General features: G+C 35.5%; 1 long non-coding RNA gene across 1 annotated transcript; it reads left to right on the forward strand.

Annotated features, from left to right (window-relative positions):
* The first annotated feature begins 44,466 nt into the window (after positions 1–44,466).
* LOC145129227 (uncharacterized) lies at positions 44,467–46,182 on the forward strand. The gene is made up of 2 exons (XR_013717391.1): positions 44,467–45,078; positions 45,831–46,182. It is a non-coding gene; the product is annotated as an uncharacterized LOC145129227 (long non-coding RNA).
* Positions 46,183–72,089: the final 25,907 nt, after the last annotated feature.

The raw sequence follows: 72,089 nt of genomic DNA on the forward strand, positions 1-72,089 counted from the left end.
ATTGGCGCAATTCTATTGGCGTCTTTGGTGCTTCCCAATTCTTAACTAAATCAATCTTGGAAGGGTCGACATTGATCCCTTTGTTCCTAACCACATAACCTATAAAGTGTACTTCTCTAATACAAAATTCGCATTTAGTGAATTTGGTGTACAACTTTTCTATTCGTAGCAGTTATAGGATTAGTTGTAAGTTTTGACCGTGTTTCTCCTTAGTGTGTGAGTGTATCAATATATCATCGATCAATACGATCACAAACTTGTCCAAGTATAGTTTACAAACATGTTTCATAAGGCCCATGAATACTTTTGGGGCATTGGTCAAACCAAAAGGCATAACTAGGAATTCGTAATAACCATAACGAGTCCTAAATATTGTCTTTGGAATATCTCCTTCTTGTACCTTGAGCTCATGGTACCCTGATCAGAGATCTATCTTGGAGTAGTAGTTGAATTCTTGAAGTTGATCAAAAGATCATCAATTCTTAGGAGTAGGTAATGGTTGTCAATCGTTAATTTGTTTAGCTCTCGGTAATCAATGCACATATGAAAGTATTCTCCCTTCTTTTTAACAAACAAGATCGTTGCTCCCAAAGGTGAGAAGATAGGTCTGATGAATCCTCTATTAAGAAGTTCCTGGAGTTGGCTAGATAACTCTTACATTTCTGATGGAGCCAACCAATAAGGAGAGTATGCTACTGGTGCTGCTCCTGGGATTAAGTTGATTTGGAACTACACTTGTCGAATTGGAAATATTCAAGGAAGGTCTTCAGGAAACACGTTAGGATAGTTGCACACTAGAGGTATGTCTTGATTTTTTTTCTCTCTTTATTTACCACATGTGCCCAGAAAAAATAGTACTTATTGTGTATATATTTTTGAGAGTTGGTGCAAGATACGATCTTGAGGTTTTTCCCCAACTTATCTCCATAGATGATTAGACCCTCTCCGTTGGGTAAGGGTAATCAGATGGCCTTTTCATAACACAAGATTTTTACACGATGAAAAGATAACCAAGCTATGTCGATAATGACGTCGAAACTTGCAATGGTCATTGGCATGTGGTTGACATGGAAGGCATGATTTTTTAGAGTTAATAAGAAATTATCTAACATTTTCTGAGTACTTCCGGTCTGACAGTTAACCATTTTTACTACGTATGCTTCATTTAGTTTGCCAGACTCATGATTTATAATTTGTCTAGAATTTGGGGTTATAAAACTCCTATCAACAACATAGTCAAAAAGTATTTTAGCATATAAGTTATTAATAAGGAACGTACCGGTCATCAAGGATAGGTCCTGGATTCAATTCCTTGCTCCAATCCCAATTTCGACCTATAGTAGTACCCATTCTCGTGCTCGTTCCCTGATTTGTTGTTGTAGGTGTTGGGCTTTTACAAAAGTTAGCAATGTTCCCCTTTTTTGTTACACTTGCTGCTGGTGAAGAATTCTCCCGAATGATGACTGATACACTTGTTGCACATAAGATGTTTCTTGACATATTGCCTTTGTTGTGTGGGTGCTGCTATTATGGTTGTAGTTGTTGCGGTAGTTGTATAAGCCATCACTGTCTTTTGCTTGTTTCATGTAGTTTTCCTTGAGTTCTCATGTAATTTCCAACATACTTGACGAATCCCTTGGTTGGTCAAACGGAAGGTTATACACTTCACACTATCATAGGTTGTTGGTCTTGAAGACATAACCATTCCTCGAATTTATGGTACTAGACCCCAGATGTATCGTTCAACCTTCTTGTATTCTGGGGTTACAAATCCTAGACATTGGAAGGCAAATCTATTGAACATAGTAGTGTAAGTAGCAATTTCTGAACCTTTCATGGTTAAGTTCTAGAGTTTATGTTCTAGGTTTTTCATTTCATCCCTAGGACAATATTCTTCGATTATCATCACCTTCATTTCCTCGCAGGTCATGGCGTTTTCAGTGTTAAAACCCATTGCTTTTGCATGGTCATTCCACCATGTTAAGGATGCGTTCATAAATGTACAAGAATCAAACCTAACTATTTTGTCTTCTGTATATAAGTTTATTTGAAAGATAGACTCCATCTTCTCAATCCATCTTGTTAGACCCATTACTCTTTTATTTCCATAGAAGGTTTTATGCCTACAACTCATGAAGTCTTTTTAAGAGCAAGCTCTTGGGGGTAATCGGTTGTCACCATGGGAACTACTGCAACCTCTATTTCTGTTACCACTTCGATGCCCACCATTGCCTCCTCCGGATGCAGCGTTACATATTGTTTCATAGTTAACCAGCACATCAGTGACTCGTTGTGTTATTATATGTTCGAGTGCTTCCGAGTGGTGTTACCAATGGTGGTGGCGGTTGTATTGGTGGCGTGTGACAACCCGATACTTTTCCAGTCAATAAAAGTCAAACCCGATAAATAAAATTTGAGCTTTTCTTATTCCGTTATGTTCGTGAGGGTTAGAAAATAATCTAAAATATATAAATTAAGTTCATATAAGTTTTCGGAACAAAAAACACTCGAAAAACCTAGAATTCCCCTCGATTCAGTGAAAACTCATTTCAGCCAACCGTTTTCGGCCGAAAACCTTCGGACTGAAAACAGATTTTGGCCGAGAACTCCTTTCCGGCCGAAAACCCAACCCATATAAACGTTTTCCATGAAAACTTGACCATTTGTCACTCATTTCACCCGAAAACACTCTCATTTCTCTCTCAAGTATCATCCAAGAACATTCATACCTTCAAGATCAATCCTTTGAATCTTCATATTTTTCCTCAAGAACACCAAGAACCAACCTTCATATCTTCAAGGGACCGAAAACGCCCAGGACCGAAAACTGTATTCGGCCGAGAACCGTTTTCGGCCGAGAACTCCTTGGAACCAAAAACCCTTCAATACTTGTGCAATTTTCGATAATCACTCTCAACACAAAAACAAGTGTTTTCTAACACTTTAATTAATGGTTTCACCAATTTAAATACAATTATGTGTTTAAAAATTATTAGGATACCGTTAGTTTTGCGTACGCCAACTCGAGGGTCATCTTTCCAATCTTACTGTCCAACACGTGCACAAACAATTGTGAGTTCATACCCCTACGTTTTACTGTTTTCAATGTTTTTAGGGGGAATACAAGTAAAACACAAGGATTTCTGTGTTTTTATAAAAACATTTACAACATTTTCAAAACCTTTGCAATTGATTCAAGCAGAGATTTCACTACATTTCCATAAAATATTTAGATATTTTAACCCTTTTTTACCATGTCGAGCATAAGGGTGTTTTTCCTACATACATCTAAATTGCAAAAGTTTTCAATGCACAAACAAGAACATACATACGAACTATAATAGGTATAGTTCGGGATACATTACACTGTTTTACTAGTTCAAAAACATTATTCAGAAACAAACGAATAAACTATGGTAGATATAGTTTATAGAACACTACACTATTCCCCGGGTATAAGGGATGCTTTACTAAATAATTATTTAAGTATAGTTATTTTACATTACAAATTACATTACTATAAGGTTATACAAACATTTTCATGTATAAGAGAATACTACAACACTACACGTAAACTAGTTAATACAGGGTTGTGAGGCACTACTTCAATTGTATCCTCCAGGGTACGGAAGTAAATCCTATACAGTATAACCAGAGTCTCCTAGAGGGAGAGCGTGATATTTGTGTATGATGGGTTTGAGCCATCAGAACATTCCTATGTGTACATGCAAACCCTAAACACTTGCATCTAGGTTTCACTATTGAACATGCAATTCATCAAAGATTTGGAACCCTAGATCTAGCATACATATTACAAAATCAATGTAACTAGTGAGATCTAGATGATTACCTTTTGAATATCTCTTGATCTTCTTCTTCCTTGAGCTTAGAGTCACAAGTGTAACTCCTCTAATGACTTACAAACACCAACTAGCAAGAGGTTAGAATATGAGAGAGGGAGGAGGCACTTAAAATCGGCTTTAGGGTTCTAGGAGAAGCAAGTGGCCGATTTATGTAACCCATGGGTCCTATTAATACTGTGAGCAGCTAGGGTTTCAGTCAAAACGCTAATGGATAGCTTAAACATTAAGCAACCCATGGAACCTTCTGGAATAAGGCCATGGACGAAAATATGATGGGCTCCCATCATAATTTCGTTCACCCCTTAGTCCATTGGGTTTCCCAGCCCAAAAATACAACTATCAAACATTTGACAGTTTCAGCCCCTTTATTCAATTAATCTCTTTTCGTCACCAAATTAATTCCTAATTAATTTATGACTAATATTAATTAAATAATATTATTTCTCCTTTAATATATTATTCTTATAATATATTAATAAATCATAATATCTTCTCTCTCTCCATAAATTACCCTGTCAAGTTGCAATGGTGAAGGCAACCCAAAAGGACCATGCACAACCGGGTCAAGTACTTACCAAATATAGTTACGGGCTTAGACACTAATCCAACAGTCTCCCACTTGGATAAGTCTAGTAACTACAAATGTCAGCACAATCCGATTAGCAATCGTAGCTCTCAAAGACGCTGTCAAACTCTGATCTTATCAGCAACCTGTTACTTAGATAAGGGATCGTATAGTCCTCTGTTCTGGATATTGTGCGGACAATTACATGGAACATAGTCATACTTATTTTCCAACAGTTTGTTTCTCGATCTCTGATTCGTTTGACATAGAACTTAATTGAATCATCAATTCAATCATGACCGGGCCCGACACATAAGTCAAACCAAATCATCGAGGGGCCCTGATATCGCTTTTACCCTCTTAGGATAAAAGGAACAGATAAACTTCAACTTATATGCATTTATTATTCACTAACCAAATCATACACAACAATGTGTTTTATAACATCAAGTTACTGATGTGTTTTTGCATTATCAATGTATAACCAATTACCAAACAATAAACCATATATATAGGTTTTAGACCATATGATATTATCGTCTTGCAATCACTCGAGATAAATTCCATGAAGTGATTCCAGCAAGCGTGGGTTTATTCCAATGCTCAAATCACACTCATAAGCACTCATGAACGTTGTTGCAAACTTTTTCTATTTCTAATACATTTTAGACAAACTACACACCTATTTATGACAGTCTTCATTCATACCTACTTCCAACATATGAACGACTGTGGATGGTTCGAATAATTCTTATTATTCAAGAAGTCAAAACATGCAAAATGAAACAGTAGGTAAACAATTAACATAAGACAGTAACATTACTAATAAACAATACTCTTTTATTTAATCATCAAATGTTAATTACAGTTTATCTATTACATGTTTCTACACTATCTAATATAAACTAATATTGTCCTTCAGCCCGATGCTCCTAGCGTGCTGCAAGTGTTTAACCCTGCTCAGTCCCTTCGTAAGCGGATCTGTTGGGTTATCTTCTGACGATACCCTCTTTACTACGAGGAGTCCTTCTTCCACTCGATGTCGAATAAAATGGTATTTTCTGTCGATATGTCGAGATCTGCCGTGATCCCTCCGTTCCTTGGTCAAGGCAACCGCTCCTTCATTATCACAGAAAATTTCCATGGGCTCCTTTATGGCTAGCACAACTCCAAGGTCTCCAATGAAGTTCTTCAACCATATCGCCTCCTTTGACACTTCGCTCGCTGAAATGTACTCTGATTCGCACGTTGAATCAGCTACGGTCTCTTGCTTGGAACTTTTCCAAGTCACTGCTCCTCCATTAAGGGTAAAGACCCAGCCTGACTGCGAACGGTAGTTGTCCCTGTCGGTCTGAAAAATGGCGTCACTATACCCTCGCACCTTTAAGTCATCACTCCCACCGAGGAGTAGAAACCATTCCTTGGTCCTACGAAGGTACTTAAGAATGTTTTTGACTGCGGTCCAATGCGCTCTGCCAGGGTTCCCTTGATATCTGTTGACCATGCTCAAAGTGAAGGCCATATTAGGGCGATTACAAGTCGTAACATACATAATTGAGCCAACTGCGGAAGCGTATGGTACTCGGCTCATTTCTGCTATCTCGACTTCGGTACTCGGTCATTGAGTCTGACTCAACTTGGCATTACTTTGGATCGGTAACTCTCCCTTCTTTGAATTCTTCATACTAAAACGTTTTAGTACCTTGTCCAAGTAAGTATTCTGACTAAGTCCTATTAGTCTCTTACTTCTGTCTCTCACTATCCTTATTCCCAAAATATAGGAAGCCTCTCCGAGGTCCTTCATAGCGAAGCACTTCCCAAGCCAGGACTTAACCTCCTGCAGTGTCGGGATGTCGTTTCCTATGAGTAGTATGTCATAAACATACAATACGAGGAAGCTCACTATACTCCCACTGGCTTTAACATATATACATGATTCATCCTCGCTTCGTATAAAACCAAACTCTTTGACTTTCTCGTCGAAGCAAAGATTCCATCTGCGAGATGCTTGCTTAAGTCCATAGATGGACTTCTCAAGCTTGCACACTCTATTGGGATGCTTTGCATTGACAAAACCCTATGGCTGAGCCATGTAAACATCCTCATCCAACTTCCCATTAAGGAAAGCGGTTTTGACATCCATCTTCCATATTTAATAATCATGAAATGCGGCAATGGCCAGCATCACCCTAATAGATTTTATCTTGGCGACCGGTGAGAAAGTTTCATCATAGTCAACTCCGGGAGTTTAAGTGAAACCCTTCGCGACCAATCGCGCCTTATATGTGTGCACATTCCCATCCATGTCGCTCTTCTTCTTGAAGATCCACTTGCACCCGACCATCTCATGTCAGGGCACATGATCAACCAAATTCCAAACTTGGTTGTCATACATGGACTGAATCTCGCTGTCCATCGCCTCGTTCCATTTCGCACACTCTGGGCCAGCCATGGCTTCCTTATGGCTGTTAGGTTCGTCTAGATTTATTAATGTACTATCACTAATATACGTGTCCCCTTCTGTAGTAATATGAAAACCATATAACTGGGGTTGAACTTTATCTCTTTCAGAACGTCTAAGAGGTAAGGACTCGTCAATCGGTTCAACCGGAGTTTCCTACTCGGGTTGAGTGCCAGCGTTAGAGGTTCCTTCATCGCTCGTCTCTTGAATCTCTTCAAGATCGATTTTCCTCCCACTGTCCGCTTGGCTTATGAGTTCTCTCTCTCGGAAAACCCCTATCCTCGCAACGAAGACGACATTGTCACTCAGTCTATAAAAGAGATATCCAAAGGATTTATGCGGGTAGCCGATGAAAACACACCGCTCACTACGAGGTTTGAGCTTTTCGTGAGTCTCTCGTCTTACGAAAGCCTCGCAACCCCAAACCCTTATATGTGCTAACGAGGGAGCCTTCCTTGTCCACATCTCGTGAGGCGTTTTGGTAACCTTCTTCGTAGGGACTAAGTTAAGGATATGGGCGGCAGTCTCTAAGGCATACCCCGAAAATGAGATAGGTAGTGAAACACGACTCATCATGGAAGGAACCATGTCCAACAAGATTCGATTACGCCTCTCAGCCACACCATTCAACTGCGGTGTCCTAGGAGGCATCAATTGCGAAACGATTCCGCATTCGTTAAGATAGTCGTAGAATTCAAGACTTAGGTACTCTCCTCCTCGATCGGATCAAAGCATCTTGATTTTCCTGCCCAACTGATTCTCCACTTCTTGTTTAAACTCTTTGAACTTTTCAAAGGTTACCGACTTGTGCTTGATTAAGTAGATATACCCATATGTACTATAATCATCGGTAAAAGTCACGTAGAAGCGGCTCGCATTCCTTGTGGTTGATCTAAAGGGCCTACACACATCGGTGTGTATGAGATCCAATAGACCCTCACCCCTTTCACAAGTGTCAGTGAAGGGTGACCTGGTCATCTTTCCAAGTAAACAAGACTCGCACACGTCATCGTCCCTAAGGTCAAATGACTCCAACACTCCATCCTTTTGGATTTGGGCTATGCGTTTCTTGTTGACATGTCCAAGACGACAATGCCACAAGCATGCTTTATCCAAACCATTGGATGAATCAATACACAACACATCATTTCCTAACTTATCTACAACCATCACAGTTTCATATATTCCATTACAAGGCAATGCTTCAAAATAAAATACACCATTAAGATAAGCATTAATAGAACCTTTTTCATTATCAAATGAATATCTAAAACCTTGTCTATATAAACCATGAAATGAAATGATATTTCTTGCCATATCTGGCGAATAGCAATAATTGTCTAAATCTAATCCTAATCCACATTTAAGCATTAAAGAGTAAATTTCGATCTTGGTGACAGGCGACGATCTTATGTTCCCCATGATCAAATTTATCTTCCCATGCTCCACATCCCTATCTCTTCTTAGGCCCTGCAAATCAGAACAAATGTGAAAACCACATCCTGTATCAAGTACCCAAGAAATGGAATGTGATGAATCATTAGATTTAATTGTGTAAATACCTACGTAAGATGGCTTGATCTTTCCATCCTTGATGGCTTGTAGATATCTTGGGCATCTTCTCTTCCAATGCCCTATTTTGTGGCAGTCGTGGCACTCTGTCTTCTTCGGGTTAGAGTTGGGTTTAGCAGAACCAACTTTGGTTCCACTAGAAGAGGTATCATCTTGGGTTTTACCCTTGTGGTTGCTCTTTGAGGGAGCCTTCCTCTTCTTACCCCTCCCTTGCCCAATTGCCAAAACAGGGGCAGTGGTTGGAGCGGGAGTTGATGCAACAGACTTATCCTTGAGATTGCTCTCAGCAGTCCTAAGCAAGCCTTGAAGCTTGCTCAAGGTGACCTCTTCCTTATTCATATGGTAGGTCATGCGGAAATGGTTGTAGCAGGGAGGCAGGGAGTGAAGGATGATGTCAATCGCCAGCTCTTCATCAAAGTTAACATTCAACTTCAGAAGGCGATCAACATATCTCTGCATCTTTTGCAGATGAGCGGTAAGGGACTCTCCACTACCCATTCGGGTAGTGATCATCGAAGTGATGATCTCATACCTCTCTTGCCTCGCACTTTGGTGGTACCGGTCCAGCAAGTCTTGATGCATCTCATAGGGATACATGTCCTCATAGGACTTTTGGAGTTCGGAAGTCATTGTCGCCACCATGATGCAATGGACTTTCGTGGCATTACGCTCATGGGCCTCAAAGGCAACGATCTCTTCGGGTGTAGCAGTGTTCATGTCGATCTCCTTCAGCTCCTTATCTAGGACATACTCTTTGTCCTCATAACGGGTGACCATTGTAATGTTACGGATCCAATCGTTGAAATTGTTTCCGTCGAATATCACCCTCCCACACAAGTTCATGAGTGCGAAGGAGCCGGAGGAACTCGATCCAGAAGCGTTGTTGTTGTTCATGTTCGACATCTGAAAAAGAAAATAACAAAGTTGATTAGAAATGAATCCCTAATTAAACACCCAAAATGATAAATTAGGGCTAGGATCCAACAACATTATTTACATATTAGAAAAGGGATGATGTAATCTAACATCCAAATAACTTGAAGGTAAGTGAATGACGATTCACTAATTCTCCACCATGAAAAACGAAAAGAAAATTAAGTTTTAAATTAATTGAAAACTCCTAGATTCTTTTGAGATTCATTGAACCTTTCAATGGCATGTTTAAATCTCGATATGCCCCTCAAGTTTGTGACTGGGATGCCGAGGATCACAAAGCGGGTGTGAATAACCATGCAAATGTACATGGTGTCCTCATTGTTATAGTCACCTATTCGATGTGCCGGTTAACCACACACGCTCCATCGAACTATGACAAACAGTGAGTCACCCTTTGCCACCTTTACTTAGACCCAATTAGTGTGTCGGTTAACCACACACGCTCCACTAACGTCTTAGCAAGGGTACAAAGTGTAATTTCATGGGATTGCATCAATTCACTTTGCCTAAAGTAACTAAGATTGGGAATTTTTAAAAAAACGTTTAATTACTTTAATAATTCATTATACTTATTAATGAGAAAGGGTTGCCCTATCCTACCTGTTCGGCTAACGACCCTCCACTAATCAAGGAAGCGGTAGGTGAGAGTGGACACCCATTAAATGGCCATTTTATAGGCCATAACCGTATACTCCCCTTAGAGATTGGCTTCGTAAATGAGGCCTACTAACGGCAAGACTAGCATTTTAGGTTATACATATATATAAATATTAATCGTATAATATTATAAAGTATAACGTTGAATTTTAAACTTGTAAAATTCTAGGGTTTGAAATTTAAATAGTTCAAATTAAACATTTTAATCACAAAATTTAAATTTCAAAACTTGAGGACAAGTTTTGAACTTTTCAAAACACAAGGATCAAATAGCAAATAATTTTGAATTAAACAATTAATTTAATAATTATCTAAATTTGACCTAATCCATTTTATTTACAAGATAATTCATCAAATAAATTAAATAATCAAATATTATCACATAATTAATTTATTATTTAAATAAATGGTAATTATCTTTTAATTTGGTAAGGATAATCATATCAAATATATAAAATTCGGATTTTATAATTCAAAAACAATTTTGGTAATTATCCAAACACAAAAATAGCCAAAAATCCGAATTTTGAGCCATCTGATCCACAGACTCGTCGAGTAGCAAACTACACTCGTCGATTCTGTCTCACATACTAGACTCATGCCGTGAGTTACAGAGAGTCACATCCTGAGTTTTTGATTTTTCAAAAACGATTTCCAAATCAATCAATGAAGGAATATGATAGCATCAAATAGAATTGAAACTAATCAAGCTCTGATACCACTGATGGGTTTGCGACATAAGAACATTCCTATATGTACATGAAAACCCTAAACACTTGGATCTAGGATTCACTATTGAACATGCAATTCATCCAAGATTTGGAACCCTAGATCTAGCATACATATTACAAAATCAATGTAACTAGTGAGATCTAGATGATTACCTTTTGAATATCTCTTGATCTTCTTCTTCCTTAAGCTTAGAGTCACAAGTGTAACTCATCTAATGGCTTACAAACACCAACTAGCAAGAGGGTAGAATATGAGAGAGGGAGGAGGCACTTAAAATCGGCTCTAGGGTTCTAGGAGAAGCAAGTGGTCGATTTCTGTAACCCAGGGGTCCTATTTATACTGTGAGCAGCTAGGGTATCAGTCAAAACCCTAATGGATAGCTTAAACATTAAGAAACCCATGGAACCTTCTAGAATAAGGCCATGGACGAAAATATGATGGGCTCCCATCATAATTTCGTTCACCCCTTAGTCCATTAGGTTTCCCAGCCCAAAAATACAATTATCAAACATTTGACAGTATCAACCCCTTTATTCAATTAATCTCTTTTAGTCACCAAATTAATTCCTAATTAATTTATGACTAATATTAATTAAATAATATGATTTCTCCTTTAATATATTATTCTTATAATATATTAATAAATCATAATATCTTCTCTCTCTCCATAAATTACCCTGTTAAGTTGCTATGGTGAAGGCAAGCCAAAAGGACCATGCACAACCGGGTCAAGTACTTACAAAATATAGTTACGGGCTTAGACACTAATCTAACAGTGTATAGATCTATACGGGACTAAAAATCCCACACCTGAACTGCTAGCTACAGTTAGGCAGGCATGCCTGGGGTAACAAATATCATAACATCCGACGCCTGAAGAACGTCGTAGAGGTCGCTAGGTCATATCAAGCATGGTTATATGAAACTTACAACAGTATAAACCAACCATTCGTTTACGGGATTTCAATTCTTCAAATAGTTATATTTTAATTAATAGAAATACTATACAATACAACTGGAGGATTTCAGGGAATACAAACACATGGTTTTATTTTAAGTAATAAAACTACTATACATTACTGGTGGTAGCCAGGGTTTTCATATAGAACAATACTATACATTACTGGTGGTAGCTAGGGTTTTCATACAGAACAATACTATACATTACTGGTGGTAGCCAGGGTTTTCATACAGAACAATACTATACATTACTCGTGGTAGCCAGGGTTTTCATACAGAACAATACTATATATTACTGGTGGTAGCCATGGTTTTCATACAGAACAATATTATACATTACTGGTGGTAGCCAGGGTTTCATACAGAACAATTCTATACACTACTGGTGGTATCCATGGATTTCATACAAAGGTTTTTACACAAGTACATTACTATACGTAACTACTGGTGATGTCCAGGAATTTCATACAATAGTTTTCATAAAAAACAAAACAATACAATACATCTGGTGGCACCCAGGCATACTTACAAAGATATTCATATTCAATTATAGAATATAGTAACGAACATACATTTTGGTCTTAAGGTCTAAGACTACTTTTCACTACTAAAGAAAATATTGGATTTTCTTGAGAAACATACAAACATTTTCACAGATTCAAAGATAAGATTTCATTACCAAAACATACTTAAGAACTCACCAACTTAAATGTTGATACACTTTCAAAATCACTTGTATTCTCAGAGAACTGGTAGACAGGTACACATGCAGGTTTTGAGAAGAAGGAGCTTTTAGAGTCGCGTCTTTTATACTTTTGTTATACATTTTGTTGTCATGCAAACTATGTATCGAACATATGTAAATACCTTATATATTTTATGTAATGGTCGTGTTTACTTTGATTACTATGATGCATATTTTTTGATACTGTACATGAAGTCCTCCACCCCCAAACGTTTCTGTCTTCTCGGTTTGCGGGTGTGACATGGCGTTTGTTTAGGGTTAAGTCTTGTAATTCTTCTTCTTGAAGGCATTGTTTTTGTTTTATTATAATTAGTAAGGAGGGTGTAAGTTGCATGAAACATATTGTTAGTTATCTAAGTGCGAGTGTTAGTGACTAATCGTTTACAAGATTTAATGTAAAATTTTATCAAAAACCCTAAGGATTTTTAAGTTGGAAAGGTAATACATACAAATTTCACAATACTCAAAGTAAATTGCTATTTGATAATATTAATATTTGCTTCATATATTTCATATGTAATGGTTGGTTAAATCGGTTTTAATGTTAAGCAAATATGTGTGCCTGTGGTTATGGGTAGAAAAAATCCCTATACATGAACCTCCCAAAAAGACTGAGTTCAAAATTTGCAAGATCTACTATACTCTTGCTTACACCTTTTCCCAACTACTATAGCTAAAGTATAACCTATATACTACCATCCTAAATTGTATACCATATCCCAAAATAGTATCCTAATGCATGGACTAGTTAATTCATTTGTTCTTAAGTGATTTTCCCTCAGTGCCACTATTTTTGCTCTATTCTCTACATTGGTCAACCTGAGGTCTGATGCCTGTGCTCAAAGTTCCAATCCCTAAATTCTGGAATCATGTGTTAGCATGTTAGTATGTTCGGTGTTGATGCGATGATAAGCTGTTTGCATTTACTTTTGACTCCGATTACGTTGCTCTTCTATATTTTGTACTCTTCTTGAAATAAACACTATGTTGTTTTCAATGATACTGAGCTCGTCACTTACGGTCCTGATTTGATGTCCGATATTGGCGCTTCGTGCTACCAAAAGAGGCATAGTACTATGACAATTGTTCGTAGTAGGGGGCGGAGGCGCCCTAGTTGACTGACCAATTTCAAAACTGGTCGATATTCCCATTTCAACATTCCATCTTCGTAAAAAGTTTGTGTACTAGACTGGATCCGCATGAATATTCTTCTATTCTAGTAGAGATGTTGGTGGAGGATTGCTTTGATTCCTGATGCGAATAGGAATAGACTTTTCGGGTTATACACATCATAAGTTGTCCTGCATGTACAGGTCGATAAGGTGTGTTTAGGGGTGGTAGACGTATCCATAAGCTCAACTTCTTTCGAAGGCTCATACTCCTCGGATGGATCCTCTTATGACTCATCGTCCTCTGATGGCTAAAAAGATCCATCATTAGAGGGTACTGGGTTGAACAGTGCATGAGTTATAGGGAAATTTGGGTCCTCTTCTGAATCAGATGAGTGAAGGACCGTCTGGCCCTCTTCAAGGTCGATCACGTCCATCCATCTTGGGATTTCAGCCATGATATGGTTAGTATCTTGTAAATAGGATTGACTTTAAGAGCGTTACTATTTTATGTCTTGTCTGTAATACATATATTTATGTACTGTAAATAAGTGTTACCAGAGTTCTTGTGAGTTCTTAAGTGTTTTTATTTGTGTTCTGAACTACGATCTTTCTTGGGTCTCTTAGAATCTCCAAGTGTTTAGTCTATCAAATACTAAATCCAAGTTAAATAGTACATTTGATCTGACCATAATATAATGTAGGTGTGCAAGCTACATTCAGTTGTGGTACGATCCATGTACTGTGAAACTTTAATCAAAGTATGATCTAAATCCTTGAGTTCTAGACTTTTTTTTTCTGGATTATATATATATATATATATATATATATATATATATATATATATATATATATATATATATATATATATATATATATACTTGTTCTCATCGTAGGTTTGGGTTTATATTGGTCAACTTAACGTCTGATGCCTGTGCTCAAAGTTCCAATCCCAAAATACAGGAATCATGTGTTAGCATGTTAGTATGTTCGGTCTTGATGTGATGATAAGCTGTTTGCATTTACTTTTGACTCCACTTACGTTGCTCTTCTATATTTTGTACTCTTGTTGAAATAAAGACTATGTTGTTTTCAATGATACTGAGCTTGTCACTTACGGTCCTGATTTGATGTCCGAGATTGGCGCTTCGTGCTACCAAAAGAGGCATAGTACTATGACAATTGTTCGTAGTAGGGGGCGGAGGCGCCCTAGTTAACTGACCAATTTCAAAACTAGTCGATATTCCCTTTTCAACATTCCATCTTCGTAAAACGTTTGTGTACTAGACTGGATCCGCATGAATATTCTTCTATTCTAGTAGAGATGTTGGTGGAGGATTGCTTTGATTCCTGATGCGAATAGGAATAGACTTTTCGGGTTATACACATCATAAGTTGTCCTGCATGCACAGGTCGATAAGGTGTGTTTAGGGGTGGTAGACGTATCCATAAGCTCAACTTCTTTCGAAGGCTCATACTCCTCGGATGGATCCTCTTATGACTCATCGTCCTCTGATGGCTAAAAAGATCCATCATTAGAGGGTACTGGGTTGAACAGTGCATGAGTTATAGGGAAATTTGGGTCCTCTTCTGAATCAGATGAGTGAAGGACCGCCTGGCCCTCTTCAAGGTCGATCACGTCCATCCATCTTGGGATTTCAGCCATGATATGGTTAGTATCTTGTAAATAGGATTGACTTTAAGAGCGTTACTATTTTATGTCTTGTCTGTAATACATATATTTATGTACTGTAAATAAGTGTTACCAGAGTTCTTGTGAGTTCTTAAGTGTTTTTATTTGTGTTATGAACTACGATCTTTCTTGGGTCTCTTAGAATCTCCAAGTGTTTAGTCTATCAAATACTAAATCCAAGTTAAATAGTACATTTGATCTGACCATAATATAATGTAGGTGTGCAAGCTACATTCAGTTGTGGTACGATCCATGTACTGTGAAACTTTAATCAAAGTATGATCTAAATCCTTGAGTTCTAGATTTTTTTGTTCTAGATTTTATATATATATATATATATATATATATATATATATATATATATACTTGTTCTCATCGTAGGTTTGGGTTTATATTGGTCAACCTGACGTCTGATGCCTGTGCTCAAAGTTCCAATCCCAAAATTCTGGAATCATGTGTTAGCATGTTAGTATGTTCGGTGTTGATGTGATGATAAGTTGTTTGCATTTACTTTTGACTCCACTTACGTTGCTCTTCTATATTTTGTACTCTTCTTGAAATAAACACTATGTTGTTTTCAATGATACTGAGCTCGTCACTTACGGTCCTGATTTGATGTCCGAGATTGGCGCTTCGTGCTACCAAAAGAGGCATCGTACTATGACAATTGTCCGTAGTAGGGGGCGGAGGCGCCCTAGTTGACTGACCAATTTCAAAACTGGTCGATATTCCCTTTTGAACATTCCATCTTCATAAAAAGTTTGTGTACTAGACTGGATCCGCATGAATATTCTTCTATTCTAGTAGAGATGTTGGTGGAGGATTGATTTGATTCCTAATGCGAATAGGAATAGACTTTTCGGGTTATACACATCATAAGTTGTCCTGCAGGGACAGGTCGATAAGGTGTGTTTAGGGGTGGTATACGTATCCATAAGCTCAACTTCTTTCAAAGGCTCATACTCCTCGGATGGCTCCTCTTATGACTCATCATCCTCTGATGGCTCAAAAGATCCATCATTAGAGAGGACTGGGTTGAACAGTGCATGAGTTATATGGAAATAGGGGTCCTCTTCTGAATCAGATGAGTGAAGGACCGCCTGGCCTTCTTCAAGGTCGATCACGTCCATCCAACTTGGGATTTCAGCCATGATATGGTTAGTATCTTGAAAATAGAATTGACATTAAGAGTGTTAGTATTTTATGGCTTATATGTAATACATATATTTTTCTACTATAAATAAGTGTTACCAGAGTTCTTGTGAGTTCTTAAGTGTTTTTATTTGTGTTTTGAACTACGATCTCTCTTGGGTCTCTTAGAATCTCCAAGTGTTTAGTCTATCAAATACTAAATCCAAGTTAAATAGTACATTTGATCTGACCATAATATAATGTAGGTGTGCAAGCTACATTCAGTTGTGGTACGATCCATGTACTATGAAACTTTAATCAAAGAATGATCTAAATCCTTGAGTTCTAAATTGTTTTGTTGTAGATTGTATATATATATATATATATATATATATATATATATATATATATATATATATATAACTCTATATCTGATTTTTTTGTGTTTGGGCACTTTATTGATTTTTCTTTGACACTTCAGGGCTACCAAGTAAGGATTGGCCAGTCAAGACAACTGGAGGGTAGGGCCATTTTAGCATATAATCGTTCTGAAATCCAACAACCCTAGACTATGTCCATCCTAGACGCCTCTCTCGTAAGTAGCCTATCGATAATATATTTAATAATAGTTTGATAATTAGGTTTAACGGATAAACCCAATCTGAGCATGAAGGCTATGCTATACTCATAATCTCTTAATAAAAAAACTAGTTCTCTATAGAAAACGCCTTTGATACCAATCTAGCACACCCCCAAAAAGGTGATGGAAACATTGGGTTGTGCGACTTATTCATGGATCACAATCATTGCATACATTAATCAATACAAAAATAACAACATAAAATATAAGCTTATATTAAAACAGAAAGAGAAATTATATTGTCTTTGTTCTACGAGTACATCATAAAAATTGTATCATTACATGATAATCAAAATATGACACATGCCTTAACAAATAGGCATTTATAAAATATAATGCAGGGATAGATAAACAAAAGTTATGTATATTACCCCATGTGTGTATGTAGTTCCAGCTATTATGTTCCTGAGAATAGATGCGTTTTGAAAATACGTAAACATAAAGTTGGTGAGTTCACGGGTTTTAACTCTACGTTCTTTTATAAAAAAAACTTTGTTCATATGGTATATAGCTGCTTTCCCAACATATATAAAAATGTACTTTTATTACCAAAAAGCATGTGTTTTCCGTACATTAGTGCTTACCTGACTTATGTGTACTTGTAAACCCTACAAGTATGTGTTTGTTGTGTACGAGTCTTTACCAAACTTATATGAAATTATACTTTTCTTAACCAAAAAGTATGTGCACATTATCTATAAGTGCCTACATGATTTATATAAAAAAGGTGCTTGTAACACTCGTGTTCCCGATATTTTTCATAAAAGTTCATATTATAAATTTGTTTGCAAAATTGGTCACTACGCAGCGCGTACGTGATAGTTATAATGGGCGTATTTCATTTAATGTGGATTACGGGTTCCTTCAAGTATGTAGGGTGTACATGCTAGGTACATAGGGCGTACTCATGTAGGTCCCAAACCCTATGTTTTAGGTTTGAACCCTATTTAAACATCATAAGACCTCAACGCCCCTTAATAACTATCCTTCATTATCCCTCTTTCTTTTATTTTGATACCCTATCCACCTTGTGACGATTTTGAGGTCTTAGAGTGAAACTTTGTGTGTTTTTGTGCATACTGAAGAAGAAGGAGTCCATTGGTGAGGTGTTGAGAAGCTTGGAGCTTGTGGATACAAACTTGGTTTTTCATCTAGCATCTTCTGGAGGTATAAAGCTTCAAACTTTATGGCTCATTAGTGCAGATCTAGTTTTAGGTTATGTTTTAGCATGTTTTGGCCCTATGGCTTGATCTTGTGAGTAGAAGTTACTCCTGAACCTTTAATCATAATTTCTATCCATTTCCGAGTTTGACAAGTCATAAAAATCGAGTCTTGAGGGTTGTAGTCCACCCATGCATTAATTGTTGGTATTTTTATGAAGTTATGGACCTAGGGTTTAGTTTTGGAACCTATTAAGACATGAAGAAGCTTAAAGTTACCAACTTTATCAGTTAAGACCTTCCCAAGAGTTATATCTATGAATTGGATGTTTAGACTTTAAGCATTAATAGCTTAATGATGAGTTTTGGTCATCAATGGAGTACGTTGGGCGTACTCTCTAGGCACGTACGACGTAATGGGTTTTAGCCCAATTGCCTTTTCTATTGAAGCCCAGTATGCATGGCGTACTCACCAGAAGGCCATTTGGGCCATTTTGGGCCTTGGGTCTTTATAGGTTTGGGCCATGGTTAGATGGTTCAAGTAGGGGAAGGGTAAAATGATATTTTACTCTTAGCATGATAGAATATAATCTTGACCATGTATTATGGGTATTACCCTGATTATTAATTAGGGTTGATTTTAGATATATTTAGTGTGAGGATATATGGTAGCCACAACTCGAGTGTGTGATTTGTTTATCATCAGATTGAGGTGAGTATCCTCACTCTACTTGTAGGTCAAAGGCACCAATACTGGCCCTTTGGATTATGTTGTAGGAGAATGGTTGTCTTCGTAACACTTACATATATGCCTGTATGTGCTTGATGTTTTTGTGACTCTTGATAGTATGATTGTATGCTTAGTTGTAGGGGTGAAATAGACCTGTACCGGTTGAAAGATATCGAAGGAGTCAGAGGGGACTCAGAGAATCGAAAGGGACTCAGCGAGATAGAAGGGACTCAGGGGTGCAATAGACCCGTTATAGCTTTAGTATGATATGTATGTATGGTATGCACGTATGATATGTATGTATGGTATGTGGTATTTTGGGGAACTCACTCAACTTTGTTCTTACGATTTATGTTTAAATATTTTTCAGGTACTTCCGGTTCAAAAGGGGGCCCAACATGATCGCATCGCATCCACCTACGTTTGGTATTTTATGATTTTGGGATTGTACTTTGATAATTATTTTTCTACTATGACATACTTGAGGTTTTTGAAATATATGGTTGATGGTTTGGTTGATTATAAACAAAAAAATTTATTTAGTATTTTTTGGCTGTTACAGAGCTTTTTATAACTCAAAAAATATGCATATAATTGTTTAACTTGTATAAAGTCTTTTACTAGTAAACCCTACAAGAATGTGTTTTGGGCTACATATAAGTACTATTGCAACTTATATCAGTTCTTTTAGAGTATACTCGGCGTTACAACGAGTCCTTATAACCGAGCAATATGACGTGTTCTCGCCTATGCTTGGCATGATTGTAGTGAGCCTTAAAAATCTTCCAATGCTTCATCAACATCCTAACTAGTGGACAGTTATCACCCACTGTGACTCTTCTGTCAAGGTAGTAGCTATCTACAATAAGTACGGGTGTCAATCCGTATAGATTTGTACATAACGTTCCTCGCTCACTCAGGATTAATGGTTATAGGTTAGTGGTCTTTCGCTAAGCATTAAGCATAGTTGATGAATGAGTCTCATGTAATCCCGAGTTAAACAAATCTATAAGTGTGTGTCTGCCTTAACTACAAGTGTCAATCTTATTAGCCAAAAAATTTGGCCATGTGTAATAACTCTATACGGTTTCTAACGAAAATTCGGCACCCTATGGGCTATAAAATGATTAAAACCATGTTTTAACCAAAATAGAACCAATAATGCCATATATATATATATATATATATATATATATATATATATATATATATATATATATATATATATATATATATATATATATATATTCTCAAAAGAGGTGCATATAAATTTAACTAAACACTTCTTTACTAAACAAATAAATAACAACTTTAGAATTATATAAACAATAAATAACTATTTTAACATTTATATAATAACAAATATCATATATAATGCAAGTCTTCTCTCTCTCTCTCCCCTGCGAAAATATTAAAGAGTTTAAAATGGGGCCATGAATACTAACTTTTAATGTGTGCGTTATCCTTGCGACGTTTAGGTCAAAAATTAGGATCATGTTTGAAACGGAATGAAAAACACTTTGTTTAACGAAAAGTCGAAAGGGATTTGCATATCGGGACGAGCCAGATCTTATCTTGTCTGGAAAAATCACGTCGGAAAACATCCCGGAGCCTCGTCGAAAAACCATTTCCGACGACAAGTTTGCTGGTGATTGGGCGTTTTGGTTGTGATGGATGGAAGGGAGACACTAGGGTACTTGTCGGAGGTGTTAGGATGGTCGACGGGAGCTATGAAGGTGTCTAGAGGGATCATCAGCGGCCGGAGCACGACGGCGGTTGGTCGCCGACGATGGAATCCGAGAGAGAAATAAAGAGATCGGAAAGGAGATAAAAAGGTGAGTGGAGAGAGGGTTGCTCTCTCTCTCTCTCTCTCGCTCTCTCTCTCTCTCTCTATTTATAGAGAGTTTGGAGATATGTGGTCTACCCAATTAATGAAAAGTGGCTCTTCCAGTTTCGCGACATGTGTCACGCCTCAATCCACGTGTAATTTTGACAAAAAACGATATCCTACATTTTTTTTAAAACACTAGTCAATGTCTCAGAAATCACAGTTCAAACTATGAAAAAAAAATATTTACCTAACTTATAGAATAACTATGTAAAATAAGTGTTCGAAGTGTTGTGCTGGGAGATTCCCGGTTCAACAATTCGACTGATTTCCCCAAAAGTGTTATAACTTCATGATACGGAAATTTCGAAAGTAGGATCAAATAATAGAGTAGTTTCTAATTCATAAAATATTTTTGAAACAACTTAATGAAATGCCTAGCTATTCCAACGAACCCTTTGAATATTCATTTGTAGGAAGCCAGTAGTGTGTTGTTTCGTCTTTGTCTACAACGGTGTCACTCTTTTCGGGAAAAATGAGTTTGTTCCAAAATCAAATACTACATTGATTAATGATTATGGGAAAAAATTTAGGATCAATATTCTCTTTTTAAAGTACATTACACAACATTTGAAGTGACGTTTTCAGGCCGTTACAGGCCGCATACTATTATCTGACAGTTCGTTTTCTTTAAATGGTGGTAACTTTTGCATACAAACTCTGTTTTCAACCTTCTTTATATCCACAAAATCGTATTCTCATGCTCTATATAATTAGAGTGTTATTTGTACATAATAATACTTAATACACACATGTTTCTTTTAATGTATCAATTTAATTACTTATGTATTGTGAATAGTTTTTGATTTTCAAAGTTCTATATCCATAGAAGACTTGAGTGGTATGAAGCATGCATTTCGTAGTATAAAAGCATCACTTTCATTCAAATGAATGGAATACATTACATTAGGTTTATTACATTGAGTGTTCGTGGTAGATTGATGGACAAACTTTGACCTAATTTTCTTGGTTCTCACAATCTTCCTGTCCAATTGATTTCTTAATTTTTTATGATGCTCGTGAGCTTTTCAAAAGGTCGGACTTATGGTTAAACGTATAAACATAAACACATCTATAGAAACTCTAAATAGGTATGACGTAGTAATGTTCGACCTCCCGTGTGGCGGATCTAAAGGGTCGACACGCATTAGTGTGTACAAGATCCAAAAAATGTTTTTCTCCATTACATATCCTTGTGAATGGTGATTAAGTCGTCTTGCCAAAAAAACAAGACTCACACACATTGTCCTACCTAAAGTTAAATGATTCCAAGTTCGCTCCAATTGGAGCATAGTGATGCGACTCTTACTTATATGGCCAAGGCAATTATGCCACAAGCGCGTTCTTCTCTAAACTATAAGAGGAATCAATATTTAAGTCAACATTGCTATTATTAGAAACATAAACTAAAATTTCATGAATTTCAATTGCAAGAAGATGTTTTAACATAAACCAACCATCTTTATAAACTAGAACATTACCTTTCCATTATCAAATAAAATTGATATTCATGTTTATACAACGTATAAAATGAAATTACGATTCTAGACATTTTCAAAGAATAATACCAAATAAATCGATCTTTCTTAACTCCACTACTAACCACAAGCTCAAAACTCTATAATCATCCACATATGCTACACTCATACATTCCAATGACTAGGTTTAGCTCTCGATACTTAAAACTTCTTTCTTTCCTATAGATCCTTCAATGTCGTACAAATGTCATGATCACATAATGCATCAAGTATCCATGAATTGGAAGTATTATGCATATCGATTATTTAAGTACTTGATGTAGAGTCAAACTATTTCGACGTTACCATCTCCATGATTTTTCAAGTACTTAGCGCAACTTTGTTTCATATGATCCTTGGCATTGCATTAATTGTAACTTGACTCTTTTGAATCATGGTTCCATGAAATAGATGACACACCAATTCCATCCCCTCATATGGGAGGTTCCAGAAAAAACTGTTCCTTTCCATTTAGGATTTGAATATTTCATCTTCCTTCCACCAATATTCAGATAAGCGATAACTGGAACTGGATAAGAGATCTAACTCCATTTTGTTTTCCATAGTTTGAAGAAGGTTTAAGAATTCCATTAATGTCTTCTCCATACTATTCATATGATAAATCAAGTTGAAATTATCATAAGAACTAGTGAAAGACCCAAGCACAAAATCTATAACAAGACTCACGTCAAGCGCAACATTGATATTCTCGTGTTTATCTATGTAGCTCTCATACAAAAATCTTTCCTTCATCTTAAATTCAATTACGAACTTTTGATGATTTTCAAATCACTCTCGTCTTGCCTTTTGGTGAAACATTTCACTTAATTGAAAATTCATTTCATATGTCCACGTGTTCACAAAAGATCCTTTGGAACATCGAGGACATAAGTATAATGAAGCAAGAGCCTTATTTGACAAATCAACATGTTTATGGGAATAACAACTTATTTAATGTTGACACATTATTGATTTGAGGGATATGATTATCGAGGACATCTTTCCCAATTTTCAATCGAGTAAGATTCCATACCAAATTAGCTATTCTCGATGGAGAACATAGAGAAGCTAGAATTTGAAAGTACACGAGGAGGTAGGAGATGATTTACTTAACCTAAAAGAATGTTTAAAGAAGTCTATCCAATCCTTAATTATTAACGAAATTTGTAACACCTTGTTCCGTATCGTTTCCTAATTCGAGGGCATGACCAATAGATTGGTTATCATAAAGCTATGCGCCATAGGGAAAAAAGAGATTTAGGCCCCTTTGGATATGGATAATATAGATTAGGTGATCTGGGCTTTCGGGTTGTGTTTTTGAGTCCAAGGGCATAACTGTAAAGTGATAGTTTGCGCCTTTTATGAATTTTGGATTTAAGCTCGGGAAGCTTTAAGGCGAAGGAGACTTGATAAAATTATAGAGTTTCTCATTGCCTTTCTGGGGATATAATGAACGCCAAAATCGGACTTAGAATGAAGAACTTATAGCCTTCAGAAGTTTGGTGATTTTAGTCCATGGTCGAGTACGCTGGGTGTATGCTATGAGTATGCTGGGTGTACTGGGTCGAAGTCTGGTCGTGGAGGAAACACACGTAAGTTGGGCGTATGTAGGAGTACACGGGGCATATGCTCATCAAGGGCAAACCCTAATTTTTAGGGTTTTTGGCCTATTTAATCAACTTATGTTGCTTTGAGAGTTTCTGATGACTGACCTCCATCTCTCAAAACCATAAGAACGAAACCCTAGCCCTTATTTGAGTGTTTATGAGCATTTGTTGTAATTTTGAGGTGTTTTTTGATCCTTTGAAGGTGGTGAAGCTTTGGTGGACTTGGAGCTTAAAGATCTAGAATCTTCATCAACTTTGCAAACTATTTGAGTTATAAAGATCCTAATGTGATGGTTGGGTATGATAGATCTAGTTTAGGGCTTGTTTTTATGCTTTCTATGGTCCTTTAAACCATGCTTGAGAATATGAGCTACTCCAAAAGCTAGGGATGGTAGATCTTGGAATTTTTGAGGTCCCTTGTTCATAAAAATGCAATCTTGATGAGTCACCATGGCCCATGGATGAATTAGAGTTACTCTTATGGTTCTTTTTGAGTTTTGGCCCGTATTAATTCATGAAAGAGTGTAAAGTTTCCAAATTTACGTGTTAAGACACCATTTAGGATCAGATCTGAGAGTTTAGCTTAGTGGATTAACTACTTAAGTGCTTAATGTAAGGGTTGGTTATCTATGGAGTACGATGGGCATACCCAGATCGCACGCTGCGCGTTCTAGCCTCGGAGGGAGTACATTGGGGGTAAGTCTGAGAATGTCGGGCGTACTCAGCAACTTGACTTTTTGTTGACTAGTAGGGCTTTAGGCCTTGTTGGGCCAATAATCTTTCTGACTTGGGACATTATTAGGCTTCGTGCCTTCTTGGATTGTGCCCATAATGGACTTTGGGTGCCATTTGGTAGGCCATATTGGGCTTTTGGAACTTTTGGATTGGGCCTTGGTTTTTGGGCCAAGTGAGGAAAGGGTAAAATGGTCTTTTACCAGGGTGTTGGAAAACTGGACTAGGATTCCAAGTTTTGTTGTAGTCCAATTTAGCGCGAGGATTTTCGGATCAGCAGTCCAAGCTTTTATCTGAGATATTCAGCAGCTTGAGGTAAGTTTCCTCACTTTGGTTGGTTGGTCGAAGGCACCAATGTTGTTCCAGGATTTATTATGGTTAGGATGCTAGTTATATGTGTGACTCTTATATGCGCTGTATTTGATATGTATATCAGACGGGGCTCGATGGCAGGCGGGGCCTGTTGACCGTATTGTATGCTATTTGTCTTAGTGATTATTACATGTGTTTATGTGCCTATATGTATACCGGGCGGGGCCTGATGAATGCAATTAGGTGGGGCCCATCTCATATTATTGAAAGATATGTTCCGATCGGGGCTCGATGCCATGCGGGGCCTGATGGTTGTTGGGCTTGGCCCATTGTATGTTTCATATGTATGGTATGAGGTATTTTGGGGAACTGACTAATCTTCGTGCTTACAGTTTTCAGTTTATGTTTCACGTACTTCCGGATCGAAGGGGAAGAGCTCGGGATGATCGCATCGCACACACTAAATTGTTCCACATTTTATTTGAATATGATGTAACTAGATGATTATTGATATACTCTGATTTCATTATGATTTATGAAACATTATGGATGATGGTTTATTTATTATTATTATAAAAAAAAAGTTGGTCTTAAATCTTGGGTCGTTACAAGTTGGTATCAGACCCTTGGTTTGAGGGATTCACGCATACTCTCGAGTGTGTCTGAACTCAAACCGAGGATTTGTATATTTTTCATAAAAGGAATGTTTTATAAAAAGAATTTTCTAACAAAAGAACGGGGTGTGGTCCATGCAATCGACCGAGATCAAGTAAGTTTTCTCAGAATACCCATACATGTTTGTTGTGATTTTATGTTATGAGAATTGCCTGTTAGATTAGGGCTAAGGATCTACTCAAGATTCCATGCTAGGAGAGATGGCTTTATATGCCTGATTGTTTGAGTTTATGGAATTGCATGCTAGAATGGATTTTCAGATGGTTGGATGGATTGGTCTGATATGTGATGCCTCGTAGCCTAGGAGGATTAGATGTTAAGCTGGATTTGGAAATCTGTATTGGTAGAAGTAATTGTTATATGTATGCTTTAAAAATTGTATACGCTTTGGATCATATAGCCCTGGAATGATTGATTTGGCCTTACTTCATGTTCCTCGTTTGGTTGTGGTCCTAGGGTAGAGTCTATTATTCGACAGTCTATTTGATCTTGTATAGTGTATAATATGCATTCATAAAGCAGCCGGGAGTGAGTATGGAAGTCCCTAGCATGGGTTGTAGCAAGTGAGCTTTGGAGGTTCTTTGTTTATTCTATGGCTTGGAGTGTTACTGCATGAATGTTGGTTTCTTTGTGCTTTTTGGGACTCTTGATGATGTGAGTTAACTATTAATTGAATATGTTAAGTCACGTGGTGTATGGGTTAAATAATCTCAGAGTGATTTGACCCTACTCCGCAGCTCTCGTTTGAGTCTAACCATTGTAGGGATATGTCTTTTACTCAAAGGATTATCTAATCTTTGTTTCACTTGATTGTATTAATGAAGTAATTAACTGACATTATTGGGAGTTCTTCAGCAGCTGATGGCAGGGTGAGGTCGGGAACCTAGGATGTGTTGTAGTGAGTTGGATGCGCTGTTTAGCAGAGATTTGGGGTATCAGTTTGAGAAGGTGACTTGGAGGATTCGGGATAATTCTTGAGGAAATTATGGATAGGTGTGGAAGGTAGTATTGGATCCGTATTACTGAAAGCACAGGATCTATACTCGAATCGAGGGGAGTCACGGAGAATCTAGGAAGCCTATGGATGAGGATTCTTTGGGTATGTTCTGATCATTTGTGTATGGTTTCTTTTTAGTATGGTGATGAGTACTCGTGGAGGAGGATCTGTTTCGCGCTCAGGTACTGGTGCTGAGACGATAGGTGAGCGGATGCGGAAATTTATCTCGTCGGATATCACCCGCGATATTTTGGAGCAGACTCATGTGATGTTTGGTACCATCAAGGAAGGGATTATGGAACTCTTGGATGATCATTTCGCTGCTTTTAGGGCTGAGATTGCAGCAAGACGGTTGGGGGCCCATCGATAACTCAAGGCTTGTGGAGCCCTAGAATCTTGCTGGGAGTAAGATCCTGTTGCTATCTCTTGTCATGAGGGATCAAAGGTAGATTATGCATCATATCTTCCGGGGGATCGAATCCATGATTGGATTGCCACTGAGGTTTCGCGAGGCTTACGCAAGGAGTTACCTGACATTATTGGTTGTATCACTGACAGACTGGTAGCCAGGTTCGAGGATCGGATCTCGGCACTTCAGGAAGTTGATGGGATGGTCGACATGACTCGAGAGCAGGAGCTTAGTTTGGAGAGGCAACTAGGAAAGAGGAAGCGGACTCATGATCCGACTCTGCTAGCATCATCTGAGCAGTTTGATGTTGTCATGTTTTGTGATGGAGATCTGAAGGGCCACGAAATTTGTACTAAGGGTGGAGGAACCCATGAGCGTGTGCGCAACAAGTCTAAATATGGAAGGTACGAATGGAAGGGCCACCATCACCAAGAATGCACCCTGGGAGTAGAATTGTGTTATCGTTGTCATCATCCTAGTCATATCAGGGAAAATTGCCCACATTTAGTGGTTGGGGCGGCTCAGGTTCCATTGCAGGTGCTTCCGCGGGAAGGGGTAGCAAAACCTTAAGACGTTGTGGGTATGTATCGTATTCTTCTCTTTCATGCTTTAAATCATTATGCTTATGATCCCGTGTTAATGTATATGAAATGTTATGCGCTGGTTATCTAAGAATAGAACTCTTGTATGAGTAATGTAGTTATTTTTATCCAGAAAGTTGTCATATACCATTTTGCATGTCGTAGGATGTGTTTAGAAGAGGCGTGAGTATTCTGCATGGGAGGGCAGCAGCCGGTCAGATCTTTTGTGGTATAACCGAGAATATAAGGATTCCTCAAGGTAGGCATTCCGTATTTGAATGCAGAATGTGTAGGGGTGTTCATGGTTTTGAGGTAGTTAGGAATTTGTTCGATTATGGGTGTAAGATCTGTAATGCCTTCGGAGCAAGGTCAGTTGCAGGTTACATGGGAATGATCACCCGCTCTTGGAATATATAAGCGCTAGGTTTGGCTGGTCAAGGAAAGCTAGTTGTTGCAAAGCTCAGGTTGCCGACTACTACCATTAGTAGGGATTGAACAGTGGTAATGCATTACTCTTAATTATTAGGAATGTGTTGCTCGCATGGGTTATTTTAGTCATTAGGATTTTATGCAGAAATCAAATGGTATCTTTTGACAAACTTTGAGTACATCGATCCTTCGGCAGATGGGTTGTTGAATTGATGATTCGTCCGTTCCGGTTAGGGGTTGTAGTTCTATGCCACGAGCCGAGGTGGCTTAAGGATTTGGGGTTGTATCATGGGAAATACATGGGATTATTAAGCTCATTGAGAATTCGGGAAGTGTACATTTGGTTTTGAAGCATGTGTACGGTCACTAAGGTTGGCTAGTAATAGAATGCTACTTCTTGTAAGCCCTAGTTGTTAAAAGTTGGAATCGTTAGGTTGTGGGATGGATTGGGAATCCACCAAATTGTTTCTGGATTAGAAGAGTGCAATCGAATCCAAGTGGGGGAGGATCGTTGGTCTAAGGGTGCACAAGAATGGATATTCAAGTTTCTTTGTGCATCAGTAGTGACACATGGTGGGTATGTAGATGGACCCAGGTTGAGGGTTGTGTTAGAGCCTATCTCCATGTTCATGTCAGATTAGGGCTTCGGGTTTCGAGTTAGAACCTTAACATTTGATTGGGTATAGTCGGAAGCGGGTTCGACTTATAATGATTATGGTTGGTTTGGTAGATAGACTGTAAAACCATGGGTTGGGTCTATGGTAGTATGGAAGTGTTGTAAGACTACGAGGTAGTCGTAGCATTCACGAGGTTGGTAGGATGATGTAGGAATGTTGTAAGACTACGGGTATCTGTAGCACACATAAGGATGATAGGCTATCAGGGAAGTGTTGTAAGTATGCGATGGGATCATGGCGTTCACCAGAATAAGGTAAGCCATTATGGGAATGGTCGTGAAACTGAGGAATGATTAGGGCATGCTCGGGTCAAGGCTAGACAATATTATCGGAAGATTACTCATAGTTGATATGAGGATCGTTGAAACCGAGGCAAGGTTACGCCTGTACAACACTCGATTGGGTGAGATCGTTGGGCGAGGCTCGTTCGATTGTGCAGTTCGAGTGAGACCCATGGGCAAGGCCCGTATAATTAAGATGGTACGAGAGAGGACCCGTGGAGATTGGTTAGGGAAAGGTATTGGATTATGTTTGGAGTGGGACGATTCTGCGGTCAGTAATTGGTATTTGTATGATGTGTAGGCTAAGGTAGCCTCTATTAGTTAGACTCTCAGTAGGAGCCTAGTGATTGGGTCAGGAGTGAGGTTGTCAATTTCAGCGGTAGATTGGGGATTTTATATTTCAGTTTAATGAAAGGTCGTCGTGGAATCAAAATATTTTGGATAAAATACAAGTGTAAGATCTTTAGATTTCAGGATATGGGTCGTCTATCAGGTTGAAAAATGGGTGGGACTAGCATTGAGAGTTGAAAGATCGTTTTATCATCAATTTATGGTTAAGGAATCTATCAGTCAAAGGTATCAATTGGATAGTACATGATGAAAAGGACGTATTTTAGTTTAGATTGCAGTATGGGGTCCTAGTGGTTATGTTCAGGATGGCCTTACTTGTGTGGAGGTCAGGCAAAGTTTTGGGGGTTTCAGAAATATAACAATGAGGTGTTGGTTCGATGGTTAAAGGATCAATGATTTGTTCATCATTAGTAGTGTGAGTTCTAGAAAGGCTAGGGTTCGATGGTAGCCTTGGAGGGTCGCTAAGGGTAAGAGACAACCTTTCTGGTGATTCGGGGAAATCAGGAGGTACTGGTCGAAGCATTTGGGTTCCAGGAGGATGGTTAGGATGTGATTTCGAGGACGAAATCTAATTTAAGTAGGGGAGAGTTATAACACCCTGTTCCACATCGTTTCCTAATTCGGGGCGTGACCCGAAGATTGGTTATCATAAGCCTATGGGCCTTGGGGAAAGAGAGATTTAGGCCCCTTAGATGTTGATAATATAGATTAGGTGATCAGGGAGTTCGGGTTATGTTTTAGAGCCCAAGGGTATAACCGTAAAGTGATAGTTCAGGGCTTTTATGAATTTTGGATTTAAGCTCGGGAAGCTTTAAGACGAAGGGAAAGTTGATAGAATTATAGAGTGTCTCATTGCCTTTTCGGGGATATAAAGAACGTCAAAATCAGACTTAGAATAAAGAAGTTATGGCCTTTAGAAGTTTAGTGCTTTTAGTCAATGGCCGAGTATGTTGGGCGTACGCTATGTGTATGCTGGGTGTATTGAGTTGAAGTCTGGTCGTGGAGGAAACCCACATACGCTGGGCGTACGTGGGAGTACGCGGGGCGTGCGCTCATCTGGGGCAAACCTTAATTTTTAGGGTTTGTGACCTATTTAATCAACTTATGTTGCTTTGGGAGTTTCTTATGACCAACCTCCATCTCTCAAAACCCTAAGAATGAAACCCTAGGCCTAATTTGAGTGTCTGTGAGCCTTTGTTGTGATTTTGAGGTGTTTTTGGATCCTTTCAAGGTGGTGAAGCTTTAGTGGACTTGGAGCTTGAAGATCTAGAATTTTCATCAACTCTACAAGCTATTTTAGGTATAAAGATCCTAACATGATGGTTCCTTATGATAGATCTAGTTTAGGGCTTGTTTTTATGCTTTTTATGGTCCTTTAAGCCATGCTTGAGAGTATGAGCTACTCCAGAAGCTTGCGATGGTAGATTTTGGCATTTTTTAGGTCCCTTGTTCATACAAATGCCATCTTGATGAGTCATCTTGGCCCATGCATGAGTTAGAGTTACTCTTATTGTTCTTTTTGAGTTTTGGGCCCCATTAAGTCATGAAAGAGTGTAAAGTTTCCAACTTTATGTGTTAAGACACCATTTAGGATCAGATCAGAAAGTTTGCCTTAGTGGCTTAACCGATTAAGTGCTTAATGGAAGGGTTGGTTTTCTATGTAGTACGTTAGGTGTACCCAGCACATATGTTGCGCATACTGGCTCCGGAGGAGTACACTGGGCATAAGTCTGAGTACGTCGGGCATACTCAGCAGCTTGACTTTTTGTTGACTTTCGCATTTTTAGCCCATATGTGGACTAGTAGGGATTTGGGCCTTGTTGGGCCAATAATCTTTTTAACTTAGGACATTATTAGGCTTCTGGCCTTCTTGGATTGGGTCCATAATGGGCTTTGGGTGCCATTAGGATTTTGGGCCATATTGGGCTTATGGAACTTTTTGATTGGGCCTTGGTTTTTGGGCCAAGTGAGGAATGGGTAAAATTGTCTTTTACCCTGAGTGTTGGACAATTGGACTAGGATTCCAAGTTATGGGTTGTGGACCGATAATTAATTGGATATTATTTGATGGTGGTATGCGGGGATTTCTAGATCAGCAGTCCGAACTTTTATCTGAGATATTCAGCAGCTTGAGATGAGTTTCCTCACTGTTCTTGGCGGGTCGAAGGCATCGCCGACCCATGATTTATTATGGTTAGGATGCTAGTTGTTTGTGTGACTCTTACATGCATTGTATTTTCTATGTATACCGGGCAGGGCCCGATGCCAGGCGGGGCCTGATAAGTGTATTGTATGCTATTTCTCTTTGTGATTATTGCATGTGTTTATGTGCTTAAACGTATACAGGGCGGGGCCTGATTAATGCGATGATGTTGGGCGCATGCCATATTATTGACAGATCTGTTCCGAGCGGGGCTCGATGCCGGGCAGGGCCCGATGGTTGTTGGGCTTGGCCCATTGTATGTTTGATATGTATGGTATGAAGTATTTTGGAGAACTCACTAAGCTTCGTGCTTACGGTTTTTAGTTTATGTTTCAGGTACTTCAGGATCGAAGGGGAAGAGCTCGGGATGATCGCATCGCACACACTACATTGTTCCATATTTTATTTGACTCTGATGTAACTAGATGATTATTGATATACTCTCATTATGGTTTTTATGAAACGTTTTGGATGAGGGTTTATTTATTATTATAAAAAAAATTGGTCTTAAATCTTGGGACGTTACACAATTTTATATTAAGGATAGGATACACATTTTCAATTCGTAATATGATGAGAATGTCGTAACCACATCTTGAATCTATTTTAGGTAGGTAAAGCACTTTACCAATTCCAATCACAATGAAACTTGTAGATCTCTTGAGATTCATTGAACTATTAATGATATGTTAATCTCAGATTATCTTACATTTGTGACTGAGATACCGAAGATCACAAAAAATATGTGAATAACCATGCAACATGCATGACACCCTCGTTCTCATTTATGATCTCACATTGGTGTGTTGGTTATCCATACGCTCAATCAACAATCATAAACTCGTGTTGTTCCGTTATTTCTACTGTGTAGTCCCAAATTAGTGTCTCAGTTAACCACGTACGCTCCACTAACGACTCACAAAGAAACGATATGCATTTTCATGGATTAGAATACAAGTTCACATTTTTCTAGAGTGAGATTTTTATATGTTCTAGTACTTTATGTTATGCTTTTAACGAGATTTACGTTCTATCTAAACCTTTTCGGCTAACGAAAATCTACCACACTAAAAAGTGGTGAGTGAAAACGATAGTCATTTAACGATCATTTTATATGTCATTTCCTTATATACCTTTCTTATAGTATGACTTCATTAGTAAGGTCTACTATTGGTTTGACTGACGAGTTATTAATGTTTTATATATAGTATTATATATTTTTATAAATATATGTAATGGTGTATTGATAATCTTGTTATCCCTGACTAATTTTAATAAAATGTTTAAATTAAATAATTACACATAATAATAAAATATATCATTAATTAAAAACTACAGTCAAACATGATAATTAAAGAAATTAATTAATTACTAAACTGCTAGTCATCGAGGTTCGATATGTATGCATTTTCAAGATGTTCGATAAGATCCGTTCGAAGGTTGTTGTTTACTAAGAAGGTTGAAGATGATAATTAAGAAAATGTGTGTACGGTTTCAAAATGTCATACGCATACAGGTAAATTTCTTAAAAATTTGAAAATATAGTTTGTTAAGAGGGTCGCGACTTCTCTATGCCACCGAGGCATAGAAATTGTGGATACCGACTACACGGGAATGTGCTTAAGGTTATTTTATTTCCATGTTGAGCATTTTGACATTAATTTGTAAAGAACATATATTGTTTTTGTGAGTTGTTGAGTGCTCCAATATTAGCTATTTCCATTCTTATTAATATCTACATCACACTGTAACTCGATCCATTCCTCAATGATTTAATGAACCTCAAGGTATTCCACATCCACAAAGAGGGGGATTTTGATCAACCATTTAATCACTTATTTTATGACAAAAGTAATCAAACACCCAATATAACAAACCCAAACATAAATAAATCGAGTTTATATATTAAAGATTTCACAAACCATAATACATATTTAAATGTTGATGTTTATACAGAATTACAACCATAAAAATATATAGATTGTGGCCTGTAAATTGCAATGTTTTAAAAGAGAAATTGTTTTGGTACGAGTCTATCTTGAGAATACAACAATGAATTTAAGAAGAAAGTCTTGAATATATGGAAATTCTAAATGCTTCCTTGATTTCCAATAAAAACAAGATAGAAAGAAAGTTGTGTTTTTGTGTTTATTTATCAACCCTCAATTTGTCAATTAATCATTTATTTATAGGTTGTCAAATATCATTTAAAATTGTCAACCATCATACATGCTTAAAAACCGAAATTAACTGCCAATTAACTATCAATCAGTTAATTAACAATTAACGGATTTATAAATTAATAAATCAATTTCCGAATTTATTAATAAAAATTAATTAATTAGTCAACAAGAGCCTAATCTAAGACTAATTTAATAATCCAATCAATTTCAGAATTTATTAATTCAGCCTAAAGATTTTAAACTTTTGATACAATATATATAAATCCCTTGCAAATAATTGCATACCAATCACAAGTGTACAATCATAAAAAGTTGAAAGCTAACTGTAATATTATTGCACTCGTATTTTCGTAATAAAACTTATATGGTAAACTAATTTTTGTCCATACTACTTTGTTTATTGGATTTTGATATCGTGGATTTGGTGGTTTTCGGTTTCTTATGATCACCCCTACACCGCATAATACAAGGATATGGTTGGACGGCAGAACATGGAGAAAAATATGATAGAAGAAAAAACATTGTTTCTCTCCTCTCTAAATATCGTAAATCATCGGGCTTTTGAGACAATTTCATGGCAACTTGCCGTTCTATACCATAATGTATTTTATAAAGTGACATTTCATCTCTTATCATATTTCCATTTATTTTGTTTATTTGTACTGTGTGACAACAATATGCTCAGCCGAAATTCACATCTCATTGCCTAATGTACGGATGTTGTTGGTAAGAACATGGGGAACACCGAGGAAGTTGAAATGATTGGTTATATCCTTTCTAAATGTGGCATATGGCATATATTTGGTCCATTCATTGCTACAATTGTTGCTAATTCTCTAGACAATATATGGTTAAATGTAATAATCAATAGCTTATTTTCATTGATTTGTTTGTTATGATATTACATTTTATTTCTTCCTTACATAGCAACAGTGTAATTTGAAAACAAAAGAGGATTACCTATAGAAATTTCATTTATTTTAAGGTTATATCTAAGTAGAATTTTTTAGAATATAATTCGCTAAAAAGAAAATTGTTAACGCACAATCTTATAGTTGCTTAATTTTTTGTTTCAAAAGATATTATACTAATAGAATAATGAAGGTGCATTATTATAATTGAAACAATTGATGTTATAATACATAAATAAATATAAATAAGTTAGTGTTTTTTGTTTTTTGTGGTAATATTTAAGTAAAATTGTAAAAACTCCAAACAGAAAACATGAGTGAAGTTGGATGATATCTTTTGTAATTAATGTCATGTGTATCTCTCAACTGCATCCAAACAAGATCCCCGAATCCAAGAGCGCTAAAAGAGTTACGTATTTTACAATTTATATTTTTCAGAAACATTGTATCTGTGTTTCTTGAAGATAAACAATTAAAAATAATAATAATAATAATAATTATCCGTTATATTTACTTATTTTTTTGATTTACACTAATTTGTTATTAGGTGGCGGGCTGATTCACGAATGTAACTAGGCCTTGGGGTTCCTTTCGAGTTCCATCCTTGGACGGAATGTTATGTACAACCTTTTAAATGGAATGAAAGATGGAATTTCAAAAGCACAATGGAATTAAAATCAAAGAGCAATAATGAATTAAATAGGCAAAATTATAAATTTGGTTTGCTAAAAGTTGTGGATAGGGATTAAAAAGTTTACAATTTTTATGGAAGGTCAAAACACAGAAGTGTCAGTAGTTTTGGTATCTAAAACAATTAGAAATATTTTTTTACCCTTTTAATTTATTCTTTACGTTTCTAAACAAATTTTTAATAATTAATAATTTATAAATATAAATTGAATTAGGTGTCATCCCACCCTACCCCCTTCTCTCCTTTCTTAGACCTATGAAACTTCACGATCGGCCACCATATCGTCGACCACCTATGGGCCACTATTAGAAACCATCAATCAATAAATATATATATATATATATATATATATATATATATATATATATATATATATATATATTAGGTTATAATCCGTGGAATCCACGGTTGACAAAGTAAAATAACATATATAATATAAAAATAATAATCATTAAAAATAGATTTACATAGATTGATTTTTATGAAAAGTTTAATGTGTTAACCGATTGTAACCTCCATAATTGTCAAAGATTTTGGCTAAAACAACAAAACTTCAGTTCTCATAAGCTTTTATATATAGCAACCTATTTTCCAAAAATCATTTTTTTAGATAAAAAAAACACTCTGTGCTTTCATCATAGTTCATTGCTAATATCATGTAGTAATTAATATGTATGACAAAAATGTAGGTTGGAATGTCTTTAGCACAAATAAGAGAGTTTGGTTTTGTACTTCTCAGTAGTGTTTCTAATCTTTATCTCGTTGCGGGTTGTTTAATGGAAAAATATATTATTACATAAGGGAAAAAATTTATTCACAGAATGACATAAATTGTAAACGATGTTACAAAAAAGGTCCTTGTCATCAGAATAGTGATATTGAAAGTATCGCAATTTTCCGTGTAAATGGTCGACTTTCTATAAAAATGTCAATGTACTAAGAAAAAGTTACAGGAAATGTACATTAAAAAAAAGATACAAAAACTTTCAGAAAGCGTAAAAAAACATTTACAGAGAACATACAAAGTATTATGACAAATGCCAATGTACAACAGTATTTTTTCAAAATTGAAAAAATCAACGGGCCAAAAATGTAATTTATGTATGTTATATTTCTATCTTTACAAAAAAAAAAAAAAAAAAAAAAAAAAAAAAAAAAGAACGAAGAAGAAGAAGAAGAAAAAAAAACTTAGAATTGAATTTTGTTTAGTTTATTGATGCTTATACGAAATGTCTTCACTACTTTGGTTCTTGCAAACATTGGGATGTTGATTTATCTCCACTGCCCATACACTAACCACATTGATATTTTGCTGGCATCTGTTTTATTAGTTGTCATTGCCAAGACAATTGTAATCTCTAACGACAAAGGTTTTGGCTACAACAAAACTTCAGTTCTCGTAAGGTTTTATACATAGCAACCTACTATTGAAAAATCATTTTTTTAAATAAAAAAAAACACTCTTTGATTTCATCATAGTTCATTGCTATTATCATGTTCTTATGTAGTAAGTAACATGTAAGAAAAAAATGCAAGTTGGAGAAACAGAAGGGTAGAACGGATAATTTTAAGGGTAGTAATGATAACATATATTTTAGTTATTTTATGTCACTTTGTTTGCATTAATTTGATTTACTGCATGTGACTCGTAAACAATATAAAGCAAAAAGTACAAGTTTTTTCTTTTTAAAAAATAATAATAAATACATATTCAAAAACAATTAAATAACTTTTCAACTTTATAACAACTTGAATATAGTAACTAAGTAAAAATAAAGTTGTACATAGCTTGATTAAAGTAAATGAAGTAAAAAATGAAGTTGTGCAAGAATAATAGTTATGGTAATAAGAATAAAGTTGTCCTTTATTTTATTAAATAAATATTAAAAATAATATATGGAAAAACTTGCATTTCATTTTATACTTTAGCATGATACAGATCCATAAATTTCCAAAACCATTGTGAATTGCTTCTAAGTAAACCTATCCAGAACACCCTCCCTTCACTCTTGAATTAAGAAAACTTAATCCAACCTGTATGATAATAAAAAATCAAATCATAAAGAATGTTACAAATTTTAAAAGGGTATTATTTAATTATGACAGAAAATGGCCCAAAATATGAGAAAAATGAAGAAATAAGACCTTGATGTTACTGTGCCTTGGCATCACACTTGTGTTCAACCTGTCATCTTAAAATTATTTCGTCTCGTCTCCTATTTTGTGAAACATCATGACCAAAGATTAAAATGATTTTGATTACAGCAATTAAGAAATATAAGATAGCAACTGAACTTGACTATTTCATACCTGAATGTACCTTAAAAACATGTTTATGTGCTTATCTGATTGGGAGTCATATCCAAGAGCATTCCTTTTATTTCAAGTTCAAACAAAACGAAAACTTCAAATGTTAAGAAAAAAATCAAATTATGGCTCAAAATAATACGCATATACAAAAAATGGTGGGTCTGGTAAATATCAAAACAACATATGTGATCAGTACATGTTGCATAACTTTTAACATCAATAAAAATATCCCAATAACTGAAAATTGATAGAGAAAACGAAATAAAAACAAATGGTCTGTTTATAATTAACTTTGAACTTTCTATTGTCATCAAAATTGTAAAGAACCAAACAGACGATGAAAGAGTTATTTGAATGTGAAGTTAGGAAAAGATAGTTGTTGAAAAAACAGAGGAGTTTTTTTCGATGAAGTCATGTCACAAGATGAAAAAACATGATGCAAAAAGATAGAATCTGAAACATATCTGACTTTGTTCCAGGAGCTGGTTGCTAGTGCGTAGAAAATGAGGGGATGATATTATCTATACCCTAATCGCATAAGAATACTTCACATAGATTTAGGGATAAAAATCAATTTAGTGCTAAAACTAAAAATCAATGTCGTCTCCTTCCATTTTTTCTTAAGTAAGTCATGGAGATTGTTCGTTGGTGGTGGTTGCAGTGGATGGTGGTGATGATGACATAGCAATGGTGGAAGTGTAGCAGTGGTGGTGAGAGATTCCTATACGTGATAATTATAGGACTTAACATTCAAATATGGATTATATTTGATTGAGATAATGGTCAAAGATTTTTAGCTGATTTTATAGGATTGATTAAACCTTAATTTCAAATTTCCAATTCAAAAGTATATAGGATGAGATTCAAATTTCCGAGTCAGGAGAGGGTATAAGATGGGCGGGAAAACAAGTAACTTATAGTCTAGAAAAATGTCATGTGGCAAAGCAAGGATCTAAAAAGAGGACATGTGGCAATTTAGGTTTCATTTATTAGAGAGGTATATATATATATATATATATATATATATATATATATATGTATATATATATATATATATATATATATATATATATATATATATATATATATATGAAAAACTTCGATAGAGAACCATTATTAATCAAGGAACCAATCTAAAACGTCGAAATTTAAAGTGATCAACGGCAAAAAGAAGGGTTGTAAACTTTTATAATGGATGCACATGTACCGGATTATAACATAACCCAATTCCTTTTTTTATTTTAAAATTTTTTTTAGGCCAAGTTTTTTATCGAAAAAAAAAACCCGAATATACCGTTGTTCACGATTTTTCGTCCTCTTTCCATAAAGATCCATGATGATATATAAAAAACAAACTTTTCTTTTTCGAAAAAACCCACTTAATTTTTTTAGTTTTTTCAATATTTAAGTTTATTTTTATCAAAAAAAAACTAATTATACCAAAAATATTAATTTTTTTGTACTCTATTAATAAACATTAACACCGACTAAAAAAAATATCTCGAACAGTATAGATTCACACTGTGAATCTAAACTGTAAATATTTTAATTTTTAACATTCACAATACTAAACGAGATATCTACCTAAGCTTATATATAGAACCCTCCAAACTGTGTATTCTTGATCCATATATATCAAAACTAATCATGATATCTCGTTTACTATTTTTTCTTAATCAAGTGACATACTAAACCGATCGAATTTATGTTTTGTTTTTCTTCATTGTGTCTAAGAACTTAAAACATTAAAAGTCATGACCATTTAATGAGTCCTACTAAATTTTAAGTGAAAACTAACAGAATAAAATATAAAACAAAGAACATGCAATAACTCAAACAAGTTTTTCACAAATCATTCGATATAGTTTTTTAATTGAAGGACAAAACTTTTGAATTATATTCGTTAAAAAATTTTGATTTTTTACTTTCCCTATAAACTTCAATGATGTTTTGTGATAAAAAGATATATAATTGATCTTTTTTCATTCCATAGTTTAACTCAATTCAATGGTTTTCTGTTAAAACAATGTTAAGAGAAAATAAAACAGTATTTGTTTTGTTTAAAACTTCGTCATTTAAAAGGTTCTATACCTAAGCTTAGGTACCTAACAGCCACATATTCACTTTTCCCATGTATATATATATATATATGGTTAGATTATAATGTGGATGACATCTATTGTGTGGATGTAGAGATGAATATGGACCAATGGTTTTGCTTATTTTAAGAAATTGATTTACCAATATTATTAATTTAAAGAAAATAAAATATATGTCATTTAATTAAAAAAAATGGTAATATTGTACATTTGCATTATCTTCAATTTAGGAAACATAAAATTTTATTGATGAAATTTTCGGAATTTAAGGGATATTTGGTACTTTTTATTTTGAATTCTTGATTTTTTTTTAATTAATTCAATTTTAATCCTAACGTTATTTTTAATTTTACCCGATTTTTATTCTTCCAGAATGACTTTCTAATAGAATGATATTCTATGAGAATGTTAGAATACAAATTTTGCAGAACAACATTGCATTTGAATAACATAGCATTTGAAAGGTTAAAATGTTAATGTAAAAGATATATTCTTGTAGAATCTAGTTACACTTTTATACGAATGAAAATAAAAGTATAATTATAAAGTGCAATACATCAAATGAATAAAAAAATCTTAAAAAAAAACATTCTTGCAATTCTTGAAGAATCCCCATCTGTTCTTAGTTTGTTTCCAGTATTTATGTAATGTACACGTAAAAAAGATTCATCTTTTAAATAATACCGTGTTATTGACCTGCAAGCAGAATAATAGGCATTCTGTGAGAATCTGGGAATTACATAAAACACGTGTTCTTAATATCATATTCTGTTAGAATGTAAAGCAAATTCTAGGTGAAATCCAAAAGATGTTAAATGTTTAAAGAGCAAATACTTTAAAATGAAATTTGATCAAATGTGATAACACCATTGACCACGATTTGCATTTGTTTTTATTATTTAAGAATAAAACACTTAACTTGTTGCTAATATTATATGCTTAGGCTTGAGTCGGTTGCTTCTATCCTAAAATCATCAATCTGAATTGAATTAGATTCTAAGTTCCATTAAGTACAGACTAATAAAGTAAGTGGAAACCAGAAGCAAGATAATTTGGTGAAAGACCACTAAACATAAGGTCATAAACTTAAGGAAAGAGGAGATATTGATGCAGATTACACCCATGAGAGTTCATCATTACATTCCTAAAGAATATTATTTGTAACATCACTGAAACAGAAAAATGAAACTTACAGCCCATTATATCTTGTAAGTTGTTAAATAAGAGCATCTTTCTTTTCTTCAGAACTGTCATTGGTAAAGGTAATAGCAATAACTCAATAAGGTTTTTACAATTACAAATATTTATAGTAGGTATCATCTAAATTTATAGGGAAATGCCAAATAGTGTTGTTAAAGTTCTTGGGCAAAAGAGGGAATATAATTCTACATGAGATAAAGAGAACTGAAGGTTTAATGTGTTTGACAAGCAATGAAATTGATAAGAGAACATCGGTGCCTGCTTCTTCAAGGATCTGATGAATGTAGTAAAGAAATCCAATGATGACAGAGAAGTAAACAAAAAATTGACAAAATAGTTTGGATTTAATTCTAAAACCCTAATTACAAGGTGAAAACTAGGGATATAAGATTGATTTTGTTACCTGTTGAAGTAATTGATGATCGACTCCAACAAACAATGTATTCTTGACTCTTGATTAAAAAATATCATACCAGTTTGCACCTTTGGTTATAGCTTCAGTCGGGTGAAGCATCAAGCATGATCGATCTGAATAAGTTCTGGTTCATGAGGTATTTAGGGTAAAGTGTAGTCTGGCTCACTAGGGCAGCGGCCTGAAAGGACTCAGTGGCTGTCGGCGTATCAGCACCTATAATTGACATTACATCACAATCTTGCAATTTCTTTGAAAACCCGAAGACAAAACCTATAAGAACAAACATTCAAAAGGAGGAGAAAAGAATCGAGCCCTAGAATCACATCACGATCTCGTAAAACGACAAGGGAAGAGTGAACAAATGGAGATGGTGGAGAAGATCGGAGACGATTGCATAATGGAGGCGGTGATGTAGACGTCACTCTTCATTGATCTCCATAGTTGAACAGATTATGATTTCTGCTATCGACGTAGGAAGAAAAGGGGGAAAGAAATCAAGAACATAAAAAAAACCCTAGTATTCTATGTTAGGTATGAATCATGTAATTTAAAGTCTCGATTTAAATCTGATTTTTGGAAAATAATTAATATTATATATGTAATTAACATGATTTTAGGAGAATATTTGTGGACCTACCTATATATATAAAATTACCAAACTAACCTTTTTTATTTAATTAATAGTTTAAGTTTTTCTAAATTCTAATTGGTCCCTACGTCCACATAATAAATGTTCATCTACATATAAACCTACCTATATATATATATATATATATATATATATATATATATATATATATATATATATATATATATATATATATATATATATATATATATATATATATATGGGAAAAGTGAATATGTGGCTGTCATGTATGTAATATTAGGTATAGAACCATCAAAATTGACTTCATTTTGATTAAAAATCACATTTTTTTTTCATTGTTAGCTTCTTCCTATTGCTTTTAAGCTCATATAAATTATTGATTTCATAATTTATCCCCAACATCTATGTATTTCGAATGTGTTGTTTATATTAGACCTCCAGTAGGCTTCATAACTTTCTTTGACACCTACCATATGTAATACTTGCATGATTCTTTTTTGATGTGTTATGGGAAGAAGTTTATTGGGTTTTTAATGAACAATTTCAATCTTTCACTATAGTTTTCTATATTAAATTTGAATATGAAGACTTATCGGTAGTTGATAATGTATTCTTATACATGGTTTGTGGTGCAAAATTAAATATTTAAAACTTCATAAAAATATGTACAAAGCCTATCATCTAGTCTAATAGAGGATATAAGAAAGATGGTAGAGAGATTTGATTGCATTTTGTTAAATCAATGTAGTTTTTGATGGTTCTATACCTAATATTAGATACATAACAGCCACATATTCCCTAAGCCCTATATATATATATATATATATATATATATATATATATATATATATATATATATATATATATATATATATATATATATATAGTGTGAGGTTCAATAGATAACCATAATTAAAAAGAAACCAATGAACTAATCGTGAGCGTCGGAAATCATAATGATCAACGACCAAGGAAATAAATGTACACTTGTATATTAGACGCACACACACCGGATTATACCAAAAAATCCACATCCTTTCCAAAAAACTCACCTTTTTTTTTCGTTTAAAATTTTTTTAGGCCACATTTTTTATCGAAAAAAAAACAAATATACCATTGTTCTCGATTTTTCGTCCTCTTTCCATAGAGATCCGTGTTGATATATAAAAAACGAATTTTTTTTTCGAAAACAATTCACTTCATTTTGTTAGTTTTTTTCAATATTTAAGTTTATTTTTATCAAAAAAAATTAATTATACCAAAAATATTAATTTTGTGTAGTCTATTAATAAACATCGACACCGACTATAAAAAAAACCTTGATCATTGTAGATTCACACTGTAAATATTTAAATTTTTAACATTCATAATGTGAAAAACCTCGATCAGTTCAGATTCACATTCTGAATTTGAATTACTATTATGCACACTGTGAATCTGAGAAGGTTCACAATGTGACTCTGAATAGGTTCACAATATGAATCTGAACAGATTCACAATGTGAATCTGAACTGAAATAGCATTTTTTTAACATGAATATGAATCTATGTTTAAAAAGTACCAAAAAGTATGAATTTTGATATATTTATTAATTATTTTTCTATAAAAAAATAGACTTTAACTTTTCAACAAAGAAAATGAAGTGAGTTTTTTTCGAAAAAAAAAGTTCGTTTTTAATATATCATCATGGATCTCTATGGAAAGAGGACGAAAAATTGTGGACAATGGTATATTCAGTTTTTTTTCGATAAAAAACATGGCCTAAAAGAATTTTTAAACGAAAAAAATGAATTGGTTTTGTTATAATCTGTTGCATGTGCGTCCATTGTAAAAGTCTACAACACTTCCTTTTGCCATTGATCGTTTTAAATTTCGACGTTTTGGATTGGTTCCTTGGTTCCTTGATTAATAATGGTTCTCTATTGACCCATGGTTCTCTAATAACCACTTGGGTTGTGGTGACTTGGTAAGGCATGTGGAAGATATGGTGGATAACCTATTGACCCATGTTCAAATCCTGACACTACTCAGCCCTTGTGTCCATGGAGGTTTGCCTGCAGTGACTCCAGGGCATGAGGCAAAGCCTCATGTTTGCAGCGGGGGATTAGTCGGTGCACGAAAGCTGGCCCGGAAACCCTCGTTAGGGAAGTTCCCTTTCCAAAAAAAAATAATGGTTCTCTATTGAATTTTTTTCACATATATATATATATATATATATATATATATATATATATATATATATAGAGAGAGAGAGAGAGAGAGAGAGAGAACTAGGTTTATTTGTTTAAACTAAGTATTGTGTTATCGTATGCATAAATGTTGGTCAATAATTAAATAAATAGATAAATAAATAAGGATAATTTAGTTATTTGTTTAATAACTTCTAAAAATAATCGCTATAATCTTCCTAGCCTTCACTCTTAACCTAATTTATTTTCTTATATTCAGCCCGTCGATGACCTGAAACAAAAAGAAGGGCAGCCTTATCGACCTTGTACATCGATGAAACTATCACTCCCTCACTGCTTTCTTTTTCTCTCTCGTCTATGAAATTAACGAAGAAGAAGCCTATGGTCGACGACTTTTTGTCGGCGATTGCAGCCCTCTTTGCCTCCTACAGATCGTGTAGCACCACCACTCCACCATCGACTGTAGCTATTGTTGCTCCGTTGGTTTGCTTCTGACCAACGACAGGAAAGGAACCCAAAAGGGTCGCCGGAAAAATCTTTCGAGATATAAGCCCAGGTGTATGAAAATTGGGCTTTGGCCACTCCTGCCCAATCGGAATGACGTGAATTGAAGTATCGAACCCCAAATCGGCAAATCCCAATCCTCATCTTCAGTCAATCCGTTGAATCGGTTCTTCATTGGTCGATGTTCTAGTTGTCGGACGCCTCACGGCCTCAGTGCATCACGCCTCACTGTCCGCTCCGCCTCCGGCCTCCACAGACCACCGCAGTCCGCAGACGCAGCACGCCATCACAGTAGGCGACAGCAGCTAGCAGACTTTCAAATTCCAATTTTCAGTCTTCTCTTAATCTCTTCTGTAAGTTCTATTCTTCCTTCGTGTAATCTGGAAGAAAAATCAGATAGTCAACTAGTCAAGAACTTAGAATCTCAAACAAATGAAACAATGTTATATGTTCCTTCGTGTAATCTTGTTCTGTTGTTCACTGTTCAGTCTCCATTTGCAAATTTGGTTAATTGATTGTTGTGGCCTTGTGGGAATTTCACAGTTCACACAGTTAAATGATTTCACACACTGTTGTTCCTCCAATTGCTTCTTGTTTGTCCAAAACTCCAAATAAGCTAAGATTGTTGATTTGTTCCTCTAATTGCTTGTTGTTTGTCTTAAATGAGTTGAGATTGTTAATTGATTTGAATTGTTCCTCCATTTTATTGTTGTTGGAATTTAGGAATCAAGAAATTAGAATCTCAAACAATGTTATATGTTTTCTTTTGCAGAAATTAAAGTTAATTGGTAGATTTTGGTGTTTAATTGTTAAAAAATTTGGTTTTTTTATATGTAAGAATTGTAAATTTAGGTATTTTGGTGTTTAAATGCTGAAAAAAATTGATTTTTTTGAGTAATAACGTTTATTTTAGATTTTTTTACTTTCGGCCCCCTAGTTATATGTTCAAGCTCCGTCACTGCTTGTGTGTAATGTTGTTTCAAAAACGTGGTTTTAGTATGCTTCCTGTCTTATATTAGTGTGATTTAATTTTTGATGTGGCGTTAGCTCTTATTTCTTTTCAAATAGATTATGCTTTTGATTTCTATTCTGATTTATGAAACAGAGTCAAAATGGTCATTGGATAGAAAACAATGGGTGTTTGGATTGGGTGTTTGACAGGGAAGGAAAGGAAATGAAAAGCAGTTTTTTGGCTAATATACATATCAGAATGAGCAGTTTTTTGGCTAATATCTATTGGAATGGAATCAAGAATTCCAATTCTGTTGGAATGGAATGACGAATTCCAATTCTGTTGGAATCACAGAAGTTGATGCTTGAAGAACGGACCACAAAATTGAAACGGACCTCATTATTCTTTTAGAATGTATTAGTCGTTGTTAGATTTTGATGTAATTATTAACAATTGTTAGCCGTATTCTATAAGAAATAATGTATTTGTTGTTTTTATTCTTCAATTGATTGTTCAAGAATTTGTTATTCTACAAGAAATTTTTAAATTCATGATTGTTCAAGAATTTTTGAATATACTCATAAACATATTATGTCAGAATGTCCGAATTAAAGGAATTATAATTCGTAAAATCGGATTTTTAAAATTAATAGAATCTATGATCCCTTAAAAAAATGCAATTTTCCTTTATTAAATCTATATTAATTGACTAAATTACCCTTGTAATTAATTAAGAAGATTTTTTCAATTATATCTAATTCAATAATATATATTAATCATTTTCTTAAAATAAGTAAATTTGATTGGCCTATATTTATAAATACAATAACACAATAATTATTTTAAACAAAATAACCTAAGTCTATATATATATATATATATATATATATATTGTTTTGAAAAGACAAAACATAAAGTGGTCAGTCAAAACATCTTCGTGATAATCACATAATTTTATTCAATTCATGTAAGAACTTGATTTCACCCAAAAAAATATTTGTTCGTGGTGATAATCACAAGAGTTTACAAATATTTAATATAGTTTAGGTAAGAAATAAGAACTCTTCTATCCAGAAAAAAATATCAAGGACAATCTTTTAGATCATATTGACCAACATAGTATTATCAAACCCGCGCATTGGATATGTTGTCCAATAATGAAAATGAAGGGAAACGTCATCAATAAGTATTCCAGATCTTCAACCACCATAGAATGGCCGACAATCAACCACAACTATAATGAATGAAAGTGGTCTTGTAAAAGGGAAAGGAAGAAGAAGACAATGCAATTTCCTCAAAATACTTGTAAAGCCAAGAAGGTCAATGTCAATTCTAAAGGAGATGAGGAAGACGTCGTTTGAAATATAGGAGAAGATTGGTTTGTTGATGGAGGATTTTTTTTGCAACTGGCTTCAATGAAACTCAGATGAAACTCTGTACCTCCCTTAATTCCAACCCTCTTGCTCCAATCTGGCTTTAATGAAGCATTAACGGAGCTGTGATCTGGATGTTTTCCAGCCAGGTGGTGGAAGGAGTGTGGTGGGTCATCAGAGAAGATGCAAGTGATAGTAGTAGAGATGAAAGGGCTTGGTGGTGGTGAAATTAGGAAGGGGGATGGGGAAGAAATGTGTAACGCTTGGTTTAGGTATGAGATGATTCTTCAAATTGTTTGTATTTTCCTTTAGGACTCGGCGAGTTGGAAGCCCCAACTCAGCGTGTCGAGAGGGCGTTAGCCGAGGAAGTCAATGAACCAACTCGGCGAGTTGGCGGCTAGGAAGGAAACCCTAATTTTTAGGGTGTTGCACCCTATTTAAAGGACTTAAGTCCCTTGGATGGCCTCATTACCATCCTCCTCTATCCAGAAAACCCTAATAGTGTGCATCATCTTATTTTGTGAGTGTGAGAGCTTGTAGAGGTTCTTGAGTGTTGATCTTTTGTGCCCTTTTGAAGAAGCTTTGAAGTTGGAGGTGTAAAGCTTGGAGGGAAGACTTAGATCTAGAATCTCCAAACTTGTTACAGTCTCTTGGAGGTATCAAGTTTATACCTTGCTTTGTTATCATCTATATCTCTTTGTTTGGAGTTTTATCTTGATTTTGGGCTCATAGGTGGATTGTCCAAGAAGTTGTGTGTTCCGGGGGTTGTTATGTTAGATCTGACCATTTTATGGCCCATTTGGACTTAAAGTTGCAAGCTTTACTAAGTTCTAGGTCCCATTCATGTAATAAGTTCCTTTTTAGCCCATCTTGATCCCTAGGGTTTCTTTTTAGCATGCATGGACGTAATGTTGGAAACTTTACGTGATATTCCAGCCTTTGGATGCCAGATATGTATTTTGGGACTATGTTTTGAGAGTTTAAGGGCTTAATGGGTCAAGCCTCACTCTAATGAGTCTAGGGTTTGGGTTTGACTCACTTTGGATGTTTCCTACGGGTAAAGTTGGAAACTTTACCCTTCTAGACATCATTTCGGAGGAGATCTGAGATTTGGAGTTCCTCGATTCGAGGGAAACAGCTTAATGCATTAAGCTGTTGGATTTCTGGCTAACTCGACGGGTTTATTAGTGAACTCGGCGAGTTGATGAGAGTTTTCCCGATCTGTGCAGTTAATGGAGAAACTCGACGAGTCGAAGGACAACTCGGCGAGTTGGGTCAACTCAGACCGTTGACTTTGACCTTTGACTTTAGTCTTTGACCAAGTTTGACTTATAAGGGGTTTTAGGGCATTTTGAGTTGTATTTAAGGAATTATTTCTGTTTAAGGGTTGAGTAAAGCGGATATTCGGAGCTGGGACCTAGTCAGCTATCGTTCAGTATTCATTGTGAGTCTTCTCACTACACTCATGGGTCGAAGGCACTAAGGCCGGCCCATTAATTTCTATGTGATAATTTCTATTGGAATATGAAATTGTGTGCTAATGATCTATATATGGACTTATGTGTAGACCATGGGAGGAGCCCATGGCATTCCATTGAAGACTATGGAGGGAGTCCATGACAAACTTATATGTATGTTTGCATGGTATTATGTGATTTTATGTTTGCGTGTTTGGGAAACTCACTAAGCATGTGCTTAGAGTTTTGTTGGATGTTTCTGTTGGAGAAGGTGTCTAAGTCCATAACTTATTTGGTATATACTTGACCCGACCCGGCATGGTCCATTTGGGTTGCACTTCACCCAAACTGTTTATGGATAATTTTATGAGAATTGTATACTTACGATTTATTAATATATTATAAGTTATAATACATTAATATAAAGTCATGTTATTTAATTAGTTTTAATCTTGAATTAATTATGAATTAATTCAGTGATTAAAAGGAAGACTAATTAAATCATGGGCTATTATATTTATATGGTGTGGGCTAATACTCATTTGTTAATGGGCTAAGCTTATATGGAAGTCCATGGATGATCCATGGAGCTTTTAACCCATGGATCCTTGGAAAGGAAAAGACATGGGTTATTAGGGTTTCACCCTAACCATGCACACTATATAAACAAGCTCATGTTGCATGAAATAACACCCTAGTGTGTGTGTAATAGTGGTGGCCGATTTCTAAGTGTTAGTATACTCTTTCATACATTTTCCAAGTTTGTGGTGATTTGTGATTTCCATTTGAGGCATTCACATTATTGGTGCTTGGCTCTCAAACTCCAAGGAATCAACAATCAACAAAAGGTATGTAATTCATCTAGTCCTTTTATGTTTAAAAGTACCCCATGCCATGCTAGATAGGTTATAAACCTTGGAAAATAATTTTTTGCATGTACCTTAGACAAACATAGATCCAAGGTTTATTAGGGTTGCATGTACACTTAGGAAGTGTTAGAATGCTCAAAACCCAACAGTGGTAACAAAGCCAGGTTTGTTTGTTTTATACTTGATGCAAAATAGTGATAAAAAGTCGTTTTTTTTGCTGTCTGACTGATGAACTCGTCGAGTCCATGGGGGGACTCGCCGAGTTCATGTGTAAACTCATCCTACTCGCCGAGTAGGTTCGTGCACTCGGCGAGTAGGAGCCTCAGAATGCAGATTTTCGACTTTTGTTGCTGGAAATGGACTAGAAACATTACCCTAAACTGTTTTGGTGTTTTAAAACTTGTTTTAGTTGGTGTAATGGTAGTTCTAATCCATTTACAATAGCTTATATCAAAATTTCATGCTTTGTATGTGTTCATATAATTCTTGAAACTTTGATGAACATGTTCATGTTCTTATGAATTTAGAAGATGATAGGAATTATTTGCTGAATTGTTTAGGATTAATTCTTGATCATTTATGTGTTTTAATGGAGTCCATAATTTGTCTTCAAGTTATGGATATCCAAAGGTCACTTCTTTTAAACACACACTTAAAACACATAAGTTACATAAAATGAAGAGTCTTCATTTTTATGAACCTTTAATTCATAAGTTATGAAATGAAAAGTTTTGGATAGTTACAAAACTTGCCCTCAAGTTTTGGAATTTGTAAAGTTACACACACTTTAATATACTTTAATTCCAACCCTTAGAGTTTTAAAAGTTAAAATTCAACCCTTATACTATTTATAACATTAATGGTTAATTATTATATATATGTATAAGATCAAGTCGTTTTACCGTTAGTAGGCCTCATTCACGAAGCCGGTCTATAAGGGGGGTATAAGGTTGTTGCCTATAAAATGGCAACTTAATGGGTGTCCATTCTCACCCACCGCTTCCTTGATCGGTGGAGGGTCGTTAGCCGAACGGGTATGACAATGACTTTAAATTCTCATTAAAAGTATAATGAATATTATAAAATAACTAAACCTTTTATAAATTCCCAATCTTAGTTACTTTAGGAAAATGTGAATATGGTGCTAACCCATGAAATTCACACTTTGTACCTTACCAAGTCGTTGGTGGAGCGTGTGTGGTTAACCGGCACACTAACTTGGACTAGTAAGGATCACGAAGGGTGACTTAATGTTTATCATAGATCGGTGGAGCGTGTGTGGTTAACCGGCACATCGATTAGGTGATAATATTAAGGGTACCAAGTGAGCTTGCATGGTTATTCACACCTTGTTTTGTGATCCTCGGCATCCCAGTCACAAAACCTGAAGGGCACAATCGAGATTGAAACATGCCATTGAAAAGTTCAATGAATCTCAAAAGATCTAGGAGTTTCAAATCCAATTAAAACCTAATAAATTATTTCGTTTTTTATGGTGGAAATTGGTGAATTGTCATTTCACCTACCTTCAAATATTTTATAGCTTGGATTACGGCATCCCTCTTCCAAGTTATAAAATATTGTGTTGGGTCCTAGCCTTAATATTTCATATTGGGTGTTATATTAAGGACTTGAATCAACTAACTTGATTTTCCCCCATTGTAGATGTCTGGTTCAGACAACTATGATCTTCCCAAATCGCTTAAAACAAGCTTTCCTCTTGAAGATGATGTCCCTCAACATCATGCTTCACTCCCCCCACCTCCTCCATTTATTCTCCCTGACCCACAAGCCCAAAGACTTGAAAGGTTCAAGATCACTCAAGCTCTACTAGAAATGAAACATAAAGATGGAAGACCTGTGTGCACTCATGTCTTAGGAATGAAGTCACACATAGACATGTTGAGAATGTTGGGTGCTGTTATTTCAAGGAAGTTCGCTGTTGACTGGGTTCTTCAGTCACTTCCTAAGTCGTATGGTGAGTTTATTAAAGACTACCATATGACAGATCCTGACATAACCCTAATAGATCTTTCTTATTTGCTTGTTGCTGCTGAATCAACAATGATTTGGCGCAATGGTCAAGCAAACATTGATGGAAAATCTATTTCTCAAACTTCCATGGACATGGACAACGGTAACATTGGAAGTCCAGAAAAGCTTTCTCGTCCCAATGGAAGGGGATCGGCCTTGGTCAACCCGGTTGACCAAAAGGTAAAGGGAAAGGCTAAGTCTGTGATTGTCTCGTGTACCATTCCAAAAGAGTCTATATGTTTTTATTGTCATGAGAAGGGACATTGGAAGCGAAGCTGCCCTGAATACCTGAAATATTTGAAAGCAAGTAGAGACAAAATGTTTGACTCGGCTTTAGGTAAGTCCACTATCTAACTTTGTTAAAGTTCCTAATTGTTGATTCTTATTACATGATGTGACTAGGTTGCATCTTGATGTTTAGCAGGATCGAGCAAAAGGAAGGTTAAAATAAGAGTGTGCTGAATCTGATCACGAAGATGGATTTCTATCGCATGGTTCGAGGATCGGAGTTTTGAGCTACTACTTAAAAGTTATGATAGATTGCTAGGAAATATGTAATATCATAGTTTTCATTTGAAGATGCATTGTAAGGAATATTTTTCCGCATTTTAATAAAGAAATAAAAGTTTTGTTTAGTTTATTTTATATTATATCCCCTTACAATGGCATTTATGGAAATTGATGTTTGTATGTTTCTAGCAATATTGGAAATATGAGTTTGATTCTCTCATATGTGGTAGTGTCTGAATTTTCCAAATGAGGAAAGGTTCTCATCACCCAAGCTTCAGTTAGACAGAAACTTGGAATCATACAAGTTGTATTGTATGATGAATGAGAATTTTCATCTTTGTAAAATTGAGACTAATTCATTGATCACATGCATATGTGAGTCAATTGAAGGACTAAGGAATTAGGTACACTGGGTGTGTGCTGGTCAAGGTCCACCACAAAGATCAATTCGTCATGATTTACTAAAGATTAGTAAATATGGTTATACTTATAAGGTTAAGTATAATTCTGTAACATTGGAAAAGTTTCAACGTATGGCAGAACGGATGAGAATAATCAAATTTGGCAGAAAGATAAAAGTTTCTCAAATCTGAAAAGATGGGAGAGTACTTTAGTATCATGTTTTTTATGATCATCTTAATGATTATGAAACCATATCACAAATTCATACTCTAAGGACATCTTAGTGCATTGTTATGACTGGTCATGAATTGTTGGAATGGTTAAAATCAAAAAGATGGATCATACATGTTTTTATGATCATCTTAATGATTATGAAACCATATCACAAATTCATACTCTAAGGACATCTTAGTGCATTGTTATGACTAAGATGAGGGGTCATGAATTGTTGGAATGGTTAAATCAAGAAGATGGATCATACTTCGTTCCAAAACAACTCTTAGAGTCATAATCCAAGATTGTAACATTGAGTGACATAAAGTAAGGTTTAAAACACTTATCAAATGTAGTGTAAAATGTTTTCTACTCCTGTACATTTGAAATTGGTAAGTTGTGATGTCTTGGATAAGACAAAGACCAACTAAGACCAATTGTGTGAAGTGTTTATCTTGATAAGAATCTGCACTATCCCTTGAATATTTGTTTTGTCAAGGAATGGTTCTTGACTAGGGAAAATTATATGTCAAGAGGACAGTGGGAGTCTTAAAGATCCTGAAAGGATTTCAAGATTTAATCAAGAGTAAAACCTGAGTTTTATCACTAGCACACGACTTAAGGTTTGAAACCTATTAAGTTGACATAATTCTTGTTTCTGTGTCTGTTCCTATTAAGTTGTCTATGCATATGAGTTCTGTTAGATCTAAACTGTGTGCATAACAGCTTGGAAGCATTGGTGGGCCTTGTGCTACCAGATGACAAGAAATTAAGATTGAACAAGTTCAATCCATGTAAGGCTGAATTTGTTACTAACCTTGTCTTGTGATTATGGTTTTGACAAATTCACATGGATAGGAACTCATACACCATAAAATCTAAGTGTCATAAGGTTTCTCTCTGATTCATGAAAATGATGGTGAGGAAATGCTTTCACTAAGAAGATTTTAAGTAGATAGCAATTGTGATGTTTGCATTCTCAAAGTCGTTAGTGGAGCGTGTGTGGTTAACCGACACACTAACATGGACTTGTGAGAAATGGCAAAGGTCTAAACAATTAAGACTATGATTACGGCATCCCTTTTCATAGTTCTGGAAATTGTTTAGACACACATGTGAGCTATCTAAGAAAGGGTGTACGAATCTAAATTTCAGAAGTCCAGCTGATTTCTGGAAATATGTCAGAGCTAGTAGGAGCATAAATGTTATGCTGATAATCATCATGTTAGTGGGAGCATGATTATTATGTTTAGTGTTGCAAGTTAGCAATGTTAATTATAGAAAAACAAAAGTTTCAATTCGTAAAGTTGTAGGGGTTGAAAAAGTTGTTTTGCTATAATTAAGGGAGAGGAAATTATACTTCATTTCAATTCTAAAAGCTTAGATTGAGTTTTAATCATCTTTAGTCAAGGATATATATATGAATTTTATGCTGGAATGGTTCAACATAAGGAAATTCTATATATATTGCGTTCTCAAATTCGATTATGATCACGACATCCCTCTTCATAGTCGATTTTTGAAAACATGGAAAATAAAAAAAATATTGTAGCAAAAGACTGATCCAGTATCAGGTCTTTATGTGAGACATCGTGAATCGTGTCCCATATGCTTCAGGTATAGGATCGGTCACATGTGCTATAATATTCATCCTTTCTAAATTTTCCAAATGCTCAGAGCATTAAGAAGGGAAAAGTCTAGAATTGGATAAGACTAAAATGATTAAGCAATTGTCGAGGACTATCTAAGGCTCACCAAAGATTGGTTGCTCAGGGACAGTTGGAAGTATAGTGTTAAATTTTGGAAGGACCATATGGATATATTCTGAAAAGAGGTAGCTCTTGTTCAGATATGATAATCAAAATAGGAATATGGAAATTTTCCATATTGGGAGTTGGATATTAAGAATCTATGAGAAAGTTAGAAACTTTTATGCAAGAAGGATGTTCAAAGCAATGTACTTTGAATATGAGAGTTCGTTTCCATAGAGTTGATCTCCTTTGGAATCCTCTGTAATGACTGATGACAAGGTTTTGGTGACCTTGTGCATAACCATTACGAGAGGATCAGTGCATATAAGTTTAAAATCTAACAGTTTTTTTTTGGTAAATGGTAGGAATTAGGAATTCTTACATTTACAATAAGGATTTGGGATTGTGAAATGAGCATCATTGGAATCATGTTCAATTGATCTATTTCACAAAGTAAAGATCATAGACAAACATAGTGTGCATACTTGGAGTATGGCATAACTATTGTTTAGAAAAACAAAGTGTACATGCTAGGAGCATGGGACGACTGTTGTTTTTGTTCAAGTATTAAGTTGATTATTTGAAACATTATACAATGAATAATGTGTAATCAATATGGTGATAAATAAAAGGTGGTTTTATTTATATTCAAAAGGGTTCTGAGACCATATTGGATTCGATTATTATTGTGTTTCACTTTGCATGTTTTGACTTCCAGAATAGCTAGGTTATTCTTTCCGAATGACTAAGTTATTTAAACACTCCACAGTCGCTCATATGTTGGAAGTAGGTATGAATTAAGACTGTCATGAATCGAGTTTTTAGATGGCTAAACGTGTTTAGACATAGCAATGGTTGCTACAACATTCATGAGTACTCATAAGTTATGAGTATTGGAATTAACCCACACTCACTTGTATCACTTCATGGAATTTATCTCGAGTGATCGTGAGATGGTAATATCATATAAGTCTTCAAACCTAGAGATATGAGTTGTTACCTATGAGTTGGTTGTGCATTGATTGCACGTAAACGCATCAGTAACTTGATGTTATAAAACGTGCCTTTGTGTATAATTCAACAAGTAGTAGAAACAAGTATATGAGTCGAAGTTTATCTGTTCCTTCTAGTCCTTGGAGGATTAGAAGCGATATCTGGGCCCCTCGATGATTTTGTTTTGACCTATGTACCGGGCCCGGTCAAAACCTAATTGATGTGTTCAATTTAGTTCTTTGTCAAACAAATCGGAAATCGAGAAACAAACTGCTGGACAATAAGTACGACGTTGTTCCATGTATTTGTCCGGCTGATATCATGAGAACAGAGGATTATATGATCACTTATCTAAAATGGCGCTTCATAGTTCAACAGAGTTTTCGAGAGCTACGATTGCTGGTTGGTTCCTGAAGTAACATACGCAAATACAGTTATTAGACTTATCCAAGTGGGAGACTGTTGGATAAGGTGTCTAAGTCCATAACTTATTTGGTATATACTTGACCCGACCCGGCATGGTCCATTTGGGTTGCACTTCACCCAAACTGTTTATGGATAATTTTATGAGAATTGTATACTTACGATTTATTAATATATTATAAGTTATAATACATTAATATAAAGTCATGTTATTTAATTAGTTTTAATCTTGAATTAATGATGAATTAATTCAGTGATTAAAAGGAAGACTAATTAAATAATGGGCTATTATATTTATATGGTGTGGGCTAATACTCATTTGTTAATGGGCTAAGCTTATATGGAAGTCCATGGAGCTTTTAACCCATGGATCCTTGGAAAGGAAAAGACATGGGTTATTAGGGTTTCACCCTAACCATGCACACTATATAAACAAGCTCATGTTGCATGAAATAACACCCTAGTGTGTGTGTAATAGTGGTGGCCGATTTCTAAGTGTTAGTATACTCTCTCATACATTTTCCAAGTTTGTGGTGATTTGTGATTTCCATTTGACGCATTCACATTATTGGTGCTTGGCTCTCAAACTCCAAGGAATTAACAATCAACAAAAGGTATGTAATTCATCTAGTCCTTTTATGTTTAAAAGTACCCCATGCCATGCTAGATAGGTTATAAACCTTGGAAAAGAATATTTTGCATGTACCTTAGACAAACATAGATCCAAGGTTTATTAGGGTTGCATGTACACTTAGGAAGTGTTAGAATGCTCAAAACCCAACAGTTTCAGGTACGTCTGGTTCTAAGGGCAAGGGCCCGACTTGATGGCGCGACATGCATTCTCGAATATTTCCGCTTCTAGTTTTTGATACTTTGATATTTTGAAACACTGTGGCTATGTAATGGGATTATTTTGGAAACAATTGTGGTTGATTTTTATATTTGTAAAGGTTAAAATTTTCTGTAAAAATTGGGTTGTTACAATATGGAAGAATCCACTAGTTATGTCGGGATGAGATTTTTTAATAGAAGAGTTTTATCATATGGTTCATCTTCTTAAAGTGTTTCCAATGTGTGTTTGTGTGTGTGTGTATATATATATATATATATATATATATATATATATATATATATATATATATAAAGGGCTAGGTTATTATATTCTAATTATTTATTGTGTGGATGTAGGGTTGATTATGGACCAATCATTTTAGTTATTTAGAGTAAGTGATTAACAAATATTACTGAATTAAAGATAATTGAAAAATACCATCTTATTTCATTGTAAGGGTATTTTAGTCAATTGACATAAATTTAAAGAATAATTAATTCTCTTAACTTTAAAAATCTAATTTTTCTAGATAATAACTATATCGATTCGAACATTCTAAGAGAATTTGATTATAATTATCTTGAAAAAAACATTATATCCTGATAGAATACTATAAACATATATATTATCAAGATCAATAATTTTTAATGAATACAAATTTTATATGAAACGAATTTTAATATTTTAGAATCAGTAATTACATTCATTCTTAAATAGTACAACTGTGAACATAAATTACATTCATTCTTGAAATCTCTTGTAAACAAATGTGGTCATTCTTGAAAGAATCCTCATTCACCTTCTCGGTTCGTTCCTAGATGTCTTGTGTATGTTTAACCTCTAAGCCACTTCAAAATACGCTAGCATTTTGTGAAATTGACATTTTGTAAGATTCACATTATGTCAGAATTGCATTGTATGAGAATGACTTTATACAAGGAGTTATAGAAGGAGATAAACTCAAGGGTGGTCAGCGATCCCCAGGTAAAAATTGATACTTCTGAAAATCATAAGAACCAAAAATCATGATAAAACATTAGCCAATTTCAATAGAACCCTGGCAAAATCATTCTTATGTGATTATACCATAATCATTCTTGTGTGATTATACCGCAAATATAATTCTAACAGAGTCATTCTTATGTGATTCTACTAGAATATAATACTCTCTACACATTATTCAAATAGAAGAATACATTAGATGTGGGTTATTCTTAAAGAACGAAGCACTTGAAGATGAGAATAACACCCGACGGTGAGGACAGAAAGTCATTCTCACAGAATTAGCTTATATGCATATTTCTTATACTATAATATTCGTAAGTAATCATAAGAAACATATTTTTATTTACTAATCTATAAACACAATAGTATAAGTATTATATTCGATATAACATAAAATATAAAAAACAAGAAATGCTACAAAGTTTCAAAGCATTTTCATGTCTTCGTGTCAAGATTTCCATATTTTCTTAAATTTATCAATTTTCACCACTTGATATTTTCCACAAGTTCTTTCAAATCTACAAGAAAATTAAAAAATATTTGATTAATGCAAGAACACTAAAAAAAATGCATATGTATATGTCATGTAAGATTCACATGTAATTATATCATGTAAGATTTGCATATGATTATATAATGTGATATTCACATGTGATTATATCTTTTAAGATTCAAACGTGAAATTCACAAGAAAAAAAATTAACGAAGAACACTCACACAAAATGCATGTGTGCATATAGACGTAATTCACCTATGATTCACTTGTGATTTACATGTGAGTCACATGTAATTCATATGTGATTTCACTTGTGATTTACATGTGATTCATATGTGAATTACATGTGATTCATATGTGAATTACATGAGATTTACATGTGAATCACGTGTAATTCATATGTGATTCACTTGTGATTTACATGAGATTCATATGTGAATTACATAAGATTTACATGTGAATCACATGCAATTCATATGTGATTCACTTGCAATTTACATGTAAATCACTACACACTTATAGTCTCGCTTCCAATTAATTACTAAAATATTATGGCAAATCACACAAATAACATATGATTGTAATACAACCACAAAATCATACCGATCAAGAACCCTAAACCTTCAATTTGTTGTAATAAATCAAAATTAAGGAATAACTGTATGATAACGTCAAGATATGATTAAACTTCAAATACATAGAAATAAATGATAACTCACAATTCGACATGTTTACATGTAAATTATCTTTGTAATCCTAAAGATAAAAAAATACAACAAAAATAAGTAAAAACAACGTTTATTTAGTTATGTGGTTGAATGAAACTATACCAACGAAAGAATAACACAATTAAATTAATGCATAAACAATTAAGGTATTCTTATTAATAAGATAGCGTATAAACCTAATATCAAAGTTCAAAAGGAAAATAGTGGCATATAACATTCATATAAAGCAAAAAAGAGAAAACATTCATCTTTTGTAATAAAGTCATAAAACAAATAATACATGCGGAAAAATTGAAGCAAATAAATGGAAAACAAAACCAATAGTAACAGCTAAAAAAATCTATCAGTCTAATGTATGGTAAAATTAGAGAGCAGTTAACAATATAAAAAGTAAACAATAAACAATTTCATTTACATAAAGCAAGTAATAACATAAGCATTTGATATCCATATAAAAATCAAATAGTTGTTGATACAAAGTAAGACACTTACTGGAATAAAGCAAAGCAAAAATCTAGAATGATACAAAACAAATACACAAAGTCCAATTAGACAGAATTGATAAAATTAGACAAACATATGATGAAATTAAAAATGAAATTACATATCCATGTAATAAGAATTTCTTACCACTTCATGATGTGAATTATAACTCTACAAAAACTTTTTTCAATCATTACTGTACAAAAATATATGAATTTTAATCTTAAAATGAATAATCAAAAGACAACCACATCTTAGAGAAAAAAAAGTAAACACAAAGCAAAAACCTTAATCTGCTAAAAGAAAATTTGATGAACAAATTTAAAATACTATTTCAAAAAAATGTAACTCGCTCAACAAAAAATCAACAAATATAAAATTTAGATCCCTAATTTCGAAGGAAAAGTCAAATATAATTTAATTCTAACCAATCTCGACAAAATATAAGTTACAAAATAGTGTGTGACAACTGGCAAATTTTGTATCAAGCAAGGTCTAAAGTGTATCTATGCATAAGTAAAACCACATCATTACTTTGTTGCAATAAATCCTTGAAAGCCAAAAGACATCATTATATATATATATATATATATATATATATATATATATATATATATATATATATATATATATATATATATATATATATATACTTTGAAAACCATGTTCGTAATGAACCTTAGAAAGTCAACCAGTTAGAACGAAACGTGAATTAACCCTTGCAATTAGTGTTTTCGGCCTAGGACCCCAGAACCACGTGATTTTGGTTAGCATTAGGACCGAAATCACCATCGGATTTCGGTTTGCATATGGACCGAAATCACCATCGGATTTCGGTTTGCATATGGACCGAAGTCACATTGTGATCTCGGTTGATGTATAGACCAAAATCACATGTGATTTCGGTGGTATCTTTGAGGTTTTCGGTGGGAAGAATAAGGAAAGGAGGTTTGAATTAGTGATATGATATTTCATCTTTTCTAACACAAATTTTCACCCAACATGTATCAATGCTATTATCCAACAAATAACTAGGCAAACATCACCTCATCTTTTTCTCTTTAAACACGACAGAAAACATCCACAAAACTCCACCATCTCTATTTTTCTCAAAGTTTACTCCATATCCTCTCAAAGAACAAGTCTAAGATCTTCTTAGATAGACTTTTTCCAGGTGGTTCTTGACAATTTGGTAAGTGTTTTCTTCATAATCTAGTGTCCCTACACACTTTAATGTTAGCTCTATCTCATTTACATACATTATTATGTGTTAAAGACTCATAGGATAATCTCATCGTCCAAGAATTCTTCAACCACTCTCAAGTGTTCTAGGCTTGGAGATCTTCACCAATAATCCCCTTAACCAACCACAAACACACTCAAGGTGAGTTCATACTCTAACATTTTCGAGTTTTCATGTTTTAGGAGGGGCGGGGGAATACAAGTAAAATTTGGTTTATCACATAAATACTTGCATGTTTCAACTATATGTTAAATATAAGACATTATTTGCATGAGATATGGTTATCACTAGCTTTTATACAACTATTTGTGATATATTAGTTTCGAGATGCAAATCTAACAAAACAAAACATAAATTATGTTATATATTCATTAGAAAAATTATGATTACAAAACTACAAGGTTTTGAACCTTTTAAACATAGTTTTCTAACAAAAAGGGTTACATTCTAGTTATTTCACCATTTTGTGGGTTACAACCCAAAAATATGATGTTTTAACCATACATTGCGAAACTAGACAAGATAACTACTACGTATTTATATAAATGATTATATATATAGTCTTAACGAACGAACATAATAAACTATAATTGGTATAGTTTGGGAGTTACAAACACCACATTTTCATTTCGGAAGAAACATATAGTTATTTAAAGGTATAATTATTTCATCTACAAGAAAAAAGGGTTTTCAGTTCACGTAAACCGGTTGATACAATTTTGTGAGACATTTGGCTTCACCGTACCTACCAGAGTACACACCAAGTCCTGCATTATAACCAAAGTCTCTTGTAGGGAGAGCGTGACACTTGTGTATAGATCTATACGAGATTGACAACCCCACACCTAAACTGTTAGCTACAGTTAGACCAGCAGGTTTGGGGTGACAAATGTTGTAACAGTTTTGACGCCTGAAGAACGTCGTAGCAGGCCAACTAGTCGCATTAGTATGGTTATAATAACTCACATGGAGTATTAACAAAACATTTGGTTTACGGGTTAACATACATTCAAGTAGTTTTATATAAAGATAAAATTTCATAATACCATTTTTCAATACAGCCTTACTTACATTTTTAGTCTTGGGATTTAAGACTTATAGTTCATTTCTAAAGAAAATATTGGATTTTCTGAAAGTATACATTATCATTTTCCACGAAACTATTACAAATCCTTCTCATACAAAACGCTTATGAACTCACCAACTTAATTGTTGACACTTTTCAAAATCACTTGTATTCTCAGGAAACCAATAAATAGGTAATCAAAGAGTTTTTGGAGGATGGGTCATCGTCGCATCACGTTATTTGTTTATGTCATATGCATTTGATATCATGTAGACAATGTTTTTGAGCAGAATGTAAACTTGTTAAATATTCAATACAATGGTTTGTAATGCTTTGATCGCTACTATTCAATTGTTATGATACTGTACATGAAAGTCATCCGCCCCCAGACGTTTCTGATGTTCTCGTTTGGGGGTGTGATAGATTGGTATCAGAGCATTGTTTATAGGGAACTAAGTATATCAAACCATGTAAGATATACAACTATAAATACAATGGGGCTAAAATACTCTGAATAAGAAGTCTTCTCTAAAAATATAATAAGTATTTTATAAAAGTATACGTACATGCATACATACTAGGGATGTGTCGTAATAAGAACCATGTAAAAGTATTAAGATAAGTTGGATGCTCCGATTAAACCTAGATAGTGTGAAGTCATATCTAGGATAAATATGACCTGATCAACCATATTTATGTGAGATATGACTAACATGTGTTCGGGAATGGTCGTGGTGAACAACGAGTCTAAAACTTACCAAAGAAACTCTAAGAACCAAACCTAAAGTTTAAAATACTATAGGAGTATTTTATGATACTATAGAACTGTACACATAGATCCTCTATGTATCTCCTATATCCCTATTCCCGTACAGACGATATGGCTGAATTTCACCATAAAGATCCCTACTACCCTACCATCGCAGCCAACGAACAGATCGAGGAGGATCCAGAAGAGGATCCTGAAGAGTACCAAGAAATGGATTACGAGGAGGAGGATTCCTAACGAGGGATCAGACAAGGAGAAAGGCATTGGGGAGATCGTTAATGAACCTTACCCTATCAGGAGCAGGCATGAGACCCTTTTACCTCCCCCCTCCATGATGCGTCCCCGCAATGGAAGAACCAACTACAAACATGTGCTAGAGAAGACGGCCAACGACCGACATTCGACATACACCCTCCTGCATCATACTCCAGACCCCAACACCCTCACAAATTGAGCACTACCTCTGATAGTACCACAAGTGGGCCGCTTGGACACCCGAGATCAGGATCTCCATCACAAGGTGATGGAGATCAGTGGCAAAGCCCGGAACATGACGGTACGAATTTGACACATCCACGAGGAACAGGAACACCATGCAAATGTTTGCTATAACAATTGTTTGCTATAACAATTGAAAGGTATGTAAACCCTAAACCCTAGTTTGTTAATTTCGAAATTAGCCTCTCTCCTCTAGGGTTCTAGTTTTGCAATTCAAAGTTGTATGTTCAATAGTTAAAACATACATCCAAAGTAGGTTGCATGTGAACTTAGGAATTGTTTTCTAGTTTATTTGTTGTTCCTAAAACCCATCAGTGGTATCAGAGCCATTGTTTGTTTTAAATTGAATTGCTACAATTGTTGAATTGCAAATTAGGGTTTATAGCTATTAAACCCTAAAGGCCAAATTTTCGATTTCTAGGGTTTTGGATCAAAGGGTTTTTTCGAAAACCCTAGCCTCCAAAGAACCCTAATCGAAATTAGGGTTAGGGTTTTGAAAACCCTAGCCTCCTCCCTTGTAAATTTCGAAATATGCTAGAGGATAACTAGGGTTTCTTGTTTTTTGGATAATTGTTACTTAATTAGATTAATTGGATAATTATCCTTACCCTATTTTTCGAAATTAGAGGGATAAGGATTAGGATTAAATTAATTGATTAATTTAATTAGATAATCCTTACAAGATTTAATAATTTGATTAATAGTTAATTAATAGATAAATATTAAATCTAGTGAATTGGTTTATTTAAATTTGAATTTAACAGCTTAAATTTCGAAATTTATATAAACCCTTGAAGTTTTAAAAAGTTTTAAAAACACACCTTATATATATATTATAATTAAAGGTTTAATATTATATGTATAAGAATATGGTCAGTCAAATCGCTAGTATGCCTCATTCACGAAGCTAATCTATAAGGGGGGTATAAGGAAACTGCCTATAAAATGGTAGTTGAATGGGTGTCCACTCTCACCCACCGCTTCCTTGATTAGTGGAGGGTCGTTAGCAGAACGGATTTGATAGGACAACTACCTCTCATTAAAAGTATAATGATATTAAAGAAAGTACTAGAACATTATTTTCAAAATCCCAACTCTAGTTACTTTAGGAAAAATGTGAAAAGTATGCTAATCCATGAAATTGCACATTATGCTTTATTGGTCGTTAGTGGAGCGTGTGTGGTTAACCAGCACACTAAAAGGCACTAATAAAGAGTAGTAATGGGTATCTCATAATTGTCATTTTGATGGAGCGTGTGTGGTTTACCAGCACATCAATAGTTAATGATAAAGACAATGAGGTTACCAAGCACATTTGCATGGTTATTCACATCTTGTTTGTGATCCTCGGCATCCCAGTCACAAATAGAAGAGCATAATCTGAGAATAAAACATGCCATTGAATAGTTTCAATGTATCTCAAAAGAATTAGGAATTTCACTTCGTTTGTTTCGTCTAATGGTGGAATTGGTGAATCGTCATTCACCTACCTTTATGAAATTTGCACTTGGATCTCGGCATCCCATTTCTAAGTTGTGAATCTTCATAGTTGGATCCTAACCTTGATATTATATCTTTGGGTTATTCTATTAAGGTATCTTGAAATCTAACTAAAACTTTCTTTCTTTTCAGATGTCTACTCCTGGAAACACTTCTGCTTCATCCTCCTCCAACCAGAACTTCTCTTTGCTCAATATCTGCTCCAAAGTCGTTATGGATGGCTCAAACTATAACGATTGGATGCGCAACATCAAGATGGCTCTTCGTTTCGAGAACAAAGAATATGTTCTTGAAAAGGAGCTCAAAGAGCTTGATGAGAATGAAGCTACTCCTGAAGATCTTGCTGCCTACAAGAAACATTACGATGATGCTACCAAAGTGGCATGCATCATGGTGGCAACTATGTCCCCAGAACTGCAGAGGTACTATGAGGACTACTGGCCTTTCGAGATGAACAAGGACCTTATGGAAAAGTACCATAAGCGAGCTCGTCAAGAAAAGTTCGAAGTAGTCAAGTCACTCATGGCTTGCAAGATGAAAGATGGGGAGTCAGTTGTGTCACATGTGCAAAGAATGCAACGCTACATAGAGCGTTTGGTCAAGCTCAATATTCACTTTGATGAGGAATTGGCCATTGACATGGTCTTGAACTCACTTCCTGAATGTTATGGTCAGTTTATTCTAACTTACCATTTGAACAATACTGAGCAGACCTTGGCCCAATTGCACAACTTGTTGCAGACAGCTGAGGCAGGGATGAAAGGTAAAAGTATACCCTCCACACCTGCTAGTGCCCCTGTTTTGGCTATTGGACAGGGAAAGGGGAAAAAGAGGAAAGGTCCTCCCAAGCAAAACTGGAAGAGCAAGGCTCAAGCTGGGTCATCTAGTAATGGCCCAAAGGCTAAGCCCAATGGTTCCACTCCCCATGTTTCTGATCCAAAAGAGGCAGTTTGCTTTTACTGCAACCAAAAGGGGCATTGGAAGAGATCTTGCCCACAATATCTGCAAGATATCAAGGATGGCAAAGTGAAGCCATCTTCGGCAGGTATTTACACTATTTCTGCTAATAACTCATTATCTTCTCGTTCATGGGTCCTTGATACAGGATGTGGTTTTCATATCTGTTCTGATTTGCAGGGCCTAAAGGAAAGTGAGGAGATAGAGCGAGGAAGGATAAACCTGATCATGGGAAACAGAAAGTCTTCACCAGTAACCAAGATCGGAGTTTATCAGCTTCTGCTTAGTAATGATGTTAGATTAGATTTAATAAATTGTTGCTATTCGTCTGAGATGACGAGAAACATTATTTCATTTCATGCATTGTTCAGACAAGGTTTTACATATTCTTTTAATGATTTGAATGGTTCAATTTCTGTTTATAAGAATGGTGTTTTTATGTTTGAAGCTTTGCCTTGTAATGGTGTGTATGAAACAGTGACTTGTGTTGATAGCCTAGGAAATAGTGTACTTAATATTGACTTGTCTAATAGTGTAGACAAGGCATGCTTGTGGCATTGTCGTCTTGGACACATTAACAAGAAACGCATAGCCCAACTCCAAAAGGATGGAGTGTTGGAATCATTTGACCTAAAGTCAGATGATATGTGTGAGTCTTGTCTTTTGGGAAAGATGACAAAATCACCATTCACAGGGTCATGTGAAAGAGGTGAAGGTCTGTTGGATCTCATACACACGGATGTGTGTGGACCCTTCAGATCAACTACAAGAGATGCTAATCGATTCTATGTGACCTTCACTGACGATTATAGCAGATATGGATATATCTACTTGATCAAGCATAAGTCAGAAACTTTTGAAAAGTTCAAAGAGTTTAAGCATGAAGTCGAAAATCAATTGGGCAGAAAGATAAAGATACTTAGATCCGATAGAGGCGGGGAGTATCTTAGTATCGAGTTTAACGACTATCTGAAAGAATGTGGGATAGTCTCACAATTGACTCCTCCTAGGACACCACAGTTAAATGGTGTAGCTGAGAGGCGCAATCGAACCTTGTTAAACATGGTTCGTTCTATGATGAGTCGGGCTTCGCTTCCTATTCACTTCTGGGGGTATGCCTTAGAGACAGCCGCCCACATCCTCAATCTTGTCCCTACAAAGAAGGTTGCCAAAACACCTCACGAAATGTGGACAGGGAAAGTTCCCTCGTTAGCACATATTAAAGTCTGGGGTTGTGAAGCTTTCGTAAGACGAGAGACTCACGACAAGCTAGCAGCTAGAAGTGAGAAATGTGTTTTCATTGGTTACCCAAAGCAGTCTTTTGGATATTTGTTCTACAGGCCTAGTGAGAACGTGGTCTTTGTAGCACGAAGAGGAGTCTTTCTTGAAAGAGAGCTCATATTCAAAGAGGACAGTGGGAGCACTATTGACCTTGAAGAAATTCAAGAGTCAGCCAATGAAGGAACCTTAGATGACACTAGCACTCAACCAGAGGAAACAGTTCCTGTTGAACCAATTGATAACTCATTACCTCTTAGAAGATCCACTAGGGTGAGTGTGCCACCTGAGTTGTATGGTTTTCATATTACTTCAGATGGTGACACATTCATAAGTGACAGAACACTGGTAAACTTAGATGAACCAGTCACTTATAAGGAAGCAATGGCAGGCCCAGAGGCTTCCAAGTGGAAAGAGGCAATGGACAGCGAGATTAAGTCCATGTATGACAACCAAGTTTGGAATTTGGTTGATAGTGCACCAGGTCGCAAGACAGTTGGGTGCGAATGGATCTTCAAGAAGAAGACAGACATGGATGGGAATGTGCATACATTCAAGGCTCGACTGGTTGCAAAAGGTTTTACTCAAACCCCAGGGGTTGACTATGATGAGACTTTTTCGCCAGTGGCTAAGATTAAATCTATTAGGATATTGCTCGCCATAGCTGCCTTTCATGATTATGAAATCTGGCAGATGGATGTCAAAACTGCTTTCCTTAATGGGAAGTTGGCTGAAGATGTTTACATGAGTCAGCCAGAGGGTTTTGTTGATGCAAAGTTTCCCAATAGAGTGTGCAAGCTTGAGAAATCCATTTATGGATTGAAACAAGCATCTCGCAGTTGGAATCTTTGCTTCCATGAGAAAGTCAAAGAGTTTGGTTTCTCTAGAAGTGAAGATGAGTTTTGTGTGTATATCAAGGCTAGTGGGAGTATAGTAACTTTTCTGGTGTTATATGTCGATGACATATTACTCATTGGTAACGACGTTCCAACCTTGAAAGAGGTTAAGTCTTGGCTTGGAAAGTGTTTTGCAATGAAAGACCTTGGAGAAGCTGCCTATATTCTTGGGATTAGAATATTGAGAGATAGAAAGAAGAGACTAATTGGACTTAGTCAGAGCACATACTTGGATAAGGTACTAAAGAGGTTTAGTATGGAAAATTCCAAGAAGGGAGAGCTACCTATCCAGAGCAATACCAAATTGAGTAAGACTCAATGCCCGAGTACAGATGTTGAAATAGATGACATGAGTCGTGTACCTTATGCTTCCGCTGTCGGATCGATCATGTACGCTATGACATGTACTCGCCCTGATGTGGCATTTGCTTTGAGCATGGTTAGTCGCTATCAGGGAAACCCAGGTAGAGCTCATTGGATAGCAGTTAAGAATATACTCAAGTATTTGCGAAGGACAAAGGACTGGGTTCTTGTGCTTGGTGGCAGTGATACTTTGAGAGTAGATGGTTACAGTGATGCCAGCTTTCAGACGGATAGAGATAACTTCCGTTCTCAGTCGGGCTGGGTATTTTTACTGAATGGAGGAGCAGTTACTTGGAAGAGTTCCAAGCAAAATACGGTGGCTGATTCTACTTGTGAATCAGAGTACATTGCAGCAAGTGAAGCGTCGAAAGAAGCAGCTTGGTTGAGGAACTTCATCGGGGATCTCGGAGTTGTTCCAACCATCCAGGAGCCTATGGAACTCTTCTGCGATAATGAAGGAGCGGTTGCCTTGACAAAGTAACCGAGAGATCATGGTAAGACCAGACATATCGACAGAAAGTACCATTTCATTAGACATAGAGTTGAAGAAGGCCATCTTATAGTAAAGAGGGTGTCATCTGAAGATAACCCAGCAGATCCCCTCACAAAGGGTCTGAGTAGGGCTAAGCATATTCAGCATGCTCGGAGCATAGGACTGAAAGATGATATTAGTTTTAGTAGTTAGATTAGTTTTTGAAACTTGTAACAAAGTAAATGTAATTGACTTTTGGTGATTAAATAATAAAGTATTATTTATAAGTTTGGCTACTACCTTTTGTCAATTGTTTATTATTGTGTTTCATTTTTGCATGTTTTACTTCCTGAATAATGAGATTATTCAAACTCCACAGTCGCTCGTACTCTTGGAAGTAAGTAGTGAATTAAGACTGTCATGAATTGGATTGCAGATTGTCTAAGGATAGACATGGCAATAGAATTGCTGCAACGTTCATGAGTACTCAGAAATTGAGATTTGAGTATTGGATAAACCCTCGCTCAGAGTATTACTTCATGGAATTCATCACGAGTAATACTGAGACGATAATATCTTATAATCTTGAAACGAAGATATATGAGTTGTAATTTACAAGTCGGTTGTGCATTGGTGATACGAAAACGCATCAGTAACTTGGTGTTATAAAACGTATTGTCATGCATAATTTGATGAGTAAAAGATACAAGCATATGAGTCAACGTTTATTCGTTCCTTTTGCCCTAACAGGAAAAGCGATATATGTGGGCCCCTCGATGATTTGGTGTTGACTTATGTGCTGGGCCCAGCCAGGACTAAATTGATGTGTTCGATTAGAAGTCCTACATCATCACAAATCAGGAATCGGGAAACATAGATTCTGGACAAACAGATTGATTACATTCCATGTCTTTTGTCTGGGGATATCAAGCAGAACGAAGGATTATATGATCACTTATCTTAGGACACGTAACTGACTGGGTCAGAGTTCGGCAGCAGCTTTTGGAAGCTACAATTTGCTGGTCAAATTTAGAAGGCATACTAGCAATTATAGTTACAGACTTATCCAAGTGGGAGACTGTTGGATTAGGTGTCTAAGCCCATAACTATAATTGGTATGTACTTGAATTGATAGCAGCACAGTCCTTTTGGGTTGCCCTCAACCTAGCAACTGGACAAGGAAATTATGAAAGGAGAGATATTAATTTATAAGATTAATAAATTAATATATATATATATATAAATGATTTATTAATATGTTAATGGATTAATATATTAATTAGAAATCATTATGTTTAATTAATTGTTAGCCAGAAATTAATCAGAATTGATTTTGGGGTTAAAAGAATTAATTATAAGGTGCAGGGACTAGTTTGCAATTATCTAATAGTTGAGTGGAAGGCTCTAGAACCCCCTTGGAAGAGGGTGGACGAAATCTTTAGGGGAAACCCTAATAATTTCGTCCATAGGGGCTTGGATAAGGCCCTTGGGTTTGCTTAGGCCCTAAGCAAAGGATAACTAGGGTTTCCCTTAAACCCTAAATCCCTCAGCTATATAAGGAGCCTCCTGGTTCATGTTTTTGGTCACTCTTTCTTTTGAAGAAACCCTAAGGCCGAGATTTTGCATACTCCCTCTCCTCTCTCTCTTCTACTTTCCTTCTTGCTAGTCATTGGGTGTGATTCCATTAGAGGCATTACACTTGTGGTGCTAAAGCTTCCAAGAAGATCAAGATCAAGATCAAGGGAATATCAATTGTTTGCTATAACAATTGAAAGGTATGTAAACCCTAAACCCTAGTTTGTTAATTTCGAAATTAGCCTCTCTCCTCTAGGGTTCTAGTTTTGCAATTCAAAGTTGTATGTTCAATAGTTAAAACATACATCCAAAGTAGGTTGCATGTGAACTTAGGAATTGTTTTCTAGTTTATTTGTTGTTCCTAAAACCCATCAGTCATATCTAGGATAAATATGACCTGATCAACCATATTTATGTGAGATATGACTAACATGTGTTCGGGAATGGTCGTGGTGAACAACGAGTCTAAAACTTACCAAAGAAACTCTAAGAACCAAACCTAAAGTTTAAAATACTATAGGAGTATTTTATGATACTATAGAACTGTACACATAGATCCTCTATGTATCTCCTATATCCCTATTCCCGTACAGACGATATGGCTGAATTTCACCATAAAGATCCCTACTACCCTACCATCGCAGCCAACGAACAGATCGAGGAGGATCCAGAAGAGGATCCTGAAGAGTACCAAGAAATGGATTACGAGGAGGAGGATTCCTAACGAGGGATCAGACAAGGAGAAAGGCATTGGGGAGATCGTTAATGAACCTTACCCTATCAGGAGCAGGCATGAGACCCTTTTACCTCCCCCCTCCATGATGCGTCCCCGCAATGGAAGAACCAACTACAAACATGTGCTAGAGAAGACGGCCAACGACCGACATTCGACATACACCCTCCTGCATCATACTCCAGACCCCAACACCCTCACAAATTGAGCACTACCTCTGATAGTACCACAAGTGGGCCGCTTGGACACCCGGGATCAGGATCTCCATCACGAGGTGATGGAGATCAGTGGCAAAGCCCGGAACATGACGGTACGAATTTGACACATCCACGAGGAACAGGAACACCATGCAAATGACATACTAAACCTAGAAGTGGATCAGGAGAACAATGCGGACCACCTACACTCCTTAGAAGGAGAGATGGCCACCATGAGACAACAAATCCTTGCAGCTGAAGCTAGGGCAGTCATAGCGGAACAGAAAGCGGACAAAGCCACTCGCGATATGTGCAAGATGGCTGGGCACCTTGTGCGTCATTTTGGTATATGATAGACTAGTATAGCCTAGTGGGATAATGACTACATTGAAGGGTTTTGAGCATTATAACACTCCTAAGGTGTACATGCAACCCTAGAAACCTTGGATCTATGTTTTACTAAGATACATGCAAATTTGATTTTTCCAAGGTTCTTAACCTAACTATCATGGCATGGGGAACTTGAAACATAAAATCTAGTAGAAGAACATATCTTTCTTGTTGTTTGGATTCCTTAAGAACTTTCTAAGCCTAGCACCCCAAATGTGATGCCTCAAGTGTTTCACACAACACCACAACTCTTGGAATAACTTTTAGAGAAGTATACAAACACTCAAAATTGGCTAGCCCTCTTGTTCATCACTTTAGTGCCAATTTTGGTAGCCCATGGAGTCTTTATATAGTGTGTCACAAGTAGGGTTACACCATGTAAACCTTAATTGACATGAATTTTCATTTCCTCCATGATCCATGGGTTTTAACCTCCATGGACTATCCATGGAGCACCCTATGGGTTTTAGCCCAATTCAATAAACCATGGATCATTACCCACTATATAAGAATTGATGATTTACACAATCAACCCCATATATTTAATTAGTCTCTTTTTGATCACTTAATTAATTTCAAATTAATTCTTGATCAATACTAATTAAATAATATTATTAATATATTATAACTTATAATATATTAATAAACCATAAGTGTTCTTTTCTCATTTTATTTATCCAAGTGTCATAATGCCATGCAACCCAAATGGACCATGCCAACTGGGTCAAGTACATAACAGAAATAGTTATGAACTTAGACACCTAATCCAACAGTCTCCCACTTGGTTAAGTCTAATAACTATAACTGCAAGTATGACTTCAGGAACCGATCAGCAATCGTAGCTCTTTCAAAGTCGCGCGGAACTAAGATGACGTGCTATTTAAGATAAGTGATCATATAATCCTC

This window comes from Lactuca virosa, chromosome 8, assembly GCF_052849685.1.
Source record: "Lactuca virosa cultivar CGN04683 chromosome 8, Lactuca_virosa_CGN04683_v6, whole genome shotgun sequence".
Taxonomy (NCBI): Eukaryota; Viridiplantae; Streptophyta; class Magnoliopsida; order Asterales; family Asteraceae; genus Lactuca; species Lactuca virosa.